The sequence below is a fragment of the Alosa pseudoharengus genome, unplaced genomic scaffold (genome assembly GCF_046254945.1).
Source record: "Alosa pseudoharengus isolate Yale_2024_CS ecotype anadromous, Long Island Sound unplaced genomic scaffold, YU_APseudo_1.1 YU_APseudo_1.1_scf_3, whole genome shotgun sequence".
Lineage (NCBI taxonomy): Eukaryota > Metazoa > Chordata > Actinopteri > Clupeiformes > Clupeidae > Alosa > Alosa pseudoharengus.
Genome location: NW_027468718.1, coordinates 6,087,693 through 6,159,287, shown reverse-complemented (window position 1 = coordinate 6,159,287; position 71,595 = coordinate 6,087,693). Strand labels below are relative to the sequence as shown.

At 41.1% G+C, this 71,595-nt stretch overlaps 14 long non-coding RNA genes across 14 annotated transcripts; all 14 read right to left on the bottom strand.

Annotated features, from left to right (window-relative positions):
• Nucleotides 1-6,085: 6,085 nt before the first annotated feature.
• Nucleotides 6,086-7,735, bottom strand: LOC143099578 (uncharacterized). The gene is made up of 4 exons (XR_012981674.1): nucleotides 7,646-7,735; nucleotides 6,716-6,880; nucleotides 6,565-6,634; nucleotides 6,086-6,381 (listed from the first exon to the last, which is right to left on the bottom strand). It is a non-coding gene; the product is annotated as an uncharacterized LOC143099578 (long non-coding RNA).
• An 8,034-nt stretch (nucleotides 7,736-15,769) lies between these two features.
• LOC143099577 (uncharacterized) lies at nucleotides 15,770-16,609 on the bottom strand. Its single transcript, XR_012981673.1, has 3 exons — nucleotides 16,447-16,609; nucleotides 16,296-16,365; nucleotides 15,770-16,096 (listed from the first exon to the last, which is right to left on the bottom strand). It is a non-coding gene; the product is annotated as an uncharacterized LOC143099577 (long non-coding RNA).
• Nucleotides 16,610-20,660: 4,051 nt separating this feature from the next.
• LOC143099576 (uncharacterized) lies at nucleotides 20,661-21,805 on the bottom strand. Its single transcript, XR_012981672.1, has 3 exons — nucleotides 21,643-21,805; nucleotides 21,492-21,561; nucleotides 20,661-21,314 (listed from the first exon to the last, which is right to left on the bottom strand). It is a non-coding gene; the product is annotated as an uncharacterized LOC143099576 (long non-coding RNA).
• A 4,065-nt stretch (nucleotides 21,806-25,870) lies between these two features.
• LOC143099575 (uncharacterized) lies at nucleotides 25,871-27,863 on the bottom strand. Its single transcript, XR_012981671.1, has 4 exons — nucleotides 27,774-27,863; nucleotides 26,853-27,017; nucleotides 26,702-26,771; nucleotides 25,871-26,524 (listed from the first exon to the last, which is right to left on the bottom strand). It is a non-coding gene; the product is annotated as an uncharacterized LOC143099575 (long non-coding RNA).
• Nucleotides 27,864-29,310: 1,447 nt separating this feature from the next.
• LOC143099574 (uncharacterized) lies at nucleotides 29,311-31,337 on the bottom strand. Its single transcript, XR_012981670.1, has 4 exons — nucleotides 31,259-31,337; nucleotides 30,323-30,487; nucleotides 30,172-30,241; nucleotides 29,311-29,984 (listed from the first exon to the last, which is right to left on the bottom strand). It is a non-coding gene; the product is annotated as an uncharacterized LOC143099574 (long non-coding RNA).
• Nucleotides 31,338-33,740: 2,403 nt separating this feature from the next.
• Nucleotides 33,741-35,364, bottom strand: LOC143099573 (uncharacterized). The gene is made up of 4 exons (XR_012981669.1): nucleotides 35,304-35,364; nucleotides 34,368-34,532; nucleotides 34,217-34,286; nucleotides 33,741-34,037 (listed from the first exon to the last, which is right to left on the bottom strand). It is a non-coding gene; the product is annotated as an uncharacterized LOC143099573 (long non-coding RNA).
• Nucleotides 35,365-37,784: 2,420 nt separating this feature from the next.
• LOC143099572 (uncharacterized) lies at nucleotides 37,785-39,435 on the bottom strand. Its single transcript, XR_012981668.1, has 4 exons — nucleotides 39,346-39,435; nucleotides 38,410-38,574; nucleotides 38,259-38,328; nucleotides 37,785-38,081 (listed from the first exon to the last, which is right to left on the bottom strand). It is a non-coding gene; the product is annotated as an uncharacterized LOC143099572 (long non-coding RNA).
• Nucleotides 39,436-41,827: 2,392 nt separating this feature from the next.
• LOC143099571 (uncharacterized) lies at nucleotides 41,828-43,485 on the bottom strand. Its single transcript, XR_012981667.1, has 4 exons — nucleotides 43,396-43,485; nucleotides 42,460-42,624; nucleotides 42,309-42,378; nucleotides 41,828-42,124 (listed from the first exon to the last, which is right to left on the bottom strand). It is a non-coding gene; the product is annotated as an uncharacterized LOC143099571 (long non-coding RNA).
• Nucleotides 43,486-45,876: 2,391 nt separating this feature from the next.
• LOC143099570 (uncharacterized) lies at nucleotides 45,877-46,666 on the bottom strand. Its single transcript, XR_012981666.1, has 3 exons — nucleotides 46,504-46,666; nucleotides 46,353-46,422; nucleotides 45,877-46,173 (listed from the first exon to the last, which is right to left on the bottom strand). It is a non-coding gene; the product is annotated as an uncharacterized LOC143099570 (long non-coding RNA).
• Nucleotides 46,667-51,099: 4,433 nt separating this feature from the next.
• On the bottom strand, nucleotides 51,100-52,700 carry LOC143099569 (uncharacterized). Its single transcript, XR_012981665.1, has 4 exons — nucleotides 52,611-52,700; nucleotides 51,690-51,854; nucleotides 51,539-51,608; nucleotides 51,100-51,367 (listed from the first exon to the last, which is right to left on the bottom strand). It is a non-coding gene; the product is annotated as an uncharacterized LOC143099569 (long non-coding RNA).
• Nucleotides 52,701-54,147: 1,447 nt separating this feature from the next.
• LOC143099568 (uncharacterized) lies at nucleotides 54,148-56,176 on the bottom strand. Its single transcript, XR_012981664.1, has 4 exons — nucleotides 56,098-56,176; nucleotides 55,162-55,326; nucleotides 55,011-55,080; nucleotides 54,148-54,821 (listed from the first exon to the last, which is right to left on the bottom strand). It is a non-coding gene; the product is annotated as an uncharacterized LOC143099568 (long non-coding RNA).
• Nucleotides 56,177-60,309: 4,133 nt separating this feature from the next.
• Nucleotides 60,310-62,000, bottom strand: LOC143099567 (uncharacterized). Its single transcript, XR_012981663.1, has 4 exons — nucleotides 61,911-62,000; nucleotides 60,975-61,139; nucleotides 60,824-60,893; nucleotides 60,310-60,636 (listed from the first exon to the last, which is right to left on the bottom strand). It is a non-coding gene; the product is annotated as an uncharacterized LOC143099567 (long non-coding RNA).
• Nucleotides 62,001-63,968: 1,968 nt separating this feature from the next.
• LOC143099566 (uncharacterized) lies at nucleotides 63,969-65,625 on the bottom strand. The gene is made up of 4 exons (XR_012981662.1): nucleotides 65,536-65,625; nucleotides 64,600-64,764; nucleotides 64,449-64,518; nucleotides 63,969-64,265 (listed from the first exon to the last, which is right to left on the bottom strand). It is a non-coding gene; the product is annotated as an uncharacterized LOC143099566 (long non-coding RNA).
• Nucleotides 65,626-67,604: 1,979 nt separating this feature from the next.
• On the bottom strand, nucleotides 67,605-69,261 carry LOC143099565 (uncharacterized). Its single transcript, XR_012981661.1, has 4 exons — nucleotides 69,172-69,261; nucleotides 68,236-68,400; nucleotides 68,085-68,154; nucleotides 67,605-67,901 (listed from the first exon to the last, which is right to left on the bottom strand). It is a non-coding gene; the product is annotated as an uncharacterized LOC143099565 (long non-coding RNA).
• Nucleotides 69,262-71,595: the final 2,334 nt, after the last annotated feature.

The following is a 71,595-nucleotide window of genomic DNA, read 5'->3' as shown; positions in this document are numbered from 1 at the left end:
ACTGTGATTAAAAATACGGTAGACAATTCAATGCTGTATACATTACAGCACTGGTAGTACTACTGTAGTTTGCATTTACAGTATCAGGCATAGGTACTGTGATTTCATATACAGTAGGTGTACTGTAGAGTGAAATACAGCAACTTGCTGGTTATTTGCTGCCAGCAAGTTGCTGTAAATTTTACGTTAAACTTTTTACAGTGTAGGTACTTTTTACTTTACTTTACTGGTTAACTCCCTCCTCTTTCAGTCTATGCTCCTTGCTCTGGCTCTGTTTGTTCTTCTAATTCAGTGGTCCCCAAACTACGGCCCGCCACCTCATTTTGGGTGGCCCCCCAAAACATGTCCGTGGTATATAGCAACCGGCCCGCACGGGAGTACGACATCGTCAAACTATAACCTCCGCAATTTCCCCCATTCATTCTCTATGGCGAGTCTTAACAGTACACATGTAATACTCTTTTTGTAGGAAATGTAGGCCTATCTGCAAACAATGTAAGAGGCCTATGCTGACTGCATCAGTGCTCAAAGTATTCTAAACGTTTATCAATTAATTGTTAATAACTAACTAACTTATATTCAAGTAATTTTTCTGGGACTTTCTGGGATAATTATTTTTATTTGTTCAAATGTTGAATGGTGGTCATTTCAGACCACTTCAGCACTTCATAAAATTCTCATAGTTCACACATTTTTAATGAAATATACTTTTGGGACTACCTGCTAATACTTTTGGGAATGCAAAAGTCTTTTTATTATTATTATTTCATTTGAATTACATTTTACATTGATATGGCATGATGGCAATATAAACACAGCTAACAATGGTATTAAATTGCAAAAGCCTATAGATTAAATGTAATGGAATATTCAACTAAGGTAGACTGCTGTTGTTCACAGCACTAAGCTATTTATGGTTACTGATATACTCCGAGTCTCTGGCCCTCTCTTACAGCCAGGCATAGTAAGCTGGCCCTCGGAAGAAAAAGTTTGGGGACCACTGTTCTAATTCCTTGTGTTTTCTGGTAGACGCTCCGTTCGTTTCCATGGTCTCTCGCGCTGGTTTCACTGCAAACTGCGTGCAGCCGACGTAGCATTACGGCACAGTGGTCATGGGAAATGTAGGAAGTACTGCCGGGGGATATATGACCGAAAACAGAGCCTATTTATCATGCATGTAATGCCTCATGCATCACCGGCCAAACTGGCTAGTAAGTTTTTATTAACACCCGCCAAAATTAATTTTAACCGCATTTGGCGGGTGTTAATTTAGAACCCTGATATAGCAATATATGCATAATGCATGCAGTTAAGTGTATGAACAGTATTAACAGCAGCATAGACCTGCTATCTATATGATGCCAAATGCACAGGAATGCATGGATAAAAAGCATTCCTTTTGCAAGTGGGCTACGTAATAGGCCTGTCAAACTCGATTCCTTTTAAGGATCCGGGTTATTCTGAGTCACTCACTAAACTGATCCGGGTTGAATGAGTCACTTGAGTCACCTGAGTCAGTATTGCTAAATCGCAAAGAAATTCAGTCCTACGTTCAAGCAGTGCAGTGGGGTGCTTCATTTCATTAAGTGCCTTCTCATGTTGGATGTGGATCCTCCATGATTTGAAACCAGGTTTTTGCAGTACTTGCATTTAGCCTTTAGAGTTTTGCTCTTCTGGTCAAAGTGCATCCACACATTGTTCATCTTTTTGGTGCTCATGTTCAGAAACGTTGATCTTATTGACAGAGAGGGTAGCCTATATTATAATAATTAATTATTTGTTGTTGTTTTGTTAACAATAGAAAAGTTTGCCTAGGTCTAATGCTACTCTGCTACACAATGTTTATTACCACTACTATATACTAATAGTAGGCTACTAGGAATCTATTCTAATAAGTATTATAGGCTGCTAATACTAGGCAACTAATATTATTATTAATCATAGCTATACTGTTAGGTAGCCTAATATAATATAATATAATATAATATAATATAAAATAGCCTAATATAATAGCATCAAAACCTCCACCCACTCACGGGAAAGAAAGCAGTTTCGGACTGTCTTCGCGACCTAATTGCATTTTAAAGTAGGCTATGCGTGCAGAACATATGTTATTTCAGAACTGAAAGCATGGCTTTTGTTGTGGATTTGCTTTTCACCTTGACAAGGAGTTACTCGCTCCTCTAAAGATCCACTCATGACAACGTAGCCGGCTGATTCGGCTGACTCGCACTCATAACAACGTAACGTAACCGGCCCGCCCCGCTGATCCGACTGACTCAGGTAGGCTAGCCTACTCAAGCAACTCCATACAGAGCTTGCAATGTTTCGGACTGTCTTTGCCACCTAATTGCATTTTATAGTAGGCTATGCGTGCAGAACATATGTTATTTCAGAAGTGAAAGCATGGCTTTTGTTGTGGATTTGTTTTTCACCTTGACGAGGAGTTACTCGCCGCTCTAAAGATCCACTCACGACAACGTAGCCGGCTGATTCGGCTGACTCGCACTCATAACAACATAACGTAACCGGCCCGCCCCGCTGATCCGACTGACTCAGGTAGGCTAGCCTACTCAAGCAACTCCATACAGAGCTTGCAATGTTTCGGACTGTCTTTGCCACCTAATTGCATTTTATAGTAGGCTATGCGTGCAGAACATGTTTTTTTCAGAAGTGAAAGCATGGCTTTTGTTGTGGATTTGTTTTTCACCTTGACGAGGAGTTACTCGCTGCTCTAAAGATCCACTCATGACAACGTAGCCGGCTGATTCGGCTGACTCGCACTCATAACAACGTAACCGGCCTGCCCGGCTGATTCAACTGACCCGGGTAGATACTCAAGCAGCTCCATGAGCGTGCAGTTCGGACTGTCTGCACGACCTAATTGCATTTTAATATGCTACATCTATACACCAAATCTAATTATGTCTAGGCTACATGCAGAACATTGAATGTTATTTCAGAAGTGAAAGAATGGCTTTTGTTGTGGAATTGCTTTTCACCTCGAGGAGGAGCTAGTCTACTCGCTCTAGCAGATCCACTCATGTCAACGTAGCCGGCTGATTCGACTGACTCGTACTCAACGTAGCCTAACCGGCCGGCTGATCCGACTAACCCGGATTGCTACTCAGCCACTCCAATCTGAGTCCCATGGTCTGCGAGTCTGCAATGTTTCCGGCTCTGCGGGAAGTTAACCAGTTATCTCGGACTGCCTGCTCACTCAGTCGCTTGAGTTGATTTGTGGAGTTGTGGTTGCCTACGAAATTGTTACATTTTTGGCAGCTACGATGGCTAGGGCTAAGAGGCTAGCTAATGTTGCAAGAGGTTTGTGTGTGGCGCTGTTTATCGTTTTAGATTGAATTGTAGTAGGACTCAACTGATCCGAGTTAATGATACTAGAGACTCGCGACTCATGGGTTAATTTAAAGACACGGGTGAAAGATCCGAGTGAGTCACGACTCAAACACCTTTACTACGTAATAATTTATTATCACCCGGAGAGAAGAAATACTCTTTTCTGATTGGCGGGGGGGGGGGGGGGGTGGCCTTTAATTCTGAATAACAGGACACCGTTCCATATCAATGCTTATGAATGGTAACTATAACAACCATAGTAGGACGACGGTTGCAGCGCTCTAGAATCTTTTGGTTGCCGGCTTCCAAACAATGGAATCAACTGTAAACAAGCTAACTGCCCATGCTAAAGTTGTACAACAAGCTGAACTAGTGAGCTTCTTTTTAAACAGAACCGCATGTTTCCAGTGTTTACAGTGGCAACCGGGTGATAAGCGGGATAACGGCCTTCGAGGTGTGTCCAGTTATACGGAATTAATGGACTTGGGCGGAGGCAACTCCCCTCCGCTGCGCGTCGGGGAGTTTTTGCCCCTCGCCCTCGTCCATTAATTCCGTATAACAGGACACCTCGGCGGCCTTTATCCCTTACATAAACACTTGCATGGAGTAAACACATGAATAAATACATGGAGACATATGGATATAGCACTTTGTGAATTTATCCACGAAATTATGCTTTGCAAACCATATTCCCAAGCTTAAATAGCTATATTTTCCCAACATACAACATTTCCTGGCATAGATCACCATAATTTCATAATAGATGAACGTTGTCCGTCGAAATGTCAGAAGTTTGACGATAACTAGCATAGCAATAAACCTACGATAGAGTAACTAGCATAACAACAAACCACCGAACTATTTTTAACGCGTTCACCAAAACGAACAACAACTAGATTCTATTCTAAAACTTGATGCAGATACACACTAAAACACTGTTGATCTGAGTCTTTCAGTACATTCATAGTTTTATATGTCATAAAGTTATTCGTTCTATGGACTCACCGAAAAGCACATCTCCTCTCTCGTCGCGTTTGCTGTGTGCATGGTGGTCTCTATGCGTTGCTAGGGGTTTTCGCTCAGCTTCGTTTTTAGAAGATCGGACACCTTCGGAAACATGGGGGTCTGATTGGCTGAATCTCTGGACGGCTTCGTTTTTAGAAGATAGGTTTTTAGACACATGGGCTCTGATTCGGCCCACACACATGCCTTCTCATGCGTAGTGACTATGAGAGCAACATCCAAAGCGTGGGTTCGAATCCCACCAAAGCGCTGTCAAAACTGCTGAAGTAAGTACTTAATGTGGATGAAATAACTTATTTTTGGTTTTAATGTAATGTAGTACATTTGCTGTAAGTAGAATGACTTCTGTCTTCATTGATAAACACAATATTTATTAGTATTGTAACGATTTGATAGCGACACACACAGTTGTCCAATCAAAAGGTTTATTAGCTGAGAACGAGAGCAGGGACACAGACACAGAACACAATACAAACGGAGCAGGTCAAGTACACACACACACTACACATACAGGGGAGGACGCAGCCCCCCACACAAAAAGGATCACACACGAGGGAGAAACACAGACATAAACCCCAAATGTTCGCTCCCGCATCCCAGCATGCCCTGCGTGGGAGAACGCTATGCAATGTCTTGTGCGCCGACGTTACAGTATTCTTGTTGTGGACGTATAGCTTATGATGAGCAACATGAATAAAAACGATGGATAAAAAGAAGGGACAAGCATGTACCATGTAAAATGTTGAATATTTAATTCGGGCTGTCAATCCATGAAAAAATGCAATCTAATGAATTAACATACTCTGTGATTAATTAATCTAAATTAATCAACATGCATCTATTTTTGCTATAAACATATCTTAAAAACAAGTTTGGCAGATGAGTGAATCAATAACCAGACAAACAAACATTATAGACTTTATGGTTCAACGTGTCTCTCTTTTATTATAATTGTCCCTTTGGGTCAGGCATCAGCATAGTGCCTGGTGTCAGATTTTTAGCATTATAAATGCAAATGACTGAAGTTAACACTCACTGTCAATGACACGTGCAGAGTAGGCTACCCTAACACCATGGTAATGTGTGGAATACCACCTATGATTTATCTTTTTTTTGGCCATTCAAACGTGTAGATTTTTGTTCACATAATGACCTGTTGCTTTTTCTATCCAGCAGGTGGCAGTCCAGGATAAGAAATAGCAGAGCCGTACACGGCTCTGAGAAATAGAAGTTCCATAAAATAAACTAAATAGTAGGAACAAAGAAATTAATGCAGCATAGCCTACAAGTGCAAATGGAAATGTAATGTGTGAAGTTATTGGAATGGAAATAAATGAAACCACCTTCTAAATACTTTTCAAGATATTTTTTTAAGTGTGCAACAAATGTAGTCAATAGGGTAGGCTCAGCAAAACGTTAGCAAAGTTAACTTTGACAAGGCTGGCGGCTAGCATTATTGTCATCATAACTCGTAGGCCTAACTATGGATTGTTTTGCATTGACGTGCTACTTCAGACTTGATGAACTCCTATGGTAGGCAACGGAAATTCCTTACTGTAGAAATAGGTAATTGATGCTCCTGTCAACAGTATTGGTCAGGGCGTTCTTGTTGAAACGTAGGCCTAGGCTAAATGTTAGTATGTCTATACAACTTGTCAGTGCATAGAACATAGACATGACAGTGTGTTATATATTCTACATATTATACATATAGATTGTTTATTTTAAACTACAAAACAATAATAAAAAATAAAAACATCAGAGCAGAGACACGGCATAACTGTTCAGTGTAGAGATGCAGAACACAGTGGTGTGGATGTTTTGTTTTTTTAAACCACATACATCACATCACAGCAGACATAGAATGGTTTTTTTTTGTTTTTTTTAAAGAAACGTAGTGTCACTGTCCTGTAGAAGAGTTGTTGGAGGGTGGCTGGACCGGTGTTTGTATGAAGCCTCCACACCTCGGCAAGGTCCCGGTCCTTGTGGAGGGGAAGTCAATGTCTGTAAACACACACACACACACACACACACACACACACACACACACACACGGCAAACAACTATGGCTTATTTTCAACCAGCTTTTATGGTGATTTTTGGCCTTCACAAAAACAGACAGAGTATTTAAGCAACTAATGTTTATTTTTATTAAAGAGAATTGTTTTTAAAGAAAACTATACATACTGAAGTGGTTGCTGAGAGGAGGAGAGACAGGAAGAGGGGACCACTGCTGGTGGGGCATCCCTGTACGTGCCTGACAACACACATCACAGCGTTAGCACAGTGCATCACTCATACATTACTCACAAGCATTCACATCAAAATGTATACTTACAGTACAGGGAGAGTCGACCTCAGCGCTCAAGCACTTTAGCGACAGGTGGAGGGTCTGAGGAGGAGGCACCTGGCTCCTTGTTCCGGGCCAGCACATAACTCCTCAGGAGGCCTATCCTGGACCCAGCTATCTATCACCGTCAGCTGTCGTACCCAATCCAGATAGCTGTAATAGAAAAACATTGTAATAAACTTCACTGACTAATTGCACTGTTAATATACATTAGCCGTTTGCCTCCCCTGGGGTTTTGGGATAACATTGGTAACATCAATGTTAATGTCAGGACATCAGACCATTAGGATTCACGATAGGCGTGTTCGTCTTCATGCAGATCTGTGCAAGATCTGAGCAGATCTGACTTGAAGTGATGCATGCTGTGTTGAACACAATGAGGCCTCTAGGAGGCTACACAATCTGTGTCCATTCATTTCAATGCATTCTTATGGAAATCGCAGTTACACTTTAAACATAGGGTTTGTATATTTACGCTTCAAGTTTCGCTACAGCATTTATATCACAGCCACCCAAGGGTCTTACGAAGATAACTACGTTTTCAGATTTTAATATCATGCATTATTCCGAATTTGAGAGGTCTCCTTAGGAGACTGTGTGTTTCCATTCATTCCTATGGGAAACGATCGCGGTTACACTTTAAACAGAAAGTTTGTATATTTACGCTTAGAATTTCGCTACAACATTTATATCACAGCTACCCAATGGTCTTACGAAGATAACTACGTTTTCAGATTTTCATTTTATGCATTTTTCCCAACGCGAGAGCTCTCGTTAGGAGGCTACACAATCTGTGCCCATTCATTTCAATGCATTCGCGGTTACACTTTAAACATTAAGTTCGTATATTAGCACTTCGAATTTCGCTACAGCATCACTGCTAAAGTTGTCCGACCACAGACAAAAAATGTAACGTACGTGTTGTTTAGATATGAAGAACTTTTCTTGCGAGCAGTGAAAAATAGAGTGACTACAGCGGAACAGACGTACGCTGAACTTCAACTCAAAACTTCACGCTGGGGAATTCAGCCAATCACGGACCAGAATGTAATAGAACAAGCCAATGAAAACATGCAAGGTTTGTTGTAAAGGCGGGACATGCAAATAAGACAAGCCAATGACGGGTCAGACAAATGAGACACAGATAAGACACAGGTTTACTGGCCGAGCAGTGGCCAGTTACCGTTCTTCGATGTTGGCCCCGATGGCGGCGTGAGCTGCCGTCCCGTGCGCGGGAGCCCACGGGCGCCTGGCTGCCGCTTTCCTAGACCTAGCCCCGCAGCCCTGCCTAAAATTGGATTAAACGATGCCCTCGAAGTATTTATCCCGAATAAATGTAGTGAAAAATGGGACGCAAGGCCGTTTGCGGCCATACAAATAAGACAAACGTGTCAATCAAAGGGTACACAGACGACCGGTTAAAGGACCAGTGTTGATTTCTCCCATCAAAGCATTTATGAACATGCTTTTTATGCCATTTGTCTATTTGTAATTGTAATAAATGTTTATTTGTTTGTTGTTTATTAAAGCATGGCTCTAATTCAACCAGCTTTTATGGTGTGTTCATTTATTAATTGTTTATTAAAGCATGGCTTTATTTCAACCAGCTTTTATAGTGTGTTCGTTTATTAAAGCATGGCTTTATTTCAACCAGCTTTTATAGTGTGTTCATTTATTAATTGTTTATTAAAGCATGGTTTTATTTCAACCAGCTTTTATAGTGTGTTCATTTATTAATTGTTTATCTAAGCATGGCTTTATTTAGCATGCCTTAATTATTTCAACCAGTGTTTATGGTGTGTTTATTAATTTACTGTTTATTAAAACATGGCTTTATTTCAACCAGCTTTTATGGTGATTTTTGTCCTTCACAAAAACAGACAGAGTATTTAAGCAACTAATGTTTATTTTTATTAAAGAGAATTTTTTTTTTTAAAGAAAACTATACATACTGAAGTGGTTGCTGAGAGGAGGAGAGACAGGAAGAGGGGACCACTGCTGGTGGGGCGTCCCTGACAACACACATCACAGCGTTAGCACAGTGCATCACTCATACATTACTCACAAGCATTCACATCAAAATGTATACTTACAGTACAGGGAGAGTCGACCTCAGCGCTCAAGCACTTTAGCGACAGGTGGAGGGTCCGAGGAGGAGGCACCTGGCTCCTTGTCCGGGGCCAGCACATAACTCCTCTCTTTTATTATAATTGTCCCTTTGGGTCAGGCATCAGTATAGTGCCTGGTGTCAGATTTTTAGCATGATAAATGCAAATGACTGAAGTTAGCAGTCACCGTCAATGACATGTGCAGAGTAGGCTACCCTAACACCATGGTAATGTGTGGAATACCACCTATGATTTATCTTTTTTTTTGGCCATTCAAACGTGTAGATTTTTGTTCACATAATGACCTGTTGCTTTTTCTATCCAGCAGGTGGCAGTCCAGGATAAGAAATAGCAGAGCCATACACGGCTCTGAGAAATAGAAGTTCCAGAAAATAAACTAAATAGTAGGAACAAAGAAATTAATGCAGCATAGCCTACAAGTGCAAACGGAAATGTAATGTGTGAAGTTATTGGAATGGAAATAAATGAAACCACCTTCTAAATACTTTTGAAGATATTTTTTTAAGTGTGCAACAAATGTAGTCAATAGGGTAGGCTCAGCAAAACGTTAGCAAAGTTAACTTTGACAAGGCTGGCGGCTAGCATTATTGTCATCATAACTCGTAGGCCTAACTATAGATTGTTTTGCATTGACGTGCTACTTCAGACTTGATGAACTCCTATGGTAGGCAACGGAAATTCCTTACTGTAGAAATAGATAATTTATGCTCCTGTCAACAGTATTGGTCTGGCCGTTCTTGTTGAAACGTAGGCATAGGCTAAATGTTACATAGTAGGTCTATACAACTTGTCAGTGCATAGAACATAACAGCACATAGACATGACAGTGTGTTATATATTCTATATATTATACATATAGATTGTTTATTTTAAACTACAAAACAATAATAAAAAATAAAAACATCAGAGCAGAGACACGGCATAACTGTTCAGTGTAGAGATGCAGAACACAGTGGTGTGGATGTTTTGTTTTTTTAAACCACATACATCACATCACAGCAGACATAGAATGTTTTTTTCTTTGTTTTTTTTAAAGAAACGTAGTGTCACTGTCCTGTAGAAGAGTTGTTGCAGGGTGGGTGGACCGGTGTTTGTATGAAGCCTCCACACCACGGCAAGGTCCCGGTCCTTGTGGAGGGGAAGTCAATGTCTGTAAACACACACACACACACACACACACACACACACGGCAAACAACTATGGCTTATTTTCAACCAGCTTTTATGGTGATTTTTGTCCTTCACAAAAACAGACAGAGTATTTAAGCAACTAATGTTTATTTTTATTAAAGAGAATTGTTTTTAAAGAAAACTATACATACTGAAGTGGTTGCTGAGAGGAGGAGAGACAGGAAGAGGGGACCACTGCTGGTGGGGCATCCCTGTACGTGCCTGACAACACACATCACAGCGTTAGCACAGTGCATCACTCATACATTACTCACAAGCATTCACATCAAAATGTATACATTACATTACATTACATTACATTACATTACATTTGGCTGACGCATTTTTAACCAAAGCGACTAACAACATGGTAAACAGTTTAAGTTTTAGAGCGATTCTCAACAATATTAGGACAATTTAAAAAAAACATAAGAATAAGTACAGTAAGAATAAGTGCATCAGTGAGTGCTGTTTTTAACAGTTACGTGTCCGTTTAAGACGGCTGGTGAGTGCTAAGATCAGCAAGACTTGTTGTAGTGTTGCTATGAGAGGAGATGTTCTCTAAAGAGCTGGGTCTTCAGGAGTTTTTTGAAAATGGAGAGGGATGTCCCTGCCCTTGTAGGAACTGGCAGTGTGTTCCACCAACGAGGAACAACAGATGAGAAAAGTTTGGATTGGCCTGAGCGTACCGGAGGTAGAGCTAGACGTCGTTCGTCTGAGGAGCGCAGCGGTCTGGAGGTAGCGTATGTCTGTATGAAGGCATTCAAGTAGGTGGGAGCAGAACCGGAGACTACTTTGTAGGCAAGCGTTAGAGCCTTGAATTTGATGCGGGCCGCCATAGGTAGCCAATGTAGCTGGATGAGTAGCGGGGTAACATGTGCCCTCTTGGGTTGGTTGTAGACCAGGCGCGCCGCCGCGTTCTGGATCATCTGAAGTGGTTTCACTGCGCAGGCTGGGAGACCTGTCAGGAGGGCGTTGCAGTAGTCAAGTCGTGAGATGACTATTGCCTGAACCAGAAGTTGGGTGGCATCTTGAGTTAAGTAAGTCCTGATTTTCCGTATATTGTAGAGTGCGAAACGGCATGACCGGGCGACTGAGGCAACATGATCTGAGAAGTTTAGTTGGTTGTCGAGAACAACTCCTAGATTTCTTGCAGTCCTGGTAGGTGAAACAGACAGAGAGTCAAATTTGATGTTGATGTCGTGGTGTATGGTAGGTTTAGCTGGGAGGACCAGCAGTTCAGTCTTTGAGAGGTTCAGCTGGAGGTGGTGTGCCTTCATCCATGTAGCTATGTCTGAGAGGCAATCCGAGATCCGTGCTGAAACCAAGGGGTCATCAGGTGGAAAGGACAGATAGAGCTGTGTGTCGTCTGCATAGCAGTGGTATGAGAAGCCATGCGAACGGATAATCTGTCCCAAGGAGGTGGTGTAGATAGCAAAGAGAAGGGGGCCCAGTACTGAGCCCTGGGGGACCCCTGTGGTGAGATGGTGAGGTGCAGATAGCTGACCAAGCCATGATACGTTAAATGAGCGTCCTGTGAGGTAGGATTCAAACCAGGAGAGAGCAGAACCGGAGATTCCCATGTTAGCGAGTATAGAGAGAAGGATGCGGTGATTAACCGTGTCAAAGGCAGCCGATAAGTCAAGCAGAATGAGTACTGATGACCGAGCGGTCGCCCTGGCTTCTTTTAAGGCTTCTGTTACAGACAGCAGAGCCGTTTCGGTAGAGTGGTCGCTTTTGAACCCAGACTGATTTGGATCCAGAAGGTTGTTCTGTGAAAGGAAGTCAGAGACCTGTTTGGAGACTGCTCGTTCAATGCCTTTGGATAAGAAAGGCAGGAGTGAGACAGGGCGGTAGTTCTCGACTTGAGCAGGGTTGAGAGAAGCTTTCTTAAGTAACGGTGTTACCCGGGCCGTTTTGAACGCTGTTGGAAATGTGCCGGAGGTTAGCGAGGCATTGATCACGTGTGTGATAGCTGGTGCGATGGTCGGGCTGATGGACTGAAGTAGGCTCGTAGGTATAGGGTCCAGCGAGCATGTGGTAGGACGGCTGCATGTCAGGAGTCTAGATACTTCATTCTCGGAGAGAGGCGTGAATGCTGAAAAAGATGATCTAGCAGTCCCTAGAGGTTGTAGGAGTGCGGTATCTGAGTCCGATGCGTTGAGTGGGCATGTAGAGAATTGACTGCTGATTGCCGCCACTTTGTTTGTAAAAAATGAGGCGAGGGTATCTGCAGTAAGGCTGGATGGAGGAGGAGGCATCTGAGGGTTGAGTAGCGATTTGAAGGTTGAAAAAAGTTTTCGAGTGTCTGTAGCACTGTTGATTTTGTCATTGTAGAAAGCCGTCTTAGCAGCAGTGATGCTGGCTGAGAAGGAGGCCAGGAGTGTCTGGTAGTTTTTGAGGTCATCAGTTAGTTTGGATTTGTGCCATTTCCTCTCCGCGGCTCTGAGTCTGGTGCGCTGCGATCGGAGGGTATCATTTAGCCATGGATGAGAGTTTTTGAATCGAGCTGGCCTTGTGGTAAGAGGGCACAGCTCGTCTAGACACGAGCTCAGTGTGGAGCAGAGCGAGTCTGTGGCCTCATTAACCTCCAGAGAGGAGAAGGTGTTGAGTGGAGGTAGACCGGAGGCAACCACAGAGGAAAAGTGCGTTGGAGACAGGTTCCGGATGTTGCGGCGGAACGTGACCATCGGCTGAGGAGCCGGAGGCTGTTCTGTCAGGCTGACGTTGAACTGGATGAAGAAGTGGTCAGAAAGATGGAGAGGCGTCACCGTGAGGGTGTCTGTGCTGCAGTTCCGAGTGAAGATCAAGTCAAGCTCTTTGCCAGCTTTGTGTGTCGGTGGGCTTTGAACCAGTTTGAGGTCAAAGGAGTGGATCAGGGCCAGAAAGTCCGCTGAGCCTGGGGCATCTAAGTGGATGTTGATATACTTACAGTACAGGGAGAGTCGACCTCAGCGCTCAAGCACTTTAGCGACAGGTGGAGGGTCTGAGGAGGAGGCACCTGGCTCCTTGTTCCGAGCCAGCACATAACTCCTCAGGAGGCCTATCCTGGACCCAGCTATCTATCACCGTCAGCTGTCGTACCCAATCCAGATAGCTGTAATAGAAAAACATTGTAATAAACTTCACTGACTAATTGCACTGTTAATATACATTAGCCGTTTGCCTCCCCTGGGGTTTTGGGATAACATTGGTAACATCAATGTTAATGTCAGGACATCAGACCATTAGGATTCACGATAGGCGTGTTCGTCTTCATGCAGATCTGTGCAAGATCTGAGCAGATCTGACTTGAAGTGATGCATGCTGTGTTGAACACAATGAGGCCTCTAGGAGGCTACACAATCTGTGTCCATTCATTTCAATGCATTCTTATGGAAATCGCAGTTACACTTTAAACATAGGCTTTGTATATTTACGCTTCAAGTTTCGCTACAGCATTTATATCACAACCACCCAAGGGTCTTACGAAGATAACTACGTTTTCAGATTTTAATATCATGCATTATTCCGAATTTGAGAGGTCTCCTTAGGAGACTGTGTGTTTCCATTCATTCCTATGGGAAACGATCGCGGTTACACTTTAAACAGAAAGTTTGTATATTTACGCTTAGAATTTCGCTACAACATTTATATCACAGCTACACAATGGTCTTACGAAGATAACTACGTTTTCAGATTTTCATTTTATGCATTTTTCCCAACGCGAGAGCTCTCGTTAGGAGGCTACACAATCTGTGCCCATTCATTTCAATGCATTCGCGGTTACACTTTAAACATTAAGTTCGTATATTAACACTTCGAATTTCGCTACAGCATCTACATCACTGCTAAAGTTGTCCGACCACATACAAAAAACGTAACGTACGTGTTGTTTAGATATGAAGAACTTTTCTTGCGAGCAGTGAAAAATAGAGTGACTACAGCGGAACAGACGTACGCTGAACTTCAACTCAAAACTTCACGCTGGGGAATTCAGCCAATCACGGACCAGAATGTAATAGAACAAGCCAATGAAAACATGCAAGGTTTGTTGTAAAGGCGGGACATGCAAATAAGACAAGCCAATGACGGGTCAGACAAATGAGACACAGATAAGACACAGGTAAAGAGCAGTGGCCGAGCAGTGGCCAGTTACCGTTCTTCGATGTTGGCCCCGATGGCGGCGTGAGCTGCCGTCCCGTGCGCGGGAGCCCACGGGCGCCTGGCTGCCGCTTTCCTAGACCTAGCCCCGCAGCCCTGCCTAAAATTGGATTAAACGATGCCCTCGAAGTATTTATCCCGAATAAATGTAGTGAAAAATGGGACGCAAGGCCGTTTGCGGCCATACAAATAAGACAAACGTGTCAATCAAAGGGTACACAGACGACCGGTTAAAGGACCAGTGTTGATTTCTCCCATCAAAGCATTTATGAACATGCTTTTTATGCCATTTGTCTATTTGTAATTGTAATAAATGTTTATTTGTTTGTTGTTTATTAAAGCATGGCTCTATTTCAACCAGCTTTTATGGTGTGTTCATTTATTAATTGTTTATCTAAGCATGGCTTTATTTAGCATGCCTTAATTATTTCAACCAGTGTTTATGGTGTGTTTATTAATTTACTGTTTATTAAAACATGGCTTTATTTCAACCAGCTTTTATGGTGATTTTGTCCTTCACAAAAACAGACAGAGTATTTAAGCAACTAATGTTTATTTTTATTAAAGAGAATTTTTTTTTTTTAAAGAAAACTATACATACTGAAGTGGTTGCTGAGAGGAGGAGAGACAGGAAGAGGGGACCACTGCTGGTGGGGCGTCCCTGACAACACACATCACAGCGTTAGCACAGTGCATCACTCATACATTACTCACAAGCATTCACATCAAAATGTATACTTACAGTACAGGGAGAGTCGACCTCAGCGCTCAAGCACTTTAGCGACAGGTGAAGGGTCCGAGGAGGAGGCACCTGGCTCCTTGTCCGGGGCCAGCACATAACTCCTCTCTTTTATTATAATTGTCCCTTTGGGTCAGGCATCAGTATAGTGCCTGGTGTCAGATTTTTAGCATGATAAATGCAAATGACTGAAGTTAGCAGTCACCGTCAATGACATGTGCAGAGTAGGCTACCCTAACACCATGGTAATGTGTGGAATACCACCTATGATTTATCTTTTTTTTTGGCCATTCAAACGTGTAGATTTTTGTTCACATAATGACCTGTTGCTTTTTCTATCCAGCAGGTGGCAGTCCAGGATAAGAAATAGCAGAGCCGTACACGGCTCTGAGAAATAGAAGTTCCAGAAAATAAACTAAATAGTAGGAACAAAGAAATTAATGCAGCATAGCCTACAAGTGCAAACGGAAATGTAATGTGTGAAGTTATTGGAATGGAAATAAATGAAACCACCTTCTAAATACTTTTGAAGATATTTTTTTAAGTGTGCAACAAATGTAGTCAATAGGGTAGGCTCAGCAAAACGTTAGCAAAGTTAACTTTGACAAGGCTGGCGGCTAGCATTATTGTCATCATAACTCGTAGGCCTAACTATAGATTGTTTTGCATTGACGTGCTACTTCAGACTTGATGAACTCCTATGGTAGGCAACGGAAATTCCTTACTGTAGAAATAGATAATTTATGCTCCTGTCAACAGTATTGGTCTGGCCGTTCTTGTTGAAACGTAGGCATAGGCTAAATGTTACATAGTAGATCTATACAACTTGTCAGTGCATAGAACATAACAGCACATAGACATGACAGTGTGTTATATATTCTATATATTATACATATAGATTGTTTATTTTAAACTACAAAACAATAATAAAAAATAAAAACATCAGAGCAGAGACACGGCATAACTGTTCAGTGTAGAGATGCAGAACACAGTGGTGTGGATGTTTTGTTTTTTTAAACCACATACATCACATCACAGCAGACATAGAATGTTTTTTTCTTTGTTTTTTTTAAAGAAACGTAGTGTCACTGTCCTGTAGAAGAGTTGTTGCAGGGTGGGTGGACCGGTGTTTGTATGAAGCCTCCACACCACAGCAAGGTCCCGGTCCTTGTGGAGGGGAAGTCAATGTCTGTAAACACACACACACACACACACACACACACACACACACACACACACACACACACACACACACGGCAAACAACTATGGCTTATTTTCAACCAGCTTTTATGGTGATTTTTGTCCTTCACAAAAACAGACAGAGTATTTAAGCAACTAATGTTTATTTTTATTAAAGAGAATTGTTTTTAAAGAAAACTATACATACTGAAGTGGTTGCTGAGAGGAGGAGAGACAGGAAGAGGGGACCACTGCTGGTGGGGCATCCCTGTACGTGCCTGACAACACACATCACAGCGTTAGCACAGTGCATCACTCATACATTACTCACAAGCATTCACATCAAAATGTATACTTACAGTACAGGGAGAGTCGACCTCAGCGCTCAAGCACTTTAGCGACAGGTGGAGGGTCTGAGGAGGAGGCACCTGGCTCCTTGTTCCGGGCCAGCACATAACTCCTCAGGAGGCCTATCCTGGACCCAGCTATCTATCACCGTCAGCTGTCGTACCCAATCCAGATAGCTGTAATAGAAAAACATTGTAATAAACTTCACTGACTAATTGCACTGTTAATATACATTAGCCGTTTGGTTTTGGGATAACATTGGTAACATCAATGTTAATGTCAGGACATCAGACCATTAGGATTCACGATAGGCGTGTTCGTCTTCATGCTGATCTGTGCAAGATCTGAGCAGATCTGACTTGAAGTGATGCATGCTGTGTTGAACACAATGAGGCCTCTAGGAGGCTACACAATCTGTGTCCATTCATTTCAATGCATTCTTATGGAAATCGCAGTTACACTTTAAACATAGGGTTTGTATATTTACGCTTCAAGTTTCGCTACAGCATTTATATCACAACCACCCAAGGGTCTTACGAAGATAACTACGTTTTCAGATTTTAATATCATGCATTATTCCGAATTTGAGAGGTCTCCTTAGGAGACTGTGTGTTTCCATTCATTCCTATGGGAAACGATCGCGGTTACACTTTAAACAGAAAGTTTGTATATTTACGCTTAGAATTTCGCTACAACATTTATATCACAGCTACCCAATGGTCTTACGAAGATAACTACGTTTTCAGATTTTCATTTTATGCATTTTTCCCAACGCGAGAGCTCTCGTTAGGAGGCTACACAATCTGTGCCCATTCATTTCAATGCATTCGCGGTTACACTTTAAACATTAAGTTCGTATATTATGGTTATGGTTATGGTTATGGTTATGGATTTAGCAGACGCCTTTGTCCAAAGCGACATATAAATACAAAACAACATAATAATATTTAAAAATGAACAGGGAACAGATTAAAATCTAGGTCAAATATAGTAAGGAGAATAGTTGTAGTACACAATAATATCAATTCAATCAATAGCCTAATAAAAAAAGCAATGTAAAAAAGGGGAAAGGCAATAATAAAACAATAATGTCAATTCAATCAATAATATAAAAACAATAACATGCTAAGACTACATTAAGGAGAATATCAATAATAAACAATAATGTCAAATTAATTAACAGCCCAATTAAAATAAAAACAACATTATATAAACCATAACACATAAGCGCTTAAACAACTAAGTATATGTTGAATAGGAATGTCTTTAGACCCCTCTTAAACGACCCAAAACTACCACAGGAACGGAGAGCACTGGGCAGTTCATTCCACCAACATGGAACCACTGAAGAAAAGAGTCTGGAATTAGACCCAGTTTTTATGACTGGTCGACACAACATACGCTCACCAGAAGACCGCAGTGGGCGGTTGGGCATGTAAGGCTTGATTATTGAATTAAAATAACTAGGAGCAGATCTAGTTAGTGTCCTATAGGCCAAAGTGAGAGATTTAAATTTAATTCTGGCTACTATAGGGAGCCAATGGAGAGTAACTAGGAGAGGAGTTACATGTGTCCTCTTTGGCTGATTGAAGACCAGGCGTGCTCCAGCATTTTGAATCAGCTGTAATGATCTTGTTACACAAGCGGGTAAGCCAGCTAATAGTGAATTACAATAGTCCAGCTTAGAGATGACCATGGTCTGAACAAGAAGTTGTGTGGAATCTTGTGTCAGATAAGGTCTGATCTTCCTAATGTTGTAAAGCATAAACCGGCATGATTTTGCAATAGAAGCTATATGCTCAGAGAAGTTAAGTCGGTCATCAATTACAACGCCCAAGTTTCGTGCCGATCTAGTTGGGGTCAGTGAAGTTGAGTCAAGCTGGATGTTAATCTGTTGGGGAATAGCTGTTTTAGCTGGAAACACCAAAAACTCTGTTTTTGAGAGATTAAGCTGAAGGTGCCGATCTTTTATCCAGGCTGAAATATCCTTAAGGCATGCAGAAATCCGGTGGGAAACACTAGAGTCATCAGGTGGGAAAGACAGGTAAAGTTGAGTGTCGTCTGCATAACAGTGATAGTCAAATCCATGGGAGCGAATGGTATCACCTAAGGAAGTGGTGTAAATAGAGAAAAGCAAGGGTCCTAATACTGATCCCTGAGGCACACCTGTGGTGAGGGCATGAGACTTAGATACCTGTCCCTGCCAAGACACGGTGAAAGAACGCGCTTTAAGGTAAGATTCAAACCAGTCAAGAGCTTTTCCAGAAATTCCCAGTTCAGATAGTATAGATAGGAGAATGTCATGGTTAACAGTATCAAAGGCTGCAGATAAATCTAGTAGAATTAATACTGATGACTGAGCAGAGGACTTAGCTACTCTCAATGCTTCAGTCACAGACAGAAGAGCAGTTTCAGTAGAATGACCACTCTTGAAACCATATTAACACTTCGAATTTCGCTACAGCATCACTGCTAAAGTTGTCCGACCACAGACAAAAAACGTAACGTACGTGTTGTTTAGATATGAAGAACTTTTCTTGCGAGCAGTGAAAAATAGAGTGACTACAGCGGAACAGACGTACGCTGAACTTCAACTCAAAACTTCACGCTGGGGAATTCAGCCAATCACGGACCAGAATGTAATAGAACAAGCCAATGAAAACATGCAAGGTTTGTTGTAAAGGCGGGACATGCAAATAAGACAAGCCAATGACGGGTCAGACAAATGAGACACAGATAAGACACAGGTAAAGAGCAGTGGCCGAGCAGTGGCCAGTTACCGTTCTTCGATGTTGGCCCCGATGGCGGCGTGAGCTGCCGTCCCGTGCGCGGGAGCCCACGGGCGCCTGGCTGCCGCTTTCCTACGCCTAGCCCCGCAGCCCTGCCTAAAATTGGATTAAACGATGCCCTCGAAGTATTTATCCCGAATAAATGTAGTGAAAAATGGGACGCAAGGCCGTTTGCGGCCATACAAATAAGACAAACGTGTAAATCAAAGGGTACACAGACGACCGGTTAAAGGACCAGTGTTGATTTCTCCCATCAAAGCATTTATGAACATGCTTTTTATGCCATTTGTCTATTTGTAATTGTAATAAATGTTTATTTGTTTGTTGTTTATTAAAGCATGGCTCTAGTTCAACCAGCTTTTATGGTGTGTTCATTTATTAATTGTTTATTAAAGCATGGCTTTATTTCAACCAGCTTTTATAGTGTGTTCGTTTATTAAAGCATGGCTTTATTTCAACCAGCTTTTATAGTGTGTTCATTTATTAATTGTTTATTAAAGCATGGTTTTATTTCAACCAGCTTTTATAGTGTGTTCATTTATTAATTGTTTATCTAAGCATGGCTTTATTTAGCATGCCTTAATTATTTCAACCAGTGTTTATGGTGTGTTTATTAATTTACTGTTTATTAAAACATGGCTTTATTTCAACCAGCTTTTATGGTGATTTTTGTCCTTCACAAAAACAGACATTGTATTTAAGCAACTAATGTTTATTTTTATTAAAGAGAATTTTTTTTTTTTAAAGAAAACTATACATACTGAAGTGGTTGCTGAGAGGAGGAGAGACAGGAAGAGGGGACCACTGCTGGTGGGGCGTCCCTGACAACACACATCACAGCGTTAGCACAGTGCATCACTCATACATTACTCACAAGCATTCACATCAAAATGTATACTTACAGTACAGGGAGAGTCGACCTCAGCGCTCAAGCACTTTAGCGACAGGTGAAGGGTCCGAGGAGGAGGCACCTGGCTCCTTGTCCGGGGCCAGCACATAACTCCTCTCTTTTATTATAATTGTCCCTTTGGGTCAGGCATCAGTATAGTGCCTGGTGTCAGATTTTTAGCATGATAAATGCAAATGACTGAAGTTAGCAGTCGCCGTCAATGACATGTGCAGAGTAGGCTACCCTAACACCATGGTAATGTGTGGAATACCACCTATGATTTATCTTTTTTTTTGGCCATTCAAACGTGTAGATTTTTGTTCACATAATGACCTGTTGCTTTTTCTATCCAGCAGGTGGCAGTCCAGGATAAGAAATAGCAGAGCCGTACACGGCTCTGAGAAATAGAAGTTCCAGAAAATAAACTAAATAGTAGGAACAAAGAAATTAATGCAGCATAGCCTACAAGTGCAAACGGAAATGTAATGTGTGAAGTTATTGGAATGGAAATAAATGAAACCACCTTCTAAATACTTTTTTGAAGATATTTTTTTAAGTGTGCAACAAATGTAGTCAATAGGGTAGGCTCAGCAAAACGTTAGCAAAGTTAACTTTGACAAGGCTGGCGGCTAGCATTATTGTCATCATAACTCGTAGGCCTAACTATAGATTGTTTTGCATTGACGTGCTACTTCAGACTTGATGAACTCCTATGGTAGGCAACGGAAATTCCTTACTGTAGAAATAGATAATTTATGCTCCTGTCAACAGTATTGGTCTGGCCGTTCTTGTTGAAACGTAGGCATAGGCTAAATGTTACATAGTAGGTCTATACAACTTGTCAGTGCATAGAACATAACAGCACATAGACATGACAGTGTGTTATATATTCTATATATTATACATATAGATTGTTTATTTTAAACTACAAAACAATAATAAAAAATAAAAACATCAGAGCAGAGACACGGCATAACTGTTCAGTGTAGAGATGCAGAACACAGTGGTGTGGATGTTTTGTTTTTTTAAACCACATACATCACATCACAGCAGACATAGAATGTTTTTTTCTTTGTTTTTTTTAAAGAAACGTAGTGTCACTGTCCTGTAGAAGAGTTGTTGGAGGGTGGCTGGACCGGTGTTTGTATGAAGCCTCCACACCTCGGCAAGGTCCCGGTCCTTGTGGAGGGGAAGTCAATGTCTGTAAACACACACACACACACACACACACACACACACACACACGGCAAACAACTATGGCTTATTTTCATCCAGCTTTTATGGTGATTTTTGTCCTTCACAAAAACAGACAGAGTATTTAAGCAACTAATGTTTATTTTTATTAAAGAGATTTTTTTTTAAAGAAAACTATACATACTGAAGTGGTTGCTGAGAGGAGGAGAGACAGGAAGAGGGGACCACTGCTGGTGGGGCGTCCCTGTACGTGCCTGACAACACACATCACAGCGTTAGCACAGTGCATCACTCATACATTACTCACAAGTATTCACATCAAAATGTATACTTACAGTACAGAGAGAGTCGACCTCAGCGCTCAAGCACTTTAGCGACAGGTGGAGGGTCTGAGGAGGAGGCACCTGGCTCCTTGTTCCGGGCCAGCACATAACTCCTCAGGAGGCCTATCCTGGACCCAGCTATCTATCACCGTCAGCTGTCGTACCCAATCCAGATAGCTGTAATAGAAAAACATTGTAATAAACTTCACTGACTAATTGCACTGTTATGTACATTAGCCGTTTGCCTCCCCTGGGGTTTTGGGATAACATTGGTAACATCAATGTTAATGTCAGGACATCAGACCATTAGGATTCACGATAGGCGTGTTCGTCTTCATGCAGATCAGTGCAAGATCTGAGCAGATCTGGCTTGAAGTGATGCATGCTGTGTTGAACACAATGAGGCCTCTAGGAGGCTACACAATCTGTGCCCATTCATTTCAATGCATTCTTATGGAAATCGCAGTTACACTTTAAACATAGGGTTTGTATATTTACGCTTCAAGTTATGCTACAACATTTATATCACAACCACCCAAGGGTCTTACGAAGATAACTACGTTTTCAGATTTTATTATCATGCATTATTCCGAATTTGAGAGGTCTCCTTAGGAGACTGTGTGTTTCCATTCATTCCTATGGGAAACGATCGATCGCGGTTACACTTTAAACAGAAAGTTTGTATATTTACGCTTAGAATTTCGCTACAACATTTATATCACAGCTACCCAATGGTCTTACGAAGATAACTACGTTTTCAGATTTTCATTTTATGCATTTTTCCCAACGCGAGAGCTCTCGTTAGGAGGCTACACAATCTGTGCCCATTCATTTCAATGCATTCGCGGTTACACTTTAAACATTAAGTTCGTATATTATGGTTATGGTTATGGTTATGGTTATGGATTTAGCAGACGCCTTTGTCCAAAGCGACATATAAATACAAAACAACATAATAATATTTAAAAATGAACAGGGAACAGATTAAAATCTAGGTCAAATATAGTAAGGAGAATAGTTGTAGTACACAATAATATCAATTCAATCAATAGCCTAATAAAAAAAGCAATGTAAAAAAGGGGAAAGGCAATAATAAAACAATAATGTCAATTAAATCAATAATATAAAAACAATAACATGCTAAGACTACATTAAGGAGAATATCAATAATAAACAATAATGTCAAATTAATTAACAGCCCAATTAAAATAAAAACAACATTATATAAACCATAACACATAAGCGCTTAAACAACTAAGTATATGTTGAATAGGAATGTCTTTAGACCCCTCTTAAACGACCCAAAACTACCACAGGAACGGAGAGCACTGGGCAGTTCATTCCACCAACATGGAACCACTGAAGAAAAGAGTCTGGAATTAGACCCAGTTTTTATGACTGGTCGACACAACATACGCTCACCAGAAGACCGCAGTGGGCGGTTGGGCATGTAAGGCTTGATTATTGAATTAAAATAACTAGGAGCAGATCTAGTTAGTGTCCTATAGGCCAAAGTGAGAGATTTAAATTTAATTCTGGCTACTATAGGGAGCCAATGGAGAGTAACTAGGAGAGGAGTTACATGTGTCCTCTTTGGCTGATTGAAGACCAGGCGTGCTCCAGCATTTTGAATCAGCTGTAATGATCTTGTTACACAAGCGGGTAAGCCAGCTAATAGTGAATTACAATAGTCCAGCTTAGAGATGACCATGGTCTGAACAAGAAGTTGTGTGGAATCTTGTGTCAGATAAGGTCTGATCTTCCTAATGTTGTAAAGCATAAACCGGCATGATTTTGCAATAGAAGCTATATGCTCAGAGAAGTTAAGTCGGTCATCAATTACAACGCCCAAGTTTCGTGCCGATCTAGTTGGGGTCAGTGAAGTTGAGTCAAGCTGGATGTTAATCTGTTGGGGAATAGCTGTTTTAGCTGGAAACACCAAAAACTCTGTTTTTGAGAGATTAAGCTGAAGGTGCCGATCTTTCATCCAGGCTGAAATATCCTTAAGGCATGCAGAAATCCGGTGGGAAACACTAGAGTCATCAGGTGGGAAAGACAGGTAAAGTTGAGTGTCGTCTGCATAACAGTGATAGTCAAATCCATGGGAGCGAATGGTATCACCTAAGGAAGTGGTGTAAATAGAGAAAAGCAAGGGTCCTAATACTGATCCCTGAGGCACACCTGTGGTGAGGGCATGAGACTTAGATACCTGTCCCTGCCAAGACACGGTGAAAGAACGCGCTTTAAGGTAAGATTCAAACCAGTCAAGAGCTTTTCCAGAAATTCCCAGTTCAGATAGTATAGATAGGAGAATGTCATGGTTAACAGTATCAAAGGCTGCAGATAAATCTAGTAGAATTAATACTGATGACTGAGCAGAGGACTTAGCTACTCTCAATGCTTCAGTCACAGACAGAAGAGCAGTTTCAGTAGAATGACCACTCTTGAAACCATATTAACACTTCGAATTTCGCTACAGCATCACTGCTAAAGTTGTCCGACCACAGACAAAAAACGTAACGTACGTGTTGTTTAGATATGAAGAACTTTTCTTGCGAGCAGTGAAAAATAGAGTGACTACAGCGGAACAGACGTACGCTGAACTTCAACTCAAAACTTCACGCTGGGGAATTCAGCCAATCACGGACCAGAATGTAATAGAACAAGCCAATGAAAACATGCAAGGTTTGTTGTAAAGGCGGGACATGCAAATAAGACAAGCCAATGACGGGTCAGACAAATGAGACACAGATAAGACACAGGTAAAGAGCAGTGGCCGAGCAGTGGCCAGTTACCGTTCTTCGATGTTGGCCCCGATGGCGGCGTGAGCTGCCGTCCCGTGCGCGGGAGCCCACGGGCGCCTGGCTGCCGCTTTCCTACGCCTAGCCCCGCAGCCCTGCCTAAAATTGGATTAAACGATGCCCTCGAAGTATTTATCCCGAATAAATGTAGTGAAAAATGGGACGCAAGGCCGTTTGCGGCCATACAAATAAGACAAACGTGTAAATCAAAGGGTACACAGACGACCGGTTAAAGGACCAGTGTTGATTTCTCCCATCAAAGCATTTATGAACATGCTTTTTATGCCATTTGTCTATTTGTAATTGTAATAAATGTTTATTTGTTTGTTGTTTATTAAAGCATGGCTCTAGTTCAACCAGCTTTTATGGTGTGTTCATTTATTAATTGTTTATTAAAGCATGGCTTTATTTCAACCAGCTTTTATAGTGTGTTCGTTTATTAAAGCATGGCTTTATTTCAACCAGCTTTTATAGTGTGTTCATTTATTAATTGTTTATTAAAGCATGGTTTTATTTCAACCAGCTTTTATAGTGTGTTCATTTATTAATTGTTTATCTAAGCATGGCTTTATTTAGCATGCCTTAATTATTTCAACCAGTGTTTATGGTGTGTTTATTAATTTACTGTTTATTAAAACATGGCTTTATTTCAACCAGCTTTTATGGTGATTTTTGTCCTTCACAAAAACAGACATTGTATTTAAGCAACTAATGTTTATTTTTATTAAAGAGAATTTTTTTTTTTTAAAGAAAACTATACATACTGAAGTGGTTGCTGAGAGGAGGAGAGACAGGAAGAGGGGACCACTGCTGGTGGGGCGTCCCTGACAACACACATCACAGCGTTAGCACAGTGCATCACTCATACATTACTCACAAGCATTCACATCAAAATGTATACTTACAGTACAGGGAGAGTCGACCTCAGCGCTCAAGCACTTTAGCGACAGGTGAAGGGTCCGAGGAGGAGGCACCTGGCTCCTTGTCCGGGGCCAGCACATAACTCCTCTCTTTTATTATAATTGTCCCTTTGGGTCAGGCATCAGTATAGTGCCTGGTGTCAGATTTTTAGCATGATAAATGCAAATGACTGAAGTTAGCAGTCGCCGTCAATGACATGTGCAGAGTAGGCTACCCTAACACCATGGTAATGTGTGGAATACCACCTATGATTTATCTTTTTTTTTGGCCATTCAAACGTGTAGATTTTTGTTCACATAATGACCTGTTGCTTTTTCTATCCAGCAGGTGGCAGTCCAGGATAAGAAATAGCAGAGCCGTACACGGCTCTGAGAAATAGAAGTTCCAGAAAATAAACTAAATAGTAGGAACAAAGAAATTAATGCAGCATAGCCTACAAGTGCAAACGGAAATGTAATGTGTGAAGTTATTGGAATGGAAATAAATGAAACCACCTTCTAAATACTTTTTTGAAGATATTTTTTTAAGTGTGCAACAAATGTAGTCAATAGGGTAGGCTCAGCAAAACGTTAGCAAAGTTAACTTTGACAAGGCTGGCGGCTAGCATTATTGTCATCATAACTCGTAGGCCTAACTATAGATTGTTTTGCATTGACGTGCTACTTCAGACTTGATGAACTCCTATGGTAGGCAACGGAAATTCCTTACTGTAGAAATAGATAATTTATGCTCCTGTCAACAGTATTGGTCTGGCCGTTCTTGTTGAAACGTAGGCATAGGCTAAATGTTACATAGTAGGTCTATACAACTTGTCAGTGCATAGAACATAACAGCACATAGACATGACAGTGTGTTATATATTCTATATATTATACATATAGATTGTTTATTTTAAACTACAAAACAATAATAAAAAATAAAAACATCAGAGCAGAGACACGGCATAACTGTTCAGTGTAGAGATGCAGAACACAGTGGTGTGGATGTTTTGTTTTTTTAAACCACATACATCACATCACAGCAGACATAGAATGTTTTTTTCTTTGTTTTTTTTAAAGAAACGTAGTGTCACTGTCCTGTAGAAGAGTTGTTGGAGGGTGGCTGGACCGGTGTTTGTATGAAGCCTCCACACCTCGGCAAGGTCCCGGTCCTTGTGGAGGGGAAGTCAATGTCTGTAAACACACACACACACACACACACACACACACACACACACGGCAAACAACTATGGCTTATTTTCATCCAGCTTTTATGGTGATTTTTGTCCTTCACAAAAACAGACAGAGTATTTAAGCAACTAATGTTTATTTTTATTAAAGAGATTTTTTTTTAAAGAAAACTATACATACTGAAGTGGTTGCTGAGAGGAGGAGAGACAGGAAGAGGGGACCACTGCTGGTGGGGCGTCCCTGTACGTGCCTGACAACACACATCACAGCGTTAGCACAGTGCATCACTCATACATTACTCACAAGTATTCACATCAAAATGTATACTTACAGTACAGAGAGAGTCGACCTCAGCGCTCAAGCACTTTAGCGACAGGTGGAGGGTCTGAGGAGGAGGCACCTGGCTCCTTGTTCCGGGCCAGCACATAACTCCTCAGGAGGCCTATCCTGGACCCAGCTATCTATCACCGTCAGCTGTCGTACCCAATCCAGATAGCTGTAATAGAAAAACATTGTAATAAACTTCACCTAATTGCACTGTTATGTACATTAGCCGTTTGCCTCCCCTGGGGTTTTGGGATTGGTAACATCAATGTTAATGTCAGGACATCAGACCATTAGGATTCACGATAGGCGTGTTCGTCTTCATGCAGATCAGTGCAAGATCTGAGCAGATCTGACTTGAAGTGATGCATGCTGTGTTGAACACAATGAGGCCTCTAGGAGGCTACACAATCTGTGCCCATTCATTTCAATGCATTCTTATGGAAATCGCAGTTACACTTTAAACATAGGGTTTGTATATTTACGCTTCAAGTTATGCTACAACATTTATATCACAACCACCCAAGGGTCTTACGAAGATAACTACGTTTTCAGATTTTATTATCATGCATTATTCCGAATTTGAGAGGTCTCCTTAGGAGACTGTGTGTTTCCATTCATTCCTATGGGAAACGATCGCGGTTACACTTTAAACAGAAAGTTTGTATATTTACGCTTAGAATTTCGCTACAACATTTATATCACAGCTACCCAATGGTCTTACGAAGATAACTACGTTTTCAGATTTTCATTTTATGCATTTTTCCCAACGCAAGAGCTCTCGTTAGGAGGCTACACAATCTGTGCCCATTCATTTCAATGCATTCGCGGTTACACTTTAAACATTAAGTTCGTATATTAGCACTTCGAATTTCGCTACAGCATCACTGCTAAAGTTGTCCGACCACAGACAAAAAACGTAACGTACGTGTTGTTTAGATATGAAGAACTTTTCTTGCGAGCAGTGAAAAATAGAGTGACTACAGCGGAACAGACGTACGCTGAACTTCAACTCAAAACTTCACGCTGGGGAATTCAGCCAATCACGGACCAGAATGTAATAGAACAAGCCAATGAAAACATGCAAGGTTTGTTGTAAAGGCGGGACATGCAAATAAGACAAGCCAATGACGGGTCAGACAAATGAGACACAGATAAGACACAGGTAAAGAGCAGTGGCCGAGCAGTGGCCAGTTACCGTTCTTCGATGTTGGCCCCGATGGCGGCGTGAGCTGCCGTCCCGTGCGCGGGAGCCCACGGGCGCCTGGCTGCCGCTTTCCTAGACCTAGCCCCGCAGCCCTGCCTAAAATTGGATTAAACGATGCCCTCGAAGTATTTATCCCGAATAAATGTAGTGAAAAATGGGACGCAAGGCCGTTTGCGGCCATACAAATAAGACAAACGTGTCAATCAAAGGGTACACAGACGACCGGTTAAAGGACCAGTGTTGATTTCTCCCATCAAAGCATTTATGAACATGCTTTTTATGCCATTTGTCTATTTGTAATTGTAATAAATGTTTATTTGTTTGTTGTTTATTAAAGCATGGCTCTATTTCAACCAGCTTTTATGGTGTGTTCATTTATTAATTGTTTATCTAAGCATGGCTTTATTTAGCATGCCTTAATTATTTCAACCAGTGTTTATGGTGTGTTCATTAATTTACTGTTTATTAAAACATGGCTTTATTTCAACCAGCTTTTATGGTGATTTTGTCCTTCACAAAAACAGACAGAGTATTTAAGCAACTAATGTTTATTTTTATTAAAGAGAAAAATTTTTTTTTAAAGAAAACTATACATACTGAAGTGGTTGCTGAGAGGAGGAGAGACAGGAAGAGGGGACCACTGCTGGTGGGGCGTCCCTGACAACATGACAACACACATCACAGCGTTAGCACAGTGCATCACTCATACATTACTCACAAGCATTCACATCAAAATGTATACTTACAGTACAGGGAGAGTCGACCTCAGCGCTCAAGCACTTTAGCGACAGGTGAAGGGTCCGAGGAGGAGGCACCTGGCTCCTTGTCCGGGGCCAGCACATAACTCCTCTCTTTTATTATAATTGTCCCTTTGGGTCAGGCATCAGTATAGTGCCTGGTGTCAGATTTTTAGCATGATAAATGCAAATGACTGAAGTTAGCAGTCACCGTCAATGACATGTGCAGAGTAGGCTACCCTAACACCATGGTAATGTGTGGAATACCACCTATGATTTATCTTTTTTTTTGGCCATTCAAACGTGTAGATTTTTGTTCACATAATGACCTGTTGCTTTTTCTATCCAGCAGGTGGCAGTCCAGGATAAGAAATAGCAGAGCCGTACACGGCTCTGAGAAATAGAAGTTCCAGAAAATAAACTAAATAGTAGGAACAAAGAAATTAATGCAGCATAGCCTACAAGTGCAAACGGAAATGTAATGTGTGAAGTTATTGGAATGGAAATAAATAAAACCACCTTCTAAATACTTTTGAAGATATTTTTTTAAGTGTGCAACAAATGTAGTCAATAGGGTAGGCTCAGCAAAACGTTAGCAAAGTTAACTTTGACAAGGCTGGCGGCTAGCATTATTGTCATCATAACTCGTAGGCCTAACTATAGATTGTTTTGCATTGACGTGCTACTTCAGACTTGATGAACTCCTATGGTAGGCAACGGAAATTCCTTACTGTAGAAATAGATAATTTATGCTCCTGTCAACAGTATTGGTCTGGCCGTTCTTGTTGAAACGTAGGCATAGGCTAAATGTTACATAGTAGGTCTATACAACTTGTCAGTGCATAGAACATAACAGCACATAGACATGACAGTGTGTTATATATTCTATATATTATACATATAGATTGTTTATTTTAAACTACAAAACAATAATAAAAAATAAAAACATCAGAGCAGAGACACGGCATAACTGTTCAGTGTAGAGATGCAGAACACAGTGGTGTGGATGTTTTGTTTTTTTAAACCACATACATCACATCACAGCAGACATAGAATGTTTTTTTCTTTGTTTTTTTTAAAGAAACGTAGTGTCACTGTCCTGTAGAAGAGTTGTTGCAGGGTGGGTGGACCGGTGTTTGTATGAAGCCTCCACACCACGGCAAGGTCCCGGTCCTTGTGGAGGGGAAGTCAATGTCTGTAAACACACACACACACACACACACACACACACACACACACACACACACACGGCAAACAACTATGGCTTATTTTCAACCAGCTTTTATGGTGATTTTTGTCCTTCACAAAAACAGACAGAGTATTTAAGCAACTAATGTTTATTTTTATTAAAGAGAATTGTTTTTAAAGAAAACTATACATACTGAAGTGGTTGCTGAGAGGAGGAGAGACAGGAAGAGGGGACCACTGCTGGTGGGGCATCCCTGTACGTGCCTGACAACACACATCACAGCGTTAGCACAGTGCATCACTCATACATTACTCACAAGCATTCACATCAAAATGTATACTTACAGTACAGGGAGAGTCGACCTCAGCGCTCAAGCACTTTAGCGACAGGTGGAGGGTCTGAGGAGGAGGCACCTGGCTCCTTGTTCCGGGCCAGCACATAACTCCTCAGGAGGCCTATCCTGGACCCAGCTATCTATCACCGTCAGCTGTCGTACCCAATCCAGATAGCTGTAATAGAAAAACATTGTAATAAACTTCACTGACTAATTGCACTGTTAATATACATTAGCCGTTTGCCTCCCCTGGGGTTTTGGGATAACATTGGTAACATCAATGTTAATGTCAGGACATCAGACCATTAGGATTCACGATAGGCGTGTTCGTCTTCATGCAGATCTGTGCAAGATCTGAGCAGATCTGACTTGAAGTGATGCATGCTGTGTTGAACACAATGAGGCCTCTAGGAGGCTACACAATCTGTGTCCATTCATTTCAATGCATTCTTATGGAAATCGCAGTTACACTTTAAACATAGGGTTTGTATATTTACGCTTCAAGTTTCGCTACAGCATTTATATCACAACCACCCAAGGGTCTTACGAAGATAACTACGTTTTCAGATTTTAATATCATGCATTATTCCGAATTTGAGAGGTCTCCTTAGGAGACTGTGTGTTTCCATTCATTCCTATGGGAAACGATCGCGGTTACACTTTAAACAGAAAGTTTGTATATTTACGCTTAGAATTTCGCTACAACATTTATATCACAGCTACCCAATGGTCTTACGAAGATAACTACGTTTTCAGATTTTCATTTTATGCATTTTTCCCAACGCGAGAGCTCTCGTTAGGAGGCTACACAATCTGTGCCCATTCATTTCAATGCATTCGCGGTTACACTTTAAACATTAAGTTCGTATATTAACACTTCGAATTTCGCTACAGCATCTACATCACTGCTAAAGTTCTCCGACCACATACAAAAAACGTAACGTACGTGTTGTTTAGATATGAAGAACTTTTCTTGCGAGCAGTGAAAAATAGAGTGACTACAGCGGAACAGACGTACGCTGAACTTTAACTCAAAACTTCACGCTGGGGAATTCAGCCAATCACGGACCAGAATGTAATAGAACAAGCCAATGAAAACATGCAAGGTTTGTTGTAAAGGCGGGACATGCAAATAAGACAAGCCAATGACGGGTCAGACAAATGAGACACAGATAAGACACAGGTAAAGAGCAGTGGCCGAGCAGTGGCCAGGAGGCTACACAATCTGTGCCCATTCATTTCAATGCATTCGCGGTTACACTTTAAACATTAAGTTCGTATATTAACACTTCGAATTTCGCTACAGCATCTACATCACTGCTAAAGTTGTCCGACCACATACAAAAAACGTAACGTACGTGTTGTTTAGATATGAAGAACTTTTCTTGCGAGCAGTGAAAAATAGAGTGACTACAGCGGAACAGACGTACGCTGAACTTCAACTCAAAACTTCACGCTGGGGAATTCAGCAAATCACGGACCAGAATGTAATAGAACAAGCCAATGAAAACATGCAAGGTTTGTTGTAAAGGCGGGACATGCAAATAAGACAAGCCAATGACGGGTCAGACAAATGAGACACAGATAAGACACAGGTAAAAAGCAGTGGCCGAGCAGTGGCCAGTTACCGTTCTTCGATGTTGGCCCCGATGGCGGCGTGAGCTGCCGTCCCGTGCGCGGGAGCCCACGGGCGCCTGGCTGCCGCTTTCCTAGACCTAGCCCCGCAGCCCTGCCTAAAATTGGATTAAACGATGCCCTCGAAGTATTTATCCCGAATAAATGTAGTGAAAAATGGGACGCAAGGCCGTTTGCGGCCATACAAATAAGACAAACGTGTCAATCAAAGGGTACACAGACGACCGGTTAAAGGACCAGTGTTGATTTCTCCCATCAAAGCATTTATGAACATGCTTTTTATGCCATTTGTCTATTTGTAATTGTAATAAATGTTTATTTGTTTGTTGTTTATTAAAGCATGGCTCTAGTTCAACCAGCTTTTATGGTGTGTTCATTTATTAATTGTTTATTAAAGCATGGCTTTATTTCAACCAGCTTTTATAGTGTGTTCGTTTATTAAAGCATGGCTTTATTTCAACCAGCTTTTATAGTGTGTTCATTTATTAATTGTTTATTAAAGCATGGTTTTATTTCGACCAGCTTTTATAGTGTGTTCATTTATTAATTGTTTATCTAAGCATGGCTTTATTTAGCATGCCTTAATTATTTCAACCAGTGTTTATGGTGTGTTTATTAATTTACTGTTTATTAAAACATGGCTTTATTTCAACCAGCTTTTATGGTGATTTTTGTCCTTCACAAAAACAGACAGAGTATTTAAGCAACTAATGTTTATTTTTATTAAAGAGAATTTTTTTTTTTTAAAGAAAACTATACATACTGAAGTGGTTGCTGAGAGGAGGAGAGACAGGAAGAGGGGACCACTGCTGGTGGGGCGTCCCTGACAACACACATCACAGCGTTAGCACAGTGCATCACTCATACATTACTCACAAGCATTCACATCAAAATGTATACTTACAGTACAGGGAGAGTCGACCTTAGCGCTCAAGCACTTTAGCGACAGGTGGAGGGTCCGAGGAGGAGGCACCTGGCTCCTTGTCCGGGGCCAGCACATAACTCCTCTCTTTTATTATAATTGTCCCTTTGGGTCAGGCATCAGTATAGTGCCTGGTGTCAGATTTTTAGCATGATAAATGCAAATGACTGAAGTTAGCAGTCACCGTCAATGACATGTGCAGAGTAGGCTACCCTAACACCATGGTAATGTTTGGAATATCACCTATGATTTATCTTTTTTTTTGGCCATTCAAACGTGTAGATTTTTGTTCACATAATGACCTGTTGCTTTTTCTATCCAGCAGGTGGCAGTCCAGGATAAGAAATAGCAGAGCCGTACACGGCTCTGAGAAATAGAAGTTCCAGAAAATAAACTAAATAGTAGGAACAAAGAAATTAATGCAGCATAGCCTACAAGTGCAAACGGAAATGTAATGTGTGAAGTTATTGGAATGGAAATAAATGAAACCACCTTCTAAATACTTTTGAAGATATTTTTTTAAGTGTGCAACAAATGTAGTCAATAGGGTAGGCTCAGCAAAACGTTAGCAAAGTTAACTTTGACAAGGCTGGCGGCTAGCATTATTGTCATCATAACTCGTAGGCCTAACTATAGATTGTTTTGCATTGACGTGCTACTTCAGACTTGATGAACTCCTATGGTAGGCAACGGAAATTCCTTACTGTAGAAATAGATAATTTATGCTCCTGTCAACAGTATTGGTCTGGCCGTTCTTGTTGAAACGTAGGCATAGGCTAAATGTTACATAGTAGGTCTATACAACTTGTCAGTGCATAGAACATAACAGCACATAGACATGACAGTGTGTTATATATTATATATATTATACATATAGATTGTTTATTTTAAACTACAAAACAATAATAAAAAATAAAAACATCAGAGCAGAGACACGGCATAACTGTTCAGTGTAGAGATGCAGAACACAGTGGTGTGGATGTTTTGTTTTTTTAAACCACATACATCACATCACAGCAGACATAGAATGTTTTTTTCTTTGTTTTTTTTAAAGAAACGTAGTGTCACTGTCCTGTAGAAGAGTTGTTGCAGGGTGGGTGGACCGGTGTTTGTATGAAGCCTCCACACCACGGCAAGGTCCCGGTCCTTGTGGAGGGGAAGTCAATGTCTGTAAACACACACACACACACACACACACACACACACACACACACGGCAAACAACTATGGCTTATTTTCAACCAGCTTTTATGGTGATTTTTGTCCTTCACAAAAACAGACAGAGTATTTAAGCAACTAATGTTTATTTTTATTAAAGAGAATTGTTTTTAAAGAAAACTATACATACTGAAGTGGTTGCTGAGAGGAGGAGAGACAGGAAGAGGGGACCACTGCTGGTGGGGCATCCCTGTACGTGCCTGACAACACACATCACAGCGTTAGCACAGTGCATCACTCATACATTACTCACAAGCATTCACATCAAAATGTATACTTACAGTACAGGGAGAGTCGACCTCAGCGCTCAAGCACTTTAGCGACAGGTGGAGGGTCTGAGGAGGAGGCACCTGGCTCCTTGTTCCGGGCCAGCACATAACTCCTCAGGAGGCCTATCCTGGACCCAGCTATCTATCACCGTCAGCTGTCGTACCCAATCCAGATAGCTGTAATAGAAAAACATTGTAATAAACTTCACTGACTAATTGCACTGTTAATATACATTAGCCGTTTGCCTCCCCTGGGGTTTTGGGATAACATTGGTAACATCAATGTTAATGTCAGGACATCAGACCATTAGGATTCACGATAGGCGTGTTCGTCTTCATGCAGATCTGTGCAAGATCTGAGCAGATCTGACTTGAAGTGATGCATGCTGTGTTGAACACAATGAGGCCTCTAGGAGGCTACACAATCTGTGTCCATTCATTTCAATGCATTCTTATGGAAATCGCAGTTACACTTTAAACATAGGGTTTGTATATTTACGCTTCAAGTTTCGCTACAGCATTTATATCACAACCACCCAAGGGTCTTACGAAGATAACTACGTTTTCAGATTTTAATATCATGCATTATTCCGAATTTGAGAGGTCTCCTTAGGAGACTGTGTGTTTCCATTCATTCCTATGGGAAACGATCGCGGTTACACTTTAAACAGAAAGTTTGTATATTTACGCTTAGAATTTCGCTACAACATTTATATCACAGCTACCCAATGGTCTTACGAAGATAACTACGTTTTCAGATTTTCATTTTATGCATTTTTCCCAACGCGAGAGCTCTCGTTAGGAGGCTACACAATCTGTGCCCATTCATTTCAATGCATTCGCGGTTACACTTTAAACATTAAGTTCGTATATTAACACTTCGAATTTCGCTACAGCATCTACATCACTGCTAAAGTTGTCCGACCACATACAAAAAACGTAACGTACGTGTTGTTTAGATATGAAGAACTTTTCTTGCTAGCAGTGAAAAATAGAGTGACTACAGCGGAACAGACGTACGCTGAACTTCAACTCAAAACTTCACGCTGGGGAATTCAGCCAATCACGGACCAGAATGTAATAGAACAAGCCAATGAAAACATGCAAGGTTTGTTGTAAAGGCGGGACATGCAAATAAGACAAGCCAATGACGGGTCAGACAAATGAGACACAGATAAGACACAGGTAAAGAGCAGTGGCCGAGCAGTGGCCAGGAGGCTACACAATCTGTGCCCATTCATTTCAATGCATTCGCGGTTACACTTTAAACATTAAGTTCGTATATTAACACTTCGAATTTCGCTACAGCATCTACATCACTGCTAAAGTTGTCCGACCACATACAAAAAACGTAACGTACGTGTTGTTTAGATATGAAGAACTTTTCTTGCGAGCAGTGAAAAATAGAGTGACTACAGCGGAACAGACGTACGCTGAACTTCAACTCAAAACTTCACGCTGGGGAATTCAGCCAATCACGGACCAGAATGTAATAGAACAAGCCAATGAAAACATGCAAGGTTTGTTGTAAAGGCGGGACATGCAAATAAGACAAGCCAATGACGGGTCAGACAAATGAGACACAGATAAGACACAGGTAAAGAGCAGTGGCCGAGCAGTGGCCAGTTACCGTTCTTCGATGTTGGCCCCGATGGCGGCGTGAGCTGCCGTCCCGTGCGCGGGAGCCCACGGGCGCCTGGCTGCCGCTTTCCTAGACCTAGCCCCGCAGCCCTGCCTAAAATTGGATTAAACGATGCCCTCGAAGTATTTATCCCGAATAAATGTAGTGAAAAATGGGACGCAAGGCCGTTTGCGGCCATACAAATAAGACAAACGTGTCAATCAAAGGGTACACAGACGACCGGTTAAAGGACCAGTGTTGATTTCTCCCATCAAAGCATTTATGAACATGCTTTTTATGCCATTTGTCTATTTGTAATTGTAATAAATGTTTATTTGTTTGTTGTTTATTAAAGCATGGCTCTAGTTCAACCAGCTTTTATGGTGTGTTCATTTATTAATTGTTTATTAAAGCATGGCTTTATTTCAACCAGCTTTTATAGTGTGTTCGTTTATTAAAGCATGGCTTTATTTCAACCAGCTTTTATAGTGTGTTCATTTATTAATTGTTTATTAAAGCATGGTTTTATTTCAACCAGCTTTTATAGTGTGTTCATTTATTAATTGTTTATCTAAGCATGGCTTTATTTAGCATGCCTTAATTATTTCAACCAGTGTTTATGGTGTGTTTATTAATTTACTGTTTATTAAAACATGGCTTTATTTCAACCAGCTTTTATGGTGATTTTTGTCCTTCACAAAAACAGACAGAGTATTTAAGCAACTAATGTTTATTTTTATTAAAGAGAATTTTTTTTTTTAAAGAAAACTATACATACTGAAGTGGTTGCTGAGAGGAGGAGAGACAGGAAGAGGGGACCACTGCTGGTGGGGCGTCCCTGACAACACACATCACAGCGTTAGCACAGTGCATCACTCATACATTACTCACAAGCATTCACATCAAAATGTATACTTACAGTACAGGGAGAGTCGACCTTAGCGCTCAAGCACTTTAGCGACAGGTGGAGGGTCCGAGGAGGAGGCACCTGGCTCCTTGTCCGGGGCCAGCACATAACTCCTCTCTTTTATTATAATTGTCCCTTTGGGTCAGGCATCAGTATAGTGCCTGGTGTCAGATTTTTAGCATGATAAATGCAAATGACTGAAGTTAGCAGTCACCGTCAATGACATGTGCAGAGTAGGCTACCCTAACACCATGGTAATGTTTGGAATATCACCTATGATTTATCTTTTTTTTTGGCCATTCAAACGTGTAGATTTTTGTTCACATAATGACCTGTTGCTTTTTCTATCCAGCAGGTGGCAGTCCAGGATAAGAAATAGCAGAGCCGTACACGGCTCTGAGAAATAGAAGTTCCAGAAAATAAACTAAATAGTAGGAACAAAGAAATTAATGCAGCATAGCCTACAAGTGCAAACGGAAATGTAATGTGTGAAGTTATTGGAATGGAAATAAATGAAACCACCTTCTAAATACTTTTGAAGATATTTTTTTAAGTGTGCAACAAATGTAGTCAATAGGGTAGGCTCAGCAAAACGTTAGCAAAGTTAACTTTGACAAGGCTGGCGGCTAGCATTATTGTCATCATAACTCGTAGGCCTAACTATAGATTGTTTTGCATTGACGTGCTACTTCAGACTTGATGAACTCCTATGGTAGGCAACGGAAATTCCTTACTGTAGAAATAGATAATTTATGCTCCTGTCAACAGTATTGGTCTGGCCGTTCTTGTTGAAACGTAGGCATAGGCTAAATGTTACATAGTAGGTCTATACAACTTGTCAGTGCATAGAACATAACAGCACATAGACATGACAGTGTGTTATATATTATATATATTATACATATAGATTGTTTATTTTAAACTACAAAACAATAATAAAAAATAAAAACATCAGAGCAGAGACACGGCATAACTGTTCAGTGTAGAGATGCAGAACACAGTGGTGTGGATGTTTTGTTTTTTTAAACCACATACATCACATCACAGCAGACATAGAATGTTTTTTTCTTTGTTTTTTTTAAAGAAACGTAGTGTCACTGTCCTGTAGAAGAGTTGTTGCAGGGTGGGTGGACCGGTGTTTGTATGAAGCCTCCACACCACGGCAAGGTCCCGGTCCTTGTGGAGGGGAAGTCAATGTCTGTAAACACACACACACACACACACACACACACACACACACACGGCAAACAACTATGGCTTATTTTCAACCAGCTTTTATGGTGATTTTTGTCCTTCACAAAAACAGACAGAGTATTTAAGCAACTAATGTTTATTTTTATTAAAGAGAATTGTTTTTAAAGAAAACTATACATACTGAAGTGGTTGCTGAGAGGAGGAGAGACAGGAAGAGGGGACCACTGCTGGTGGGGCATCCCTGTACGTGCCTGACAACACACATCACAGCGTTAGCACAGTGCATCACTCATACATTACTCACAAGCATTCACATCAAAATGTATACTTACAGTACAGGGAGAGTCGACCTCAGCGCTCAAGCACTTTAGCGACAGGTGGAGGGTCTGAGGAGGAGGCACCTGGCTCCTTGTTCCGGGCCAGCACATAACTCCTCAGGAGGCCTATCCTGGACCCAGCTATCTATCACCGTCAGCTGTCGTACCCAATCCAGATAGCTGTAATAGAAAAACATTGTAATAAACTTCACTGACTAATTGCACTGTTAATATACATTAGCCGTTTGCCTCCCCTGGGGTTTTGGGATAACATTGGTAACATCAATGTTAATGTCAGGACATCAGACCATTAGGATTCACGATAGGCGTGTTCGTCTTCATGCAGATCTGTGCAAGATCTGAGCAGATCTGACTTGAAGTGATGCATGCTGTGTTGAACACAATGAGGCCTCTAGGAGGCTACACAATCTGTGTCCATTCATTTCAATGCATTCTTATGGAAATCGCAGTTACACTTTAAACATAGGGTTTGTATATTTACGCTTCAAGTTTCGCTACAGCATTTATATCACAACCACCCAAGGGTCTTACGAAGATAACTACGTTTTCAGATTTTAATATCATGCATTATTCCGAATTTGAGAGGTCTCCTTAGGAGACTGTGTGTTTCCATTCATTCCTATGGGAAACGATCGCGGTTACACTTTAAACAGAAAGTTTGTATATTTACGCTTAGAATTTCGCTACAACATTTATATCACAGCTACCCAATGGTCTTACGAAGATAACTACGTTTTCAGATTTTCATTTTATGCATTTTTCCCAACGCGAGAGCTCTCGTTAGGAGGCTACACAATCTGTGCCCATTCATTTCAATGCATTCGCGGTTACACTTTAAACATTAAGTTCGTATATTAACACTTCGAATTTCGCTACAGCATCTACATCACTGCTAAAGTTGTCCGACCACATACAAAAAACGTAACGTACGTGTTGTTTAGATATGAAGAACTTTTCTTGCGAGCAGTGAAAAATAGAGTGACTACAGCGGAACAGACGTACGCTGAACTTCAACTCAAAACTTCACGCTGGGGAATTCAGCCAATCACGGACCAGAATGTAATAGAACAAGCCAATGAAAACATGCAAGGTTTGTTGTAAAGGCGGGACATGCAAATAAGACAAGCCAATGACGGGTCAGACAAATGAGACACAGATAAGACACAGGTAAAGAGCAGTGGCCGAGCAGTGGCCAGGAGGCTACACAATCTGTGCCCATTCATTTCAATGCATTCGCGGTTACACTTTAAACATTAAGTTCGTATATTAACACTTCGAATTTCGCTACAGCATCTACATCACTGCTAAAGTTGTCCGACCACATACAAAAAACGTAACGTACGTGTTGTTTAGATATGAAGAACTTTTCTTGCGAGCAGTGAAAAATAGAGTGACTACAGCGGAACAGACGTACGCTGAACTTCAACTCAAAACTTCACGCTGGGGAATTCAGCCAATCACGGACCAGAATGTAATAGAACAAGCCAATGAAAACATGCAAGGTTTGTTGTAAAGGCGGGACATGCAAATAAGACAAGCCAATGACGGGTCAGACAAATGAGACACAGATAAGACACAGGTAAAGAGCAGTGGCCGAGCAGTGGCCAGTTACCGTTCTTCGATGTTGGCCCCGATGGCGGCGTGAGCTGCCGTCCCGTGCGCGGGAGCCCACGGGCGCCTGGCTGCCGCTTTCCTAGACCTAGCCCCGCAGCCCTGCCTAAAATTGGATTAAACGATGCCCTCGAAGTATTTATCCCGAATAAATGTAGTGAAAAATGGGACGCAAGGCCGTTTGCGGCCATACAAATAAGACAAACGTGTCAATCAAAGGGTACACAGACGACCGGTTAAAGGACCAGTGTTGATTTCTCCCATCAAAGCATTTATGAACATGCTTTTTATGCCATTTGTCTATTTGTAATTGTAATAAATGTTTATTTGTTTGTTGTTTATTAAAGCATGGCTCTAGTTCAACCAGCTTTTATGGTGTGTTCATTTATTAATTGTTTATTAAAGCATGGCTTTATTTCAACCAGCTTTTATAGTGTGTTCGTTTATTAAAGCATGGCTTTATTTCAACCAGCTTTTATAGTGTGTTCATTTATTAATTGTTTATTAAAGCATGGTTTTATTTCAACCAGCTTTTATAGTGTGTTCATTTATTAATTGTTTATCTAAGCATGGCCTTTTTTAGCATGCCTTAATTATTTCAACCAGTGTTTATGGTGTGTTTATTAATTTACTGTTTATTAAAACATGGCTTTATTTCAACCAGCTTTTATGGTGATTTTTGTCCTTCACAAAAACAGACAGAGTATTTAAGCAACTAATGTTTATTTTTATTAAAGAGAATTTTTTTTTTTTAAAGAAAACTATACATACTGAAGTGGTTGCTGAGAGGAGGAGAGACAGGAAGAGGGGACCACTGCTGGTGGGGCGTCCCTGACAACACACATCACAGCGTTAGCACAGTGCATCACTCATACATTACTCACAAGCATTCACATCAAAATGTATACTTACAGTACAGGGAGAGTCGACCTTAGCGCTCAAGCACTTTAGCGACAGGTGGAGGGTCCGAGGAGGAGGCACCTGGCTCCTTGTCCGGGGCCAGCACATAACTCCTCTCTTTTATTATAATTGTCCCTTTGGGTCAGGCATCAGTATAGTGCCTGGTGTCAGATTTTTAGCATGATAAATGCAAATGACTGAAGTTAGCAGTCACCGTCAATGACATGTGCAGAGTAGGCTACCCTAACACCATGGTAATGTTTGGAATATCACCTATGATTTATCTTTTTTTTTGGCCATTCAAACGTGTAGATTTTTGTTCACATAATGACCTGTTGCTTTTTCTATCCAGCAGGTGGCAGTCCAGGATAAGAAATAGCAGAGCCGTACACGGCTCTGAGAAATAGAAGTTCCAGAAAATAAACTAAATAGTAGGAACAAAGAAATTAATGCAGCATAGCCTACAAGTGCAAACGGAAATGTAATGTGTGAAGTTATTGGAATGGAAATAAATGAAACCACCTTCTAAATACTTTTGAAGATATTTTTTTAAGTGTGCAACAAATGTAGTCAATAGGGTAGGCTCAGCAAAACGTTAGCAAAGTTAACTTTGACAAGGCTGGCGGCTAGCATTATTGTCATCATAACTCGTAGGCCTAACTATAGATTGTTTTGCATTGACGTGCTACTTCAGACTTGATGAACTCCTATGGTAGGCAACGGAAATTCCTTACTGTAGAAATAGATAATTTATGCTCCTGTCAACAGTATTGGTCTGGCCGTTCTTGTTGAAACGTAGGCATAGGCTAAATGTTACATAGTAGGTCTATACAACTTGTCAGTGCATAGAACATAACAGCACATAGACATGACAGTGTGTTATATATTATATATATTATACATATAGATTGTTTATTTTAAACTACAAAACAATAATAAAAAATAAAAACATCAGAGCAGAGACACGGCATAACTGTTCAGTGTAGAGATGCAGAACACAGTGGTGTGGATGTTTTGTTTTTTTAAACCACATACATCACATCACAGCAGACATAGAATGTTTTTTTCTTTGTTTTTTTTAAAGAAACGTAGTGTCACTGTCCTGTAGAAGAGTTGTTGCAGGGTGGGTGGACCGGTGTTTGTATGAAGCCTCCACACCACGGCAAGGTCCCGGTCCTTGTGGAGGGGAAGTCAATGTCTGTAACACACACACACACACACACACACACACACACACACACACACACACGGCAAACAACTATGGCTTATTTTCAACCAGCTTTTATGGTGATTTTTGTCCTTCACAAAAACAGACAGAGTATTTAAGCAACTAATGTTTATTTTTATTAAAGAGAATTGTTTTTAAAGAAAACTATACATACTGAAGTGGTTGCTGAGAGGAGGAGAGACAGGAAGAGGGGACCACTGCTGGTGGGGCATCCCTGTACGTGCCTGACAACACACATCACAGCGTTAGCACAGTGCATCACTCATACATTACTCACAAGCATTCACATCAAAATGTATACTTACAGTACAGGGAGAGTCGACCTCAGCGCTCAAGCACTTTAGCGACAGGTGGAGGGTCTGAGGAGGAGGCACCTGGCTCCTTGTTCCGGGCCAGCACATAACTCCTCAGGAGGCCTATCCTGGACCCAGCTATCTATCACCGTCAGCTGTCGTACCCAATCCAGATAGCTGTAATAGAAAAACATTGTAATAAACTTCACTGACTAATTGCACTGTTAATATACATTAGCCGTTTGCCTCCCCTGGGGTTTTGGGATAACATTGGTAACATCAATGTTAATGTCAGGACATCAGACCATTAGGATTCACGATAGGCGTGTTCGTCTTCATGCAGATCTGTGCAAGATCTGAGCAGATCTGACTTGAAGTGATGCATGCTGTGTTGAACACAATGAGGCCTCTAGGAGGCTACACAATCTGTGTCCATTCATTTCAATGCATTCTTATGGAAATCGCAGTTACACTTTAAACATAGGGTTTGTATATTTACGCTTCAAGTTTCGCTACAGCATTTATATCACAACCACCCAAGGGTCTTACGAAGATAACTACGTTTTCAGATTTTAATATCATGCATTATTCCGAATTTGAGAGGTCTCCTTAGGAGACTGTGTGTTTCCATTCATTCCTATGGGAAACGATCGCGGTTACACTTTAAACAGAAAGTTTGTATATTTACGCTTAGAATTTCGCTACAACATTTATATCACAGCTACCCAATGGTCTTACGAAGATAACTACGTTTTCAGATTTTCATTTTATGCATTTTTCCCAACGCGAGAGCTCTCGTTAGGAGGCTACACAATCTGTGCCCATTCATTTCAATGCATTCGCGGTTACACTTTAAACATTAAGTTCGTATATTAACACTTCGAATTTCGCTACAGCATCTACATCACTGCTAAAGTTCTCCGACCACATACAAAAAACGTAACGTACGTGTTGTTTAGATATGAAGAACTTTTCTTGCGAGCAGTGAAAAATAGAGTGACTACAGCGGAACAGACGTACGCTGAACTTCAACTCAAAACTTCACGCTGGGGAATTCAGCCAATCACGGACCAGAATGTAATAGAACAAGCCAATGAAAACATGCAAGGTTTGTTGTAAAGGCGGGACATGCAAATAAGACAAGCCAATGACGGGTCAGACAAATGAGACACAGATAAGACACAGGTAAAGAGCAGTGGCCGAGCAGTGGCCAGGAGGCTACACAATCTGTGCCCATTCATTTCAATGCATTCGCGGTTACACTTTAAACATTAAGTTCGTATATTAACACTTCGAATTTCGCTACAGCATCTACATCACTGCTAAAGTTGTCCGACCACATACAAAAAACGTAACGTACGTGTTGTTTAGATATGAAGAACTTTTCTTGCGAGCAGTGAAAAATAGAGTGACTACAGCGGAACAGACGTACGCTGAACTTCAACTCAAAACTTCACGCTGGGGAATTCAGCCAATCACGGACCAGAATGTAATAGAACAAGCCAATGAAAACATGCAAGGTTTGTTGTAAAGGCGGGACATGCAAATAAGACAAGCCAATGACGGGTCAGACAAATGAGACACAGATAAGACACAGGTAAAGAGCAGTGGCCGAGCAGTGGCCAGTTACCGTTCTTCGATGTTGGCCCCGATGGCGGCGTGAGCTGCCGTCCCGTGCGCGGGAGCCCACGGGCGCCTGGCTGCCGCTTTCCTAGACCTAGCCCCGCAGCCCTGCCTAAAATTGGATTAAACGATGCCCTCGAAGTATTTATCCCGAATAAATGTAGTGAAAAATGGGACGCAAGGCCGTTTGCGGCCATACAAATAAGACAAACGTGTCAATCAAAGGGTACACAGACGACCGGTTAAAGGACCAGTGTTGATTTCTCCCATCAAAGCATTTATGAACATGCTTTTTATGCCATTTGTCTATTTGTAATTGTAATAAATGTTTATTTGTTTGTTGTTTATTAAAGCATGGCTCTAGTTCAACCAGCTTTTATGGTGTGTTCATTTATTAATTGTTTATTAAAGCATGGCTTTATTTCAACCAGCTTTTATAGTGTGTTCGTTTATTAAAGCATGGCTTTATTTCAACCAGCTTTTATAGTGTGTTCATTTATTAATTGTTTATTAAAGCATGGTTTTATTTCAACCAGCTTTTATAGTGTGTTCATTTATTAATTGTTTATCTAAGCATGGCTTTATTTAGCATGCCTTAATTATTTCAACCAGTGTTTATGGTGTGTTTATTAATTTACTGTTTATTAAAACATGGCTTTATTTCAACCAGCTTTTATGGTGATTTTTGTCCTTCACAAAAACAGACAGAGTATTTAAGCAACTAATGTTTATTTTTATTAAAGAGAATTTTTTTTTTTAAAGAAAACTATACATACTGAAGTGGTTGCTGAGAGGAGGAGAGACAGGAAGAGGGGACCACTGCTGGTGGGGCGTCCCTGACAACATACATCACAGCGTTAGCACAGTGCATCACTCATACATTACTCACAAGCATTCACATCAAAATGTATACTTACAGTACAGGGAGAGTCGACCTTAGCGCTCAAGCACTTTAGCGACAGGTGGAGGGTCCGAGGAGGAGGCACCTGGCTCCTTGTCCGGGGCCAGCACATAACTCCTCTCTTTTATTATAATTGTCCCTTTGGGTCAGGCATCAGTATAGTGCCTGGTGTCAGATTTTTAGCATGATAAATGCAAATGACTGAAGTTAGCAGTCACCGTCAATGACATGTGCAGAGTAGGCTACCCTAACACCATGGTAATGTTTGGAATATCACCTATGATTTATCTTTTTTTTTGGCCATTCAAACGTGTAGATTTTTGTTCACATAATGACCTGTTGCTTTTTCTATCCAGCAGGTGGCAGTCCAGGATAAGAAATAGCAGAGCCGTACACGGCTCTGAGAAATAGAAGTTCCAGAAAATAAACTAAATAGTAGGAACAAAGAAATTAATGCAGCATAGCCTACAAGTGCAAACGGAAATGTAATGTGTGAAGTTATTGGAATGGAAATAAATGAAACCACCTTCTAAATACTTTTGAAGATATTTTTTTAAGTGTGCAACAAATGTAGTCAATAGGGTAGGCTCAGCAAAACGTTAGCAAAGTTAACTTTGACAAGGCTGGCGGCTAGCATTATTGTCATCATAACTCGTAGGCCTAACTATAGATTGTTTTGCATTGACGTGCTACTTCAGACTTGATGAACTCCTATGGTAGGCAACGGAAATTCCTTACTGTAGAAATAGATAATTTATGCTCCTGTCAACAGTATTGGTCTGGCCGTTCTTGTTGAAACGTAGGCATAGGCTAAATGTTACATAGTAGGTCTATACAACTTGTCAGTGCATAGAACATAACAGCACATAGACATGACAGTGTGTTATATATTATATATATTATACATATAGATTGTTTATTTTAAACTACAAAACAATAATAAAAAATAAAAACATCAGAGCAGAGACACGGCATAACTGTTCAGTGTAGAGATGCAGAACACAGTGGTGTGGATGTTTTGTTTTTTTAAACCACATACATCACATCACAGCAGACATAGAATGTTTTTTTCTTTGTTTTTTTTAAAGAAACGTAGTGTCACTGTCCTGTAGAAGAGTTGTTGCAGGGTGGGTGGACCGGTGTTTGTATGAAGCCTCCACACCACGGCAAGGTCCCGGTCCTTGTGGAGGGGAAGTCAATGTCTGTAAACACACACACACACACACACACACACACACACACACACACGGCAAACAACTATGGCTTATTTTCAACCAGCTTTTATGGTGATTTTTGTCCTTCACAAAAACAGACAGAGTATTTAAGCAACTAATGTTTATTTTTATTAAAGAGAATTGTTTTTAAAGAAAACTATACATACTGAAGTGGTTGCTGAGAGGAGGAGAGACAGGAAGAGGGGACCACTGCTGGTGGGGCATCCCTGTACGTGCCTGACAACACACATCACAGCGTTAGCACAGTGCATCACTCATACATTACTCACAAGCATTCACATCAAAATGTATACTTACAGTACAGGGAGAGTCGACCTCAGCGCTCAAGCACTTTAGCGACAGGTGGAGGGTCTGAGGAGGAGGCACCTGGCTCCTTGTTCCGGGCCAGCACATAACTCCTCAGGAGGCCTATCCTGGACCCAGCTATCTATCACCGTCAGCTGTCGTACCCAATCCAGATAGCTGTAATAGAAAAACATTGTAATAAACTTCACTGACTAATTGCACTGTTAATATACATTAGCCGTTTGGTTTTGGGATAACATTGGTAACATCAATGTTAATGTCAGGACATCAGACCATTAGGATTCACGATAGGCGTGTTCGTCTTCATGCTGATCTGTGCAAGATCTGAGCAGATCTGACTTGAAGTGATGCATGCTGTGTTGAACACAATGAGGCCTCTAGGAGGCTACACAATCTGTGTCCATTCATTTCAATGCATTCTTATGGAAATCGCAGTTACACTTTAAACATAGGGTTTGTATATTTACGCTTCAAGTTTCGCTACAGCATTTATATCACAACCACCCAAGGGTCTTACGAAGATAACTACGTTTTCAGATTTTAATATCATGCATTATTCCGAATTTGAGAGGTCTCCTTAGGAGACTGTGTGTTTCCATTCATTCCTATGGGAAACGATCGCGGTTACACTTTAAACAGAAAGTTTGTATATTTACGCTTAGAATTTCGCTACAACATTTATATCACAGCTACCCAATGGTCTTACGAAGATAACTACGTTTTCAGATTTTCATTTTATGCATTTTTCCCAACGCGAGAGCTCTCGTTAGGAGGCTACACAATCTGTGCCCATTCATTTCAATGCATTCGCGGTTACACTTTAAACATTAAGTTCGTATATTATGGTTATGGTTATGGTTATGGTTATGGATTTAGCAGACGCCTTTGTCCAAAGCGACATATAAATACAAAACAACATAATAATATTTAAAAATGAACAGGGAACAGATTAAAATCTAGGTCAAATATAGTAAGGAGAATAGTTGTAGTACACAATAATATCAATTCAATCAATAGCCTAATAAAAAAAGCAATGTAAAAAAGGGGAAAGGCAATAATAAAACAATAATGTCAATTCAATCAATAATATAAAAACAATAACATGCTAAGACTACATTAAGGAGAATATCAATAATAAACAATAATGTCAAATTAATTAACAGCCCAATTAAAATAAAAACAACATTATATAAACCATAACACATAAGCGCTTAAACAACTAAGTATATGTTGAATAGGAATGTCTTTAGACCCCTCTTAAACGACCCAAAACTACCACAGGAACGGAGAGCACTGGGCAGTTCATTCCACCAACATGGAACCACTGAAGAAAAGAGTCTGGAATTAGACCCAGTTTTTATGACTGGTCGACACAACATACGCTCACCAGAAGACCGCAGTGGGCGGTTGGGCATGTAAGGCTTGATTATTGAATTAAAATAACTAGGAGCAGATCTAGTTAGTGTCCTATAGGCCAAAGTGAGAGATTTAAATTTAATTCTGGCTACTATAGGGAGCCAATGGAGAGTAACTAGGAGAGGAGTTACATGTGTCCTCTTTGGCTGATTGAAGACCAGGCGTGCTCCAGCATTTTGAATCAGCTGTAATGATCTTGTTACACAAGCGGGTAAGCCAGCTAATAGTGAATTACAATAGTCCAGCTTAGAGATGACCATGGTCTGAACAAGAAGTTGTGTGGAATCTTGTGTCAGATAAGGTCTGATCTTCCTAATGTTGTAAAGCATAAACCGGCATGATTTTGCAATAGAAGCTATATGCTCAGAGAAGTTAAGTCGGTCATCAATTACAACGCCCAAGTTTCGTGCCGATCTAGTTGGGGTCAGTGAAGTTGAGTCAAGCTGGATGTTAATCTGTTGGGGAATAGCTGTTTTAGCTGGAAACACCAAAAACTCTGTTTTTGAGAGATTAAGCTGAAGGTGCCGATCTTTCATCCAGGCTGAAATATCCTTAAGGCATGCAGAAATCCGGTGGGAAACACTAGAGTCATCAGGTGGGAAAGACAGGTAAAGTTGAGTGTCGTCTGCATAACAGTGATAGTCAAATCCATGGGAGCGAATGGTATCACCTAAGGAAGTGGTGTAAATAGAGAAAAGCAAGGGTCCTAATACTGATCCCTGAGGCACACCTGTGGTGAGGGCATGAGACTTAGATACCTGTCCCTGCCAAGACACGGTGAAAGAACGCGCTTTAAGGTAAGATTCAAACCAGTCAAGAGCTTTTCCAGAAATTCCCAGTTCAGATAGTATAGATAGGAGAATGTCATGGTTAACAGTATCAAAGGCTGCAGATAAATCTAGTAGAATTAATACTGATGACTGAGCAGAGGACTTAGCTACTCTCAATGCTTCAGTCACAGACAGAAGAGCAGTTTCAGTAGAATGACCACTCTTGAAACCATATTAACACTTCGAATTTCGCTACAGCATCACTGCTAAAGTTGTCCGACCACAGACAAAAAACGTAACGTACGTGTTGTTTAGATATGAAGAACTTTTCTTGCGAGCAGTGAAAAATAGAGTGACTACAGCGGAACAGACGTACGCTGAACTTCAACTCAAAACTTCACGCTGGGGAATTCAGCCAATCACGGACCAGAATGTAATAGAACAAGCCAATGAAAACATGCAAGGTTTGTTGTAAAGGCGGGACATGCAAATAAGACAAGCCAATGACGGGTCAGACAAATGAGACACAGATAAGACACAGGTAAAGAGCAGTGGCCGAGCAGTGGCCAGTTACCGTTCTTCGATGTTGGCCCCGATGGCGGCGTGAGCTGCCGTCCCGTGCGCGGGAGCCCACGGGCGCCTGGCTGCCGCTTTCCTACGCCTAGCCCGCAGCCCTGCCTAAAATTGGATTAAACGATGCCCTCGAAGTATTTATCCCGAATAAATGTAGTGAAAAATGGGACGCAAGGCCGTTTGCGGCCATACAAATAAGACAAACGTGTCAATCAAAGGGTACACAGACGACCGGTTAAAGGACCAGTGTTGATTTCTCCCATCAAAGCATTTATGAACATGCTTTTTATGCCATTTGTCTATTTGTAATTGTAATAAATGTTTATTTGTTTGTTGTTTATTAAAGCATGGCTCTAGTTCAACCAGCTTTTATGGTGTGTTCATTTATTAATTGTTTATTAAAGCATGGCTTTATTTCAACCAGCTTTTATAGTGTGTTCGTTTATTAAAGCATGGCTTTATTTCAACCAGCTTTTATAGTGTGTTCATTTATTAATTGTTTATTAAAGCATGGTTTTATTTCAACCAGCTTTTATAGTGTGTTCATTTATTAATTGTTTATCTAAGCATGGCTTTATTTAGCATGCCTTAATTATTTCAACCGGTGTTTATGGTGTGTTTATTAATTTACTGTTTATTAAAACATGGCTTTATTTCAACCAGCTTTTATGGTGATTTTTGTCCTTCACAAAAACAGACATTGTATTTAAGCAACTAATGTTTATTTTTATTAAAGAGAATTTTTTTTTTTAAAGAAAACTATACATACTGAAGTGGTTGCTGAGAGGAGGAGAGACAGGAAGAGGGGACCACTGCTGGTGGGGCGTCCCTGACAACACACATCACAGCGTTAGCACAGTGCATCACTCATACATTACTCACAAGCATTCACATCAAAATGTATACTTACAGTACAGGGAGAGTCGACCTCAGCGCTCAAGCACTTTAGCGACAGGTGGAGGGTCCGAGGAGGAGGCACCTGGCTCCTTGTCCGGGGCCAGCACATAACTCCTCTCTTTTATTATAATTGTCCCTTTGGGTCAGGCATCAGTATAGTGCCTGGTGTCAGATTTTTAGCATGATAAATGCAAATGACTGAAGTTAGCAGTCACCGTCAATGACATGTGCAGAGTAGGCTACCCTAACACCATGGTAATGTTTGGAATATCACCTATGATTTATCTTTTTTTTTGGCCATTCAAACGTGTAGATTTTTGTTCACATAATGACCTGTTGCTTTTTCTATCCAGCAGGTGGCAGTCCAGGATAAGAAATAGCAGAGCCATACACGGCTCTGAGAAATAGAAGTTCCAGAAAATAAACTAAATAGTAGGAACAAAGAAATTAATGCAGCATAGCCTACAAGTGCAAACGGAAATGTAATGTGTGAAGTTATTGGAATGGAAATAAATGAAACCACCTTCTAAATACTTTTGAAGATATTTTTTTAAGTGTGCAACAAATGTAGTCAATAGGGTAGGCTCAGCAAAACGTTAGCAAAGTTAACTTTGACAAGGCTGGCGGCTAGCATTATTGTCATCATAACTCGTAGGCCTAACTATAGATTGTTTTGCATTGACGTGCTACTTCAGACTTGATGAACTCCTATGGTAGGCAACGGAAATTCCTTACTGTAGAAATAGATAATTTATGCTCCTGTCAACAGTATTGGTCTGGCCGTTCTTGTTGAAACGTAGGCATAGGCTAAATGTTACATAGTAGGTCTATACAACTTGTCAGTGCATAGAACATAACAGCACATAGACATGACAGTGTGTTATATATTCTATATATTATACATATAGATTGTTTATTTTAGACTACAAAACAATAATAAAAAATAAAAACATCAGAGCAGAGACACGGCATAACTGTTCAGTGTAGAGATGCAGAACACAGTGGTGTGGATGTTTTGTTTTTTTAAACCACATACATCACATCACAGCAGACATAGAATGTTTTTTTCTTTGTTTTTTTTAAAGAAACGTAGTGTCACTGTCCTGTAGAAGAGTTGTTGGAGGGTGGCTGGACCGGTGTTTGTATGAAGCCTCCACACCTCGGCAAGGTCCCGGTCCTTGTGGAGGGGAAGTCAATGTCTGTAAACACACACACACACACACACACACACACACACGGCAAACAACTATGGCTTATTTTCATCCAGCTTTTATGGTGATTTTTGTCCTTCACAAAAACAGACAGAGTATTTAAGCAACTAATGTTTATTTTTATTAAAGAGATTTTTTTTAAAAGAAAACTATACATACTGAAGTGGTTGCTGAGAGGAGGAGAGACAGGAAGAGGGGACCACTGCTGGTGGGGCGTCCCTGTACGTGCCTGACAACACACATCACAGCGTTAGCACAGTGCATCACTCATACATTACTCACAAGTATTCACATCAAAATGTATACTTACAGTACAGAGAGAGTCGACCTCAGCGCTCAAGCACTTTAGCGACAGGTGGAGGGTCTGAGGAGGAGGCACCTGGCTCCTTGTTCCGGGCCAGCACATAACTCCTCAGGAGGCCTATCCTGGACCCAGCTATCTATCACCGTCAGCTGTCGTACCCAATCCAGATAGCTGTAATAGAAAAACATTGTAATAAACTTCACCTAATTGCACTGTTATGTACATTAGCCGTTTGCCTCCCCTGGGGTTTTGGGATTGGTAACATCAATGTTAATGTCAGGACATCAGACCATTAGGATTCACGATAGGCGTGTTGGTCTTCATGCAGATCAGTGCAAGATCTGAGCAGATCTGACTTGAAGTGATGCATGCTGTGTTGAACACAATGAGGCCTCTAGGAGGCTACACAATCTGTGCCCATTCATTTCAATGCATTCTTATGGAAATCGCAGTTACACTTTAAACATAGGGTTTGTATATTTACGCTTCAAGTTATGCTACAACATTTATATCACAACCACCCAAGGGTCTTACGAAGATAACTACGTTTTCAGATTTTATTATCATGCATTATTCCGAATTTGAGAGGTCTCCTTAGGAGACTGTGTGTTTCCATTCATTCCTATGGGAAACGATCGCGGTTACACTTTAAACAGAAAGTTTGTATATTTACGCTTAGAATTTCGCTACAACATTTATATCACAGCTACCCAATGGTCTTACGAAGATAACTACGTTTTCAGATTTTCATTTTATGCATTTTTCCCAACGCGAGAGCTCTCGTTAGGAGGCTACACAATCTGTGCCCATTCATTTCAATGCATTCGCGGTTACACTTTAAACATTAAGTTCGTATATTAGCACTTCGAATTTCGCTACAGCATCACTGCTAAAGTTGTCCGACCACAGACAAAAAACGTAACGTACGTGTTGTTTAGATATGAAGAACTTTTCTTGCGAGCAGTGAAAAATAGAGTGACTACAGCGGAACAGACGTACGCTGAACTTCAACTCAAAACTTCACGCTGGGGAATTCAGCCAATCACGGACCAGAATGTAATAGAACAAGCCAATGAAAACATGCAAGGTTTGTTGTAAAGGCGGGACATGCAAATAAGACAAGCCAATGACGGGTCAGACAAATGAGACACAGATAAGACACAGGTAAAGAGCAGTGGCCGAGCAGTGGCCAGTTACCGTTCTTCGATGTTGGCCCCGATGGCGGCGTGAGCTGCCGTCCCGTGCGCGGGAGCCCACGGGCGCCTGGCTGCCGCTTTCCTAGACCTAGCCCCGCAGCCCTGCCTAAAATTGGATTAAACGATGCCCTCGAAGTATTTATCCCGAATAAATGTAGTGAAAAATGGGACGCAAGGCCGTTTGCGGCCATACAAATAAGACAAACGTGTCAATCAAAGGGTACACAGACGACCGGTTAAAGGACCAGTGTTGATTTCTCCCATCAAAGCATTTATGAACATGCTTTTTATGCCATTTGTCTATTTGTAATTGTAATAAATGTTTATTTGTTTGTTGTTTATTAAAGCATGGCTCTATTTCAACCAGCTTTTATGGTGTGTTCATTTATTAATTGTTTATCTAAGCATGGCTTTATTTAGCATGCCTTAATTATTTCAACCAGTGTTTATGGTGTGTTCATTAATTTACTGTTTATTAAAACATGGCTTTATTTCAACCAGCTTTTATGGTGATTTTGTCCTTCACAAAAACAGACAGAGTATTTAAGCAACTAATGTTTATTTTTATTAAAGAGAAATTTTTTTTTTTAAAGAAAACTATACATACTGAAGTGGTTGCTGAGAGGAGGAGAGACAGGAAGAGGGGACCACTGCTGGTGGGGCGTCCCTGACAACATGACAACACACATCACAGCGTTAGCACAGTGCATCACTCATACATTACTCACAAGCATTCACATCAAAATGTATACTTACAGTACAGGGAGAGTCGACCTCAGCGCTCAAGCACTTTAGCGACAGGTGAAGGGTCCGAGGAGGAGGCACCTGGCTCCTTGTCCGGGGCCAGCACATAACTCCTCTCTTTTATTATAATTGTCCCTTTGGGTCAGGCATCAGTATAGTGCCTGGTGTCAGATTTTTAGCATGATAAATGCAAATGACTGAAGTTAGCAGTCACCGTCAATGACATGTGCAGAGTAGGCTACCCTAACACCATGGTAATGTGTGGAATACCACCTATGATTTATCTTTTTTTTTGGCCATTCAAACGTGTAGATTTTTGTTCACATAATGACCTGTTGCTTTTTCTATCCAGCAGGTGGCAGTCCAGGATAAGAAATAGCAGAGCCGTACACGGCTCTGAGAAATAGAAGTTCCAGAAAATAAACTAAATAGTAGGAACAAAGAAATTAATGCAGCATAGCCTACAAGTGCAAACGGAAATGTAATGTGTGAAGTTATTGGAATGGAAATAAATAAAACCACCTTCTAAATACTTTTGAAGATATTTTTTTAAGTGTGCAACAAATGTAGTCAATAGGGTAGGCTCAGCAAAACGTTAGCAAAGTTAACTTTGACAAGGCTGGCGGCTAGCATTATTGTCATCATAACTCGTAGGCCTAACTATAGATTGTTTTGCATTGACGTGCTACTTCAGACTTGATGAACTCCTATGGTAGGCAACGGAAATTCCTTACTGTAGAAATAGATAATTTATGCTCCTGTCAACAGTATTGGTCTGGCCGTTCTTGTTGAAACGTAGGCATAGGCTAAATGTTACATAGTAGGTCTATACAACTTGTCAGTGCATAGAACATAACAGCACATAGACATGACAGTGTGTTATATATTCTATATATTATACATATAGATTGTTTATTTTAAACTACAAAACAATAATAAAAAATAAAAACATCAGAGCAGAGACACGGCATAACTGTTCAGTGTAGAGATGCAGAACACAGTGGTGTGGATGTTTTGTTTTTTTAAACCACATACATCACATCACAGCAGACATAGAATGTTTTTTTCTTTGTTTTTTTTAAAGAAACGTAGTGTCACTGTCCTGTAGAAGAGTTGTTGCAGGGTGGGTGGACCGGTGTTTGTATGAAGCCTCCACACCACGGCAAGGTCCCGGTCCTTGTGGAGGGGAAGTCAATGTCTGTAAACACACACACACACACACACACACACACACACACACACACACACACACACGGCAAACAACTATGGCTTATTTTCAACCAGCTTTTATGGTGATTTTTGTCCTTCACAAAAACAGACAGAGTATTTAAGCAACTAATGTTTATTTTTATTAAAGAGAATTGTTTTTAAAGAAAACTATACATACTGAAGTGGTTGCTGAGAGGAGGAGAGACAGGAAGAGGGGACCACTGCTGGTGGGGCATCCCTGTACGTGCCTGACAACACACATCACAGCGTTAGCACAGTGCATCACTCATACATTACTCACAAGCATTCACATCAAAATGTATACTTACAGTACAGGGAGAGTCGACCTCAGCGCTCAAGCACTTTAGCGACAGGTGGAGGGTCTGAGGAGGAGGCACCTGGCTCCTTGTTCCGGGCCAGCACATAACTCCTCAGGAGGCCTATCCTGGACCCAGCTATCTATCACCGTCAGCTGTCGTACCCAATCCAGATAGCTGTAATAGAAAAACATTGTAATAAACTTCACTGACTAATTGCACTGTTAATATACATTAGCCGTTTGCCTCCCCTGGGGTTTTGGGATAACATTGGTAACATCAATGTTAATGTCAGGACATCAGACCATTAGGATTCACGATAGGCGTGTTCGTCTTCATGCAGATCTGTGCAAGATCTGAGCAGATCTGACTTGAAGTGATGCATGCTGTGTTGAACACAATGAGGCCTCTAGGAGGCTACACAATCTGTGTCCATTCATTTCAATGCATTCTTATGGAAATCGCAGTTACACTTTAAACATAGGGTTTGTATATTTACGCTTCAAGTTTCGCTACAGCATTTATATCACAACCACCCAAGGGTCTTACGAAGATAACTACGTTTTCAGATTTTAATATCATGCATTATTCCGAATTTGAGAGGTCTCCTTAGGAGACTGTGTGTTTCCATTCATTCCTATGGGAAACGATCGCGGTTACACTTTAAACAGAAAGTTTGTATATTTACGCTTAGAATTTCGCTACAACATTTATATCACAGCTACCCAATGGTCTTACGAAGATAACTACGTTTTCAGATTTTCATTTTATGCATTTTTCCCAACGCGAGAGCTCTCGTTAGGAGGCTACACAATCTGTGCCCATTCATTTCAATGCATTCGCGGTTACACTTTAAACATTAAGTTCGTATATTAACACTTCGAATTTCGCTACAGCATCTACATCACTGCTAAAGTTCTCCGACCACATACAAAAAACGTAACGTACGTGTTGTTTAGATATGAAGAACTTTTCTTGCGAGCAGTGAAAAATAGAGTGACTACAGCGGAACAGACGTACGCTGAACTTTAACTCAAAACTTCACGCTGGGGAATTCAGCCAATCACGGACCAGAATGTAATAGAACAAGCCAATGAAAACATGCAAGGTTTGTTGTAAAGGCGGGACATGCAAATAAGACAAGCCAATGACGGGTCAGACAAATGAGACACAGATAAGACACAGGTAAAGAGCAGTGGCCGAGCAGTGGCCAGGAGTGGAGACTGCTCGTTCAATGCCTTTGGATAAGAAAGGCAGGAGTGAGACAGGGCGGTAGTTCTCGACTTGAGCAGGGTTGAGAGAAGCTTTCTTAAGTAACGGTGTTACCCGGGCCGTTTTGAACGCTGTTGGAAATGTGCCGGAGGTTAGCGAGGCATTGACGTGTGTGATAGCTGGTGCGATGGTCGGGCTGATGGACTGAAGTAGGCTCGTAGGTATAGGGTCCAGCGAGCATGTGGTAGGACGGCTGCATGTCAGGAGTCTAGATACTTCATTCTCGGAGAGAGGCGTGAATGCTGAAAAAGATGATCTAGCAGTCCCTAGAGGTTGTAGGAGTGCGGTATCTGAGTCCGATGCGTTGAGTGGGCATGTAGAGAATTGACTGCTGATTGCCGCCACTTTGTTTGTAAAAAATGAGGCGAGGGTATCTGCAGTAAGGCTGGATGGAGGAGGAGGCATCTGAGGGTTGAGTAGCGATTTGAAGGTTGAAAAAAGTTTTCGAGTGTCTGTAGCACTGTTGATTTTGTCATTGTAGAAAGCCGTCTTAGCAGCAGTGATGCTGGCTGAGAAGGAGGCCAGGAGTGTCTGGTAGTTTTTGAGGTCATCAGTTAGTTTGGATTTGTGCCATTTCCTCTCCGCGGCTCTGAGTCTGGTGCGCTGCGATCGGAGGGTATCATTTAGCCATGGATGAGAGTTTTTGAATCGAGCTGGCCTTGTGGTAAGAGGGCACAGCTCGTCTAGACACGAGCTCAGTGTGGAGCAGAGCGAGTCTGTGGCCTCATTAACCTCCAGAGAGGAGAAGGTGTTGAGTGGAGGTAGACCGGAGGCAACCACAGAGGAAAAGTGCGTTGGAGACAGGTTCCGGATGTTGCGGCGGAACGTGACCATCGGCTGAGGAGCCGGAGGCTGTTCTGTCAGGCTGACGTTGAACTGGATGAAGAAGTGGTCAGAAAGATGGAGAGGCGTCACCGTGAGGGTGTCTGTGCTGCAGTTCCGAGTGAAGATCAAGTCAAGCTCTTTGCCAGCTTTGTGTGTCGGTGGGCTTTGAACCAGTTTGAGGTCAAAGGAGTGGATCAGGGCCAGAAAGTCCGCTGAGCCTGGGGCATCTAAGTGGATGTTGATATACTTACAGTACAGGGAGAGTCGACCTCAGCGCTCAAGCACTTTAGCGACAGGTGGAGGGTCTGAGGAGGAGGCACCTGGCTCCTTGTTCCGAGCCAGCACATAACTCCTCAGGAGGCCTATCCTGGACCCAGCTATCTATCACCGTCAGCTGTCGTACCCAATCCAGATAGCTGTAATAGAAAAACATTGTAATAAACTTCACTGACTAATTGCACTGTTAATATACATTAGCCGTTTGCCTCCCCTGGGGTTTTGGGATAACATTGGTAACATCAATGTTAATGTCAGGACATCAGACCATTAGGATTCACGATAGGCGTGTTCGTCTTCATGCAGATCTGTGCAAGATCTGAGCAGATCTGACTTGAAGTGATGCATGCTGTGTTGAACACAATGAGGCCTCTAGGAGGCTACACAATCTGTGTCCATTCATTTCAATGCATTCTTATGGAAATCGCAGTTACACTTTAAACATAGGCTTTGTATATTTACGCTTCAAGTTTCGCTACAGCATTTATATCACAACCACCCAAGGGTCTTACGAAGATAACTACGTTTTCAGATTTTAATATCATGCATTATTCCGAATTTGAGAGGTCTCCTTAGGAGACTGTGTGTTTCCATTCATTCCTATGGGAAACGATCGCGGTTACACTTTAAACAGAAAGTTTGTATATTTACGCTTAGAATTTCGCTACAACATTTATATCACAGCTACACAATGGTCTTACGAAGATAACTACGTTTTCAGATTTTCATTTTATGCATTTTTCCCAACGCGAGAGCTCTCGTTAGGAGGCTACACAATCTGTGCCCATTCATTTCAATGCATTCGCGGTTACACTTTAAACATTAAGTTCGTATATTAACACTTCGAATTTCGCTACAGCATCTACATCACTGCTAAAGTTGTCCGACCACATACAAAAAACGTAACGTACGTGTTGTTTAGATATGAAGAACTTTTCTTGCGAGCAGTGAAAAATAGAGTGACTACAGCGGAACAGACGTACGCTGAACTTCAACTCAAAACTTCACGCTGGGGAATTCAGCCAATCACGGACCAGAATGTAATAGAACAAGCCAATGAAAACATGCAAGGTTTGTTGTAAAGGCGGGACATGCAAATAAGACAAGCCAATGACGGGTCAGACAAATGAGACACAGATAAGACACAGGTAAAGAGCAGTGGCCGAGCAGTGGCCAGTTACCGTTCTTCGATGTTGGCCCCGATGGCGGCGTGAGCTGCCGTCCCGTGCGCGGGAGCCCACGGGCGCCTGGCTGCCGCTTTCCTAGACCTAGCCCCGCAGCCCTGCCTAAAATTGGATTAAACGATGCCCTCGAAGTATTTATCCCGAATAAATGTAGTGAAAAATGGGACGCAAGGCCGTTTGCGGCCATACAAATAAGACAAACGTGTCAATCAAAGGGTACACAGACGACCGGTTAAAGGACCAGTGTTGATTTCTCCCATCAAAGCATTTATGAACATGCTTTTTATGCCATTTGTCTATTTGTAATTGTAATAAATGTTTATTTGTTTGTTGTTTATTAAAGCATGGCTCTATTTCAACCAGCTTTTATGGTGTGTTCATTTATTAATTGTTTATCTAAGCATGGCTTTATTTAGCATGCCTTAATTATTTCAACCAGTGTTTATGGTGTGTTTATTAATTTACTGTTTATTAAAACATGGCTTTATTTCAACCAGCTTTTATGGTGATTTTGTCCTTCACAAAAACAGACAGAGTATTTAAGCAACTAATGTTTATTTTTATTAAAGAGAATTTTTTTTTTTTAAAGAAAACTATACATACTGAAGTGGTTGCTGAGAGGAGGAGAGACAGGAAGAGGGGACCACTGCTGGTGGGGCGTCCCTGACAACACACATCACAGCGTTAGCACAGTGCATCACTCATACATTACTCACAAGCATTCACATCAAAATGTATACTTACAGTACAGGGAGAGTCGACCTCAGCGCTCAAGCACTTTAGCGACAGGTGAAGGGTCCGAGGAGGAGGCACCTGGCTCCTTGTCCGGGGCCAGCACATAACTCCTCTCTTTTATTATAATTGTCCCTTTGGGTCAGGCATCAGTATAGTGCCTGGTGTCAGATTTTTAGCATGATAAATGCAAATGACTGAAGTTAGCAGTCACCGTCAATGACATGTGCAGAGTAGGCTACCCTAACACCATGGTAATGTGTGGAATACCACCTATGATTTATCTTTTTTTTTGGCCATTCAAACGTGTAGATTTTTGTTCACATAATGACCTGTTGCTTTTTCTATCCAGCAGGTGGCAGTCCAGGATAAGAAATAGCAGAGCCGTACACGGCTCTGAGAAATAGAAGTTCCAGAAAATAAACTAAATAGTAGGAACAAAGAAATTAATGCAGCATAGCCTACAAGTGCAAACGGAAATGTAATGTGTGAAGTTATTGGAATGGAAATAAATGAAACCACCTTCTAAATACTTTTGAAGATATTTTTTTAAGTGTGCAACAAATGTAGTCAATAGGGTAGGCTCAGCAAAACGTTAGCAAAGTTAACTTTGACAAGGCTGGCGGCTAGCATTATTGTCATCATAACTCGTAGGCCTAACTATAGATTGTTTTGCATTGACGTGCTACTTCAGACTTGATGAACTCCTATGGTAGGCAACGGAAATTCCTTACTGTAGAAATAGATAATTTATGCTCCTGTCAACAGTATTGGTCTGGCCGTTCTTGTTGAAACGTAGGCATAGGCTAAATGTTACATAGTAGATCTATACAACTTGTCAGTGCATAGAACATAACAGCACATAGACATGACAGTGTGTTATATATTCTATATATTATACATATAGATTGTTTATTTTAAACTACAAAACAATAATAAAAAATAAAAACATCAGAGCAGAGACACGGCATAACTGTTCAGTGTAGAGATGCAGAACACAGTGGTGTGGATGTTTTGTTTTTTTAAACCACATACATCACATCACAGCAGACATAGAATGTTTTTTTCTTTGTTTTTTTTAAAGAAACGTAGTGTCACTGTCCTGTAGAAGAGTTGTTGCAGGGTGGGTGGACCGGTGTTTGTATGAAGCCTCCACACCACGGCAAGGTCCCGGTCCTTGTGGAGGGGAAGTCAATGTCTGTAAACACACACACACACACACACACACACACACACACACACACACACACACGGCAAACAACTATGGCTTATTTTCAACCAGCTTTTATGGTGATTTTTGTCCTTCACAAAAACAGACAGAGTATTTAAGCAACTAATGTTTATTTTTATTAAAGAGAATTGTTTTTAAAGAAAACTATACATACTGAAGTGGTTGCTGAGAGGAGGAGAGACAGGAAGAGGGGACCACTGCTGGTGGGGCATCCCTGTACGTGCCTGACAACACACATCACAGCGTTAGCACAGTGCATCACTCATACATTACTCACAAGCATTCACATCAAAATGTATACTTACAGTACAGGGAGAGTCGACCTCAGCGCTCAAGCACTTTAGCGACAGGTGGAGGGTCTGAGGAGGAGGCACCTGGCTCCTTGTTCCGGGCCAGCACATAACTCCTCAGGAGGCCTATCCTGGACCCAGCTATCTATCACCGTCAGCTGTCGTACCCAATCCAGATAGCTGTAATAGAAAAACATTGTAATAAACTTCACTGACTAATTGCACTGTTAATATACATTAGCCGTTTGCCTCCCCTGGGGTTTTGGGATAACATTGGTAACATCAATGTTAATGTCAGGACATCAGACCATTAGGATTCACGATAGGCGTGTTCGTCTTCATGCAGATCTGTGCAAGATCTGAGCAGATCTGACTTGAAGTGATGCATGCTGTGTTGAACACAATGAGGCCTCTAGGAGGCTACACAATCTGTGTCCATTCATTTCAATGCATTCTTATGGAAATCGCAGTTACACTTTAAACATAGGGTTTGTATATTTACGCTTCAAGTTTCGCTACAGCATTTATATCACAACCACCCAAGGGTCTTACGAAGATAACTACGTTTTCAGATTTTAATATCATGCATTATTCCGAATTTGAGAGGTCTCCTTAGGAGACTGTGTGTTTCCATTCATTCCTATGGGAAACGATCGCGGTTACACTTTAAACAGAAAGTTTGTATATTTACGCTTAGAATTTCGCTACAACATTTATATCACAGCTACCCAATGGTCTTACGAAGATAACTACGTTTTCAGATTTTCATTTTATGCATTTTTCCCAACGCGAGAGCTCTCGTTAGGAGGCTACACAATCTGTGCCCATTCATTTCAATGCATTCGCGGTTACACTTTAAACATTAAGTTCGTATATTAACACTTCGAATTTCGCTACAGCATCTACATCACTGCTAAAGTTGTCCGACCACATACAAAAAACGTAACGTACGTGTTGTTTAGATATGAAGAACTTTTCTTGCGAGCAGTGAAAAATAGAGTGACTACAGCGGAACAGACGTACGCTGAACTTCAACTCAAAACTTCACGCTGGGGAATTCAGCCAATCACGGACCAGAATGTAATAGAACAAGCCAATGAAAACATGCAAGGTTTGTTGTAAAGGCGGGACATGCAAATAAGACAAGCCAATGACGGGTCAGACAAATGAGACACAGGTAAAGAGCAGTGGCCGAGCAGTGGCCAGTTACCGTTCTTCGATGTTGGCCCCGATGGCGGCGTGAGCTGCCGTCCCGTGCGCGGGAGCCCACGGGCGCCTGGCTGCCGCTTTCCTAGACCTAGCCCCGCAGCCCTGCCTAAAATTGGATTAAACGATGCCCTCGAAGTATTTATCCCGAATAAATGTAGTGAAAAATGGGACGCAAGGCCGTTTGCGGCCATACAAATAAGACAAACGTGTCAATCAAAGGGTACACAGACGACCGGTTAAAGGACCAGTGTTGATTTCTCCCATCAAAGCATTTATGAACATGCTTTTTATGCCATTTGTCTATTTGTAATTGTAATAAATGTTTATTTGTTTGTTGTTTATTAAAGCATGGCTCTAGTTCAACCAGCTTTTACGGTGTGTTCATTTATTAATTGTTTATTAAAGCATGGCTTTATTTCAACCAGCTTTTATAGTGTGTTCGTTTATTAAAGCATGGCTTTATTTCAACCAGCTTTTATAGTGTGTTCATTTATTAATTGTTTATTAAAGCATGGTTTTATTTCAACCAGCTTTTATAGTGTGTTCATTTATTAATTGTTTATCTAAGCATGGCTTTATTTAGCATGCCTTAATTATTTCAACCAGTGTTTATGGTGTGTTTATTAATTTACTGTTTATTAAAACATGGCTTTATTTCAACCAGCTTTTATGGTGATTTTTGTCCTTCACAAAAACAGACAGAGTATTTAAGCAACTAATGTTTATTTTTATTAAAGAGAATTTTTTTTTTTAAAGAAAACTATACATACTGAAGTGGTTGCTGAGAGGAGGAGAGACAGGAAGAGGGGACCACTGCTGGTGGGGCGTCCCTGACAACACACATCACAGCGTTAGCACAGTGCATCACTCATACATTACTCACAAGCATTCACATCAAAATGTATACTTACAGTACAGGGAGAGTCGACCTTAGCGCTCAAGCACTTTAGCGACAGGTGGAGGGTCCGAGGAGGAGGCACCTGGCTCCTTGTCCGGGGCCAGCACATAACCCCTCTCTTTTATTATAATTGTCCCTTTGGGTCAGGCATCAGTATAGTGCCTGGTGTCAGATTTTTAGCATGATAAATGCAAATGACTGAAGTTAGCAGTCACCGTCAATGACATGTGCAGAGTAGGCTACCCTAACACCATGGTAATGTTTGGAATATCACCTATGATTTATCTTTTTTTTTGGCCATTCAAACGTGTAGATTTTTGTTCACATAATGACCTGTTGCTTTTTCTATCCAGCAGGTGGCAGTCCAGGATAAGAAATAGCAGAGCCGTACACGGCTCTGAGAAATAGAAGTTCCAGAAAATAAACTAAATAGTAGGAACAAAGAAATTAATGCAGCATAGCCTACAAGTGCAAACGGAAATGTAATGTGTGAAGTTATTGGAAGGGAAATAAATGACACCACCTTCTAAATACTTTTGAAGATATTTTTTTAAGTGTGCAACAAATGTAGTCAATAGGGTAGGCTCAGCAAAACGTTAGCAAAGTTAACTTTGACAAGGCTGGCGGCTAGCATTATTGTCATCATAACTCGTAGGCCTAACTATAGATTGTTTTGCATTGACGTGCTACTTCAGACTTGATGAACTCCTATGGTAGGCAACGGAAATTCCTTACTGTAGAAATAGATAATTTATGCTCCTGTCAACAGTATTGGTCTGGCCGTTCTTGTTGAAACGTAGGCATAGGCTAAATGTTACATAGTAGGTCTATACAACTTGTCAGTGCATAGAACATAACAGCACATAGACATGACAGTGTGTTATATATTATATATATTATACATATAGATTGTTTATTTTAAACTACAAAACAATAATAAAAAATAAAAACATCAGAGCAGAGACACGGCATAACTGTTCAGTGTAGAGATGCAGAACACAGTGGTGTGGATGTTTTGTTTTTTTAAACCACATACATCACATCACAGCAGACATAGAATGTTTTTTTCTTTGTTTTTTTTAAAGAAACGTAGTGTCACTGTCCTGTAGAAGAGTTGTTGCAGGGTGGGTGGACCGGTGTTTGTATGAAGCCTCCACACCACGGCAAGGTCCCGGTCCTTGTGGAGGGGAAGTCAATGTCTGTAAACACACACACACACACACACACACACACACACACACACACACACGGCAAACAACTATGGCTTATTTTCAACCAGCTTTTATGGTGATTTTTGTCCTTCACAAAAACAGACAGAGTATTTAAGCAACTAATGTTTATTTTTATTAAAGAGAATTGTTTTTAAAGAAAACTATACATACTGAAGTGGTTGCTGAGAGGAGGAGAGACAGGAAGAGGGGACCACTGCTGGTGGGGCATCCCTGTACGTGCCTGACAACACACATCACAGCGTTAGCACAGTGCATCACTCATACATTACTCACAAGCATTCACATCAAAATGTATACTTACAGTACAGGGAGAGTCGACCTCAGCGCTCAAGCACTTTAGCGACAGGTGGAGGGTCTGAGGAGGAGGCACCTGGCTCCTTGTTCCGGGCCAGCACATAACTCCTCAGGAGGCCTATCCTGGACCCAGCTATCTATCACCGTCAGCTGTCGTACCCAATCCAGATAGCTGTAATAGAAAAACATTGTAATAAACTTCACTGACTAATTGCACTGTTAATATACATTAGCCGTTTGCCTCCCCTGGGGTTTTGGGATAACATTGGTAACATCAATGTTAATGTCAGGACATCAGACCATTAGGATTCACGATAGGCGTGTTCGTCTTCATGCAGATCTGTGCAAGATCTGAGCAGATCTGACTTGAAGTGATGCATGCTGTGTTGAACACAATGAGGCCTCTAGGAGGCTACACAATCTGTGTCCATTCATTTCAATGCATTCTTATGGAAATCGCAGTTACACTTTAAACATAGGGTTTGTATATTTACGCTTCAAGTTTCGCTACAGCATTTATATCACAACCACCCAAGGGTCTTACGAAGATAACTACGTTTTCAGATTTTAATATCATGCATTATTCCGAATTTGAGAGGTCTCCTTAGGAGACTGTGTGTTTCCATTCATTCCTATGGGAAACGATCGCGGTTACACTTTAAACAGAAAGTTTGTATATTTACGCTTAGAATTTCGCTACAACATTTATATCACAGCTACCCAATGGTCTTACGAAGATAACTACGTTTTCAGATTTTCATTTTATGCATTTTTCCCAACGCGAGAGCTCTCGTTAGGAGGCTACACAATCTGTGCCCATTCATTTCAATGCATTCGCGGTTACACTTTAAACATTAAGTTCGTATATTAACACTTCGAATTTCGCTACAGCATCTACATCACTGCTAAAGTTGTCCGACCACATACAAAAAACGTAACGTACGTGTTGTTTAGATATGAAGAACTTTTCTTGCGAGCAGTGAAAAATAGAGTGACTACAGCGGAACAGACGTACGCTGAACTTCAACTCAAAACTTCACGCTGGGGAATTCAGCCAATCACGGACCAGAATGTAATAGAACAAGCCAATGAAAACATGCAAGGTTTGTTGTAAAGGCGGGACATGCAAATAAGACAAGCCAATGACGGGTCAGACAAATGAGACACAGATAAGACACAGGTAAAGAGCAGTGGCCGAGCAGTGGCCAGTTACCGTTCTTCGATGTTGGCCCCGATGGCGGCGTGAGCTGCCGTCCCGTGCGCGGGAGCCCACGGGCGCCTGGCTGCCGCTTTCCTAGACCTAGCCCCGCAGCCCTGCCTAAAATTGGATTAAACGATGCCCTCGAAGTATTTATCCCGAATAAATGTAGTGAAAAATGGGACGCAAGGCCGTTTGCGGCCATACAAATAAGACAAACGTGTCAATCAAAGGGTACACAGACGACCGGTTAAAGGACCAGTGTTGATTTCTCCCATCAAAGCATTTATGAACATGCTTTTTATGCCATTTGTCTATTTGTAATTGTAATAAATGTTTATTTGTTTGTTGTTTATTAAAGCATGGCTCTAGTTCAACCAGCTTTTATGGTGTGTTCATTTATTAATTGTTTATTAAAGCATGGCTTTATTTCAACCAGCTTTTATAGTGTGTTCGTTTATTAAAGCATGGCTTTATTTCAACCAGCTTTTATAGTGTGTTCATTTATTAATTGTTTATTAAAGCATGGTTTTATTTCAACCAGCTTTTATAGTGTGTTCATTTATTAATTGTTTATCTAAGCATGGCTTTATTTAGCATGCCTTAATTATTTCAACCAGTGTTTATGGTGTGTTTATTAATTTACTGTTTATTAAAACATGGCTTTATTTCAACCAGCTTTTATGGTGATTTTTGTCCTTCACAAAAACAGACAGAGTATTTAAGCAACTAATGTTTATTTTTATTAAAGAGAATTTTTTTTTTTAAAGAAAACTATACATACTGAAGTGGTTGCTGAGAGGAGGAGAGACAGGAAGAGGGGACCACTGCTGGTGGGGCGTCCCTGACAACACACATCACAGCGTTAGCACAGTGCATCACTCATACATTACTCACAAGCATTCACATCAAAATGTATACTTACAGTACAGGGAGAGTCGACCTTAGCGCTCAAGCACTTTAGCGACAGGTGGAGGGTCCGAGGAGGAGGCACCTGGCTCCTTGTCCGGGGCCAGCACATAACCCCTCTCTTTTATTATAATTGTCCCTTTGGGTCAGGCATCAGTATAGTGCCTGGTGTCAGATTTTTAGCATGATAAATGCAAATGACTGAAGTTAGCAGTCACCGTCAATGACATGTGCAGAGTAGGCTACCCTAACACCATGGTAATGTTTGGAATATCACCTATGATTTATCTTTTTTTTTGGCCATTCAAACGTGTAGATTTTTGTTCACATAATGACCTGTTGCTTTTTCTATCCAGCAGGTGGCAGTCCAGGATAAGAAATAGCAGAGCCGTACACGGCTCTGAGAAATAGAAGTTCCAGAAAATAAACTAAATAGTAGGAACAAAGAAATTAATGCAGCATAGCCTACAAGTGCAAACGGAAATGTAATGTGTGAAGTTATTGGAAGGGAAATAAATGACACCACCTTCTAAATACTTTTGAAGATATTTTTTTAAGTGTGCAACAAATGTAGTCAATAGGGTAGGCTCAGCAAAACGTTAGCAAAGTTAACTTTGACAAGGCTGGCGGCTAGCATTATTGTCATCATAACTCGTAGGCCTAACTATAGATTGTTTTGCATTGACGTGCTACTTCAGACTTGATGAACTCCTATGGTAGGCAACGGAAATTCCTTACTGTAGAAATAGATAATTTATGCTCCTGTCAACAGTATTGGTCTGGCCGTTCTTGTTGAAACGTAGGCATAGGCTAAATGTTACATAGTAGGTCTATACAACTTGTCAGTGCATAGAACATAACAGCACATAGACATGACAGTGTGTTATATATTATATATATTATACATATAGATTGTTTATTTTAAACTACAAAACAATAATAAAAAATAAAAACATCAGAGCAGAGACACGGCATAACTGTTCAGTGTAGAGATGCAGAACACAGTGGTGTGGATGTTTTGTTTTTTTAAACCACATACATCACATCACAGCAGACATAGAATGTTTTTTTCTTTGTTTTTTTTAAAGAAACGTAGTGTCACTGTCCTGTAGAAGAGTTGTTGCAGGGTGGGTGGACCGGTGTTTGTATGAAGCCTCCACACCACGGCAAGGTCCCGGTCCTTGTGGAGGGGAAGTCAATGTCTGTAAACACACACACACACACACACACACACACACACACACACACACACGGCAAACAACTATGGCTTATTTTCAACCAGCTTTTATGGTGATTTTTGTCCTTCACAAAAACAGACAGAGTATTTAAGCAACTAATGTTTATTTTTATTAAAGAGAATTGTTTTTAAAGAAAACTATACATACTGAAGTGGTTGCTGAGAGGAGGAGAGACAGGAAGAGGGGACCACTGCTGGTGGGGCATCCCTGTACGTGCCTGACAACACACATCACAGCGTTAGCACAGTGCATCACTCATACATTACTCACAAGCATTCACATCAAAATGTATACTTACAGTACAGGGAGAGTCGACCTCAGCGCTCAAGCACTTTAGCGACAGGTGGAGGGTCTGAGGAGGAGGCACCTGGCTCCTTGTTCCGGGCCAGCACATAACTCCTCAGGAGGCCTATCCTGGACCCAGCTATCTATCACCGTCAGCTGTCGTACCCAATCCAGATAGCTGTAATAGAAAAACATTGTAATAAACTTCACTGACTAATTGCACTGTTAATATACATTAGCCGTTTGCCTCCCCTGGGGTTTTGGGATAACATTGGTAACATCAATGTTAATGTCAGGACATCAGACCATTAGGATTCACGATAGGCGTGTTCGTCTTCATGCAGATCTGTGCAAGATCTGAGCAGATCTGACTTGAAGTGATGCATGCTGTGTTGAACACAATGAGGCCTCTAGGAGGCTACACAATCTGTGTCCATTCATTTCAATGCATTCTTATGGAAATCGCAGTTACACTTTAAACATAGGGTTTGTATATTTACGCTTCAAGTTTCGCTACAGCATTTATATCACAACCACCCAAGGGTCTTACGAAGATAACTACGTTTTCAGATTTTAATATCATGCATTATTCCGAATTTGAGAGGTCTCCTTAGGAGACTGTGTGTTTCCATTCATTCCTATGGGAAACGATCGCGGTTACACTTTAAACAGAAAGTTTGTATATTTACGCTTAGAATTTCGCTACAACATTTATATCACAGCTACCCAATGGTCTTACGAAGATAACTACGTTTTCAGATTTTCATTTTATGCATTTTTCCCAACGCGAGAGCTCTCGTTAGGAGGCTACACAATCTGTGCCCATTCATTTCAATGCATTCGCGGTTACACTTTAAACATTAAGTTCGTATATTAACACTTCGAATTTCGCTACAGCATCTACATCACTGCTAAAGTTGTCCGACCACATACAAAAAACGTAACGTACGTGTTGTTTAGATATGAAGAACTTTTCTTGCGAGCAGTGAAAAATAGAGTGACTACAGCGGAACAGACGTACGCTGAACTTCAACTCAAAACTTCACGCTGGGGAATTCAGCCAATCACGGACCAGAATGTAATAGAACAAGCCAATGAAAACATGCAAGGTTTGTTGTAAAGGCGGGACATGCAAATAAGACAAGCCAATGACGGGTCAGACAAATGAGACACAGATAAGACACAGGTAAAGAGCAGTGGCCGAGCAGTGGCCAGTTACCGTTCTTCGATGTTGGCCCCGATGGCGGCGTGAGCTGCCGTCCCGTGCGCGGGAGCCCACGGGCGCCTGGCTGCCGCTTTCCTAGACCTAGCCCCGCAGCCCTGCCTAAAATTGGATTAAACGATGCCCTCGAAGTATTTATCCCGAATAAATGTAGTGAAAAATGGGACGCAAGGCCGTTTGCGGCCATACAAATAAGACAAACGTGTCAATCAAAGGGTACACAGACGACCGGTTAAAGGACCAGTGTTGATTTCTCCCATCAAAGCATTTATGAACATGCTTTTTATGCCATTTGTCTATTTGTAATTGTAATAAATGTTTATTTGTTTGTTGTTTATTAAAGCATGGCTCTAGTTCAACCAGCTTTTATGGTGTGTTCATTTATTAATTGTTTATTAAAGCATGGCTTTATTTCAACCAGCTTTTATAGTGTGTTCGTTTATTAAAGCATGGCTTTATTTCAACCAGCTTTTATAGTGTGTTCATTTATTAATTGTTTATCTAAGCATGGCTTTATTTAGCATGCCTTAATTATTTCAACCAGTGTTTATGGTGTGTTTATTAATTTACTGTTTATTAAAACATGGCTTTATTTCAACCAGCTTTTATGGTGATTTTTGTCCTTCACAAAAACAGACAGAGTATTTAAGCAACTAATGTTTATTTTTATTAAAGAGAATTTTTTTTTTTAAAGAAAACTATACATACTGAAGTGGTTGCTGAGAGGAGGAGAGACAGGAAGAGGGGACCACTGCTGGTGGGGCGTCCCTGACAACACACATCACAGCGTTAGCACAGTGCATCACTCATACATTACTCACAAGCATTCACATCAAAATGTATACTTACAGTACAGGGAGAGTCGACCTCAGCGCTCAAGCACTTTAGCGACAGGTGGAGGGTCTGAGGAGGAGGCACCTGGCTCCTTGTTCCGGGCCAGCACATAACTCCTCAGGAGGCCTATCCTGGACCCAGCTATCTATCACCGTCAGCTGTCGTACCCAATCCAGATAGCTGTAATAGAAAAACATTGTAATAAACTTCACTGACTAATTGCACTGTTATGTACATTAGCCGTTTGCCTCCCCTGGGGTTTTGGGATTGGTAACATCAATGTTAATGTCAGGACATCAGACCATTAGGATTCACGATAGGCGTGTTCGTCTTCATGCAGATCAGTGCAAGATCTGAGCAGATCTGACTTGAAGTGATGCATGCTGTATTGAACACAATGAGGCCTCTAGGAGGCTACACAATCTGTGCCCATTCATTTCAATGCATTCTTATGGAAATCGCAGTTACACTTTAAACATAGGGTTTGTATATTTACGCTTCAAGTTATGCTACAACATTTATATCACAACCACCCAAGGGTCTTACGAAGATAACTACGTTTTCAGATTTTATTATCATGCATTATTCCGAATTTGAGAGGTCTCCTTAGGAGACTGTGTGTTTCCATTCATTCCTATGGGAAACGATCGCGGTTACACTTTAAACAGAAAGTTTGTATATTTACGCTTAGAATTTCGCTACAACATTTATATCACAGCTACCCAATGGTCTTACGAAGATAACTACGTTTTCAGATTTTCATTTTATGCATTTTTCCCAACGCGAGAGCTCTCGTTAGGAGGCTACACAATCTGTGCCCATTCATTTCAATGCATTCGCGGTTACACTTTAAACATTAAGTTCGTATATTAGCACTTCGAATTTCGCTACAGCATCACTGCTAAAGTTGTCCGACCACAGACAAAAAACGTAACGTACGTGTTGTTTAGATATGAAGAACTTTTCTTGCGAGCAGTGAAAAATAGAGTGACTACAGCGGAACAGACGTACGCTGAACTTCAACTCAAAACTTCACGCTGGGGAATTCAGCCAATCACGGACCAGAATGTAATAGAACAAGCCAATGAAAACATGCAAGGTTTGTTGTAAAGGCGGGACATGCAAATAAGACAAGCCAATGACGGGTCAGACAAATGAGACACAGATAAGACACAGGTAAAGAGCAGTGGCCGAGCAGTGGCCAGTTACCGTTCTTCGATGTTGGCCCCGATGGCGGCGTGAGCTGCCGTCCCGTGCGCGGGAGCCCACGGGCGCCTGGCTGCCGCTTTCCTAGACCTAGCCCCGCAGCCCTGCCTA